The sequence below is a fragment of the Triticum urartu genome, chromosome 6A (genome assembly GCF_056163025.1).
Source record: "Triticum urartu cultivar PI428250 chromosome 6A, HENAU_Tu73, whole genome shotgun sequence".
Taxonomy (NCBI): domain Eukaryota; kingdom Viridiplantae; phylum Streptophyta; class Magnoliopsida; order Poales; family Poaceae; genus Triticum; species Triticum urartu.
Genome location: NC_141878.1, coordinates 90,418,168 through 90,490,256, shown reverse-complemented (window position 1 = coordinate 90,490,256; position 72,089 = coordinate 90,418,168). Strand labels below are relative to the sequence as shown.

General features: G+C 42.3%; 3 protein-coding genes across 3 annotated transcripts; 2 read left to right on the top strand and 1 right to left on the bottom strand.

The window, feature by feature from the left end:
* The first annotated feature begins 29,157 nt into the window (after positions 1-29,157).
* LOC147964150 (uncharacterized) lies at positions 29,158-31,073 on the top strand. The gene is made up of 5 exons (XM_087529856.1): positions 29,158-29,487; positions 29,575-29,854; positions 29,944-30,208; positions 30,294-30,513; positions 30,943-31,073. The coding sequence occupies exons 2-5, from the start codon at positions 29,721-29,723 to the stop codon at positions 31,071-31,073; spliced, it is 750 nt and encodes a 249-aa protein (XP_087385982.1). The 5' UTR covers positions 29,158-29,487; positions 29,575-29,720.
* Positions 31,074-32,671: 1,598 nt separating this feature from the next.
* On the top strand, positions 32,672-36,941 carry LOC125514369 (uncharacterized). The gene is made up of 4 exons (XM_048679678.2): positions 32,672-33,193; positions 33,460-33,657; positions 35,077-35,160; positions 35,940-36,941. Exons 1-4 carry the CDS (start codon positions 33,062-33,064, stop codon positions 36,606-36,608), a joined length of 1,083 nt encoding a protein of 360 aa, XP_048535635.1. The 5' UTR covers positions 32,672-33,061; the 3' UTR covers positions 36,609-36,941.
* Positions 36,942-37,902: 961 nt separating this feature from the next.
* SAR1 (SUPPRESSOR OF AUXIN RESISTANCE1) lies at positions 37,903-51,723 on the bottom strand. The gene is made up of 27 exons (XM_048678823.2): positions 51,389-51,723; positions 50,513-50,645; positions 50,173-50,437; positions 49,984-50,044; positions 49,528-49,685; positions 48,637-48,719; positions 47,723-47,827; positions 46,977-47,074; positions 46,751-46,871; positions 45,888-46,070; positions 45,606-45,798; positions 44,953-45,518; positions 44,286-44,448; positions 42,952-43,214; positions 42,663-42,850; positions 42,043-42,113; positions 41,625-41,965; positions 41,308-41,376; positions 40,915-41,224; positions 40,697-40,828; positions 40,500-40,605; positions 40,307-40,372; positions 40,047-40,185; positions 38,768-38,875; positions 38,528-38,677; positions 38,264-38,437; positions 37,903-38,182 (listed from the first exon to the last, which is right to left on the bottom strand). Exons 1-27 carry the CDS (start codon positions 51,601-51,603, stop codon positions 38,111-38,113), a joined length of 4,533 nt encoding a protein of 1,510 aa, XP_048534780.1. The 5' UTR covers positions 51,604-51,723; the 3' UTR covers positions 37,903-38,110.
* Positions 51,724-72,089: the final 20,366 nt, after the last annotated feature.

Genomic DNA, 72,089 nt, shown 5'->3' with positions numbered 1-72,089 from the left:
TCAATATTGAAGTGTTCCTGAAGAGGACAAAGGACGGACGGTCAATCATCCACAGGCACTGGCCTAAAGTTGCAAAGACCTTCAACATGAATGAAGGCTCAATATTCGCCTTCCGCTTCAGCAGTTTTCCAGATGAGATGCATCTGTCTATATACCGTCTATGATGCTAATTTCGAAAGGTTCTACATGTTGCATGTGAAACTTGGTGCTGGTGCAGTTGTATAATGGGGTAGCTGAGTGCTGAAGCTATATCATGTTGTACTCTGATGTATTTCAATTATGAAATTATGCTTCCTTAATATGGAAATGAAATATATTATGTGCTTAATATGACTGTCAATTAGATTAATAAATGGATTATTAATAATAGTGCAATTAGCCTGCTAATGGCGAATTAGCCTACTAATTGGGTTTTTCTGTTGCAAACGGTTATTGAAAAAATACCGTGGGCGATGACCTCAGGCAACGCACACAGTTTCTAGGAATAAACCATGTTGGATCAATGAACAATCACACACGACTTTCTCTTGAAAACTATTTGCGTTAGGCCACCTTGTGCAAACGTTTACCACATAAAAATTGTGTGTGATGGACAACCTTTGCCACACAGTTTCTTCTACGGACCGTGTCTGATGCATTCAATAACGCAAATGATAAAATTCTTAATATCGTGTGCAATGGCAACGCTATCACAAACGATTTAACGGGAAATACTGTGTGTGATGTACCTGTGAACGGAAACGTTTTCCTTGGAGCAACTGTGTGGGATGTACATATGAACGGAAACATTTAGCGGGGACTAACTATGTGGGATGTACTTGCGACCGGAAACAATTTCGCCTGTATAATTGTTTTTTTAGCTCTACTGTATGTATTTCCGTATTTGAGCGCTCGCCGGTCGCATACAAACTCATTTTCCCGAGCGTGTGTGCCAGGAGGGCCATATCCTCGACGGTTTCTGGGTCGTGTGGGAAGGACCCCCCCCTATCGCCGTCACTCACTAGGCGATGGTTCCAAATGCCGTCATGGAAAGGGGTTAAAAACCGTTCGTATAGCACCGAAGCGTACTAGTGGTTACTTGCCCGAGATTTGATCGTCAGTATCCTTATACCTAGTTCAATCTCGTTACCGGCAAGTCTCTTTACTCGTTCTGTAATGCATCATCCCACAACTAACTCATTAGTCACATTGCTTGCAAGACTTATAGTGATGTGCATTATCGAGAGGGCCCAGAGATACCTCTCCGATACACGGAGTGACAAATCGTAATCTTGATCTATGCCAACTCAACAAACACCTTCGGAAACACCTGTAGATCATCTTTATAATCACCCAGTTACATTGTGACGTTTGATAGCACACAAGGTGTTCCTCCGGTATTCGGGAGTTGCATAATCTCATAGTCAGAGGAATATGTATAAGTCATGAAGAAAGCAATAGCAATAAAACTAAACGATCATTATGCTAGGCTAACGGATGGGTCTTGTCCACCACATCATTCTCCTAATGATGTGGTCCCGTTCATCAAATGACAACACATGTCTATGGTCAGGAAACTTAACCATCTTTGATTAACGAGCTAGTCAAGTAGAGGCATACTAGGGACACTTTGTTTTGTCTATGTATTCACACATGTATCAAGTTTCCGGTTAATACAATTCTAGCATGAATAATAAACATTTATCATGATATAAGGAAATATAAATAACATCTTTATTATTGCCTCTAGGTCATATTTCCTTCAGTCTCCCACTTGCGCTAGAGTCAATAATCTAGTTCACATCGCCATGTGATTTAACACCAATAGTTCACATCGTCATGTGATTTAACACTCTATAGTTCACATCGCCATGTGACCAATATCCAAAGGGTTTACTAGAGTCAATAATCTAGTTCACATCACCATGTGATTAACACCCAAAGAGTACTAAGGTGTGGTCATGTTTTGCTTGTGAGAGAAGTTTAGTCAACGGGTCTGCCACATTCAGATTCGTATGTATTTTGCAAATTTCTATGTCTACAATGCTCTGCATGGAGCTACTCTAGCTAATTTCTCCCACTTTCAATATGTATCCAGATTGAGACTTAGAGTCATCCGGATCAGTGTCAAAGATTGCATCGACGTAACCCTTTACAACGAACTTTTTGTCACCTCCATAACCGAGAAACATATCCTTATTCCACTAAGGATATTTGACAATTGTCCAGTGATCCACTCCTAGATCACTATTGTACCCTCTTGCCAAACTCATGGTGAGGTACACAATAGGTCTAGTACACAACATAGCATACTTTATAGAACCTATGACTAAGGCATAGGGAATGACTTTTCATTCTCTTTCTATTTTCTGCCATGGTCGGGTTTTGAGTCTTTACTCAACTTCACACCTTGCAACACAGGCAAGAACTCCTTGTTTGACTGTTCCATTTTGAACTACTTCAAAATTTTGTCAAGATATGTACTCATTGAAAAAAACTTATCAAGCGTCTTGATCTATCTCTATAGATCTTGATGCTCAATATCTAAGCAGCTTCACCGAGGTCTTTCTTTGAAAAACTCCTTTCAAACACTCCTTTATGCTTTCCAGAAAATTCTACATCATTTCTGATCAACAATATGGCATTCACATATACTTTTCAGAAAGGATGTAGTGCTCCCACTCACTTTCTTGTAAATACAAGCTTCACCGCAAGTCTATATAAAATTATATGATCTGATCAACTCATCAAATCGTATATTCCAACTCTGAGATGCTTGCACCAGTCCATAGATGGATCGTTGGAGCTTGCGCATTTTGTTAGCACTTTTAGGGTTGACAAAACCTTCTTGTTGCATCATCTACAACTCTTCTTTAAGAAATCCATTAAGGAATGCAGTTTTGACATCCATTTGCCAAATTTCATAAAATGTGGCAATTGCTAACATGATTCGGAAAGACTTAAGCATCACTACGAGTGAGAAAATCTCATAGTAGTCAACACCTTGAACTTGTCGAAAACCTTTTGTGATAAGTCGAGCTTTGTAGATAGTAACACTACCATCAGCGTATGTCTTCCTCTTAAAGATCGATTTATTTTTGATGGGTTACCGATCATCGGGAAAGTCAACCAAAGTCCATACTTTGTTTTCATGCATGGATCCCATCTCAGATTTCAAGGCCTCGAGCCATTTCGCGGAATCTGGGCTCATCATCGCTTCCTCATAGTTTTTAGGTTCATCATGGTCTAGTAACATGACTTCCAAAACATGATTACCGTACCACTCTTGTGTGGAACGTACTCTGGTTGTCCTACGAGGTTCGGTAGTAACTTGATCTGAAGTTTCATGATCATCATTAACTTCCTCGCTAATTGGTGTAGGCATCACTGGAACTGATTTCTGTGATGAACTACATTCCAACTCGAGAGAAGTTACAACTACCTCATCAAGTTCTACTTCCCTACCACTTACTTCTTCCGAGAGAAACTCCTCTAGAAAGGATCTATTCTTAGCAAAAAATCTTGCCTTTGGATCTGTGATAGAAGGAGTACCCAACAGTTTCTTTTTGGGTATCCTATGAAGATGCATTTATCCGATTTAGGTTCGAGCTTATCAGGCTAAAGCCTTTTTCACATAAGCATCGCAACCCCAAACTTTAAGAAACGACAGTTTAGGTTTCTTGCCAAACCACAGTTCATACGGTGTCATCTCAACGAATTTAGATGGTGCCCTATTTAACGTGAATGCGGCTGTCTCTAATGCATAACCCCAAGACAATAGTGGTAAATCGATAAGAGACATCATAGATAGAACCATATCTAATAAAGTGCGGTTACGACGTTCGGACACACCATTACGCTGTGGTGTTACACGTGGCCTGAGTTGCAAAACTATTCCACATTGTTTCAAATAAAGACCAAACTCGTAACTCAAATATTCACCTCCACGATCAGATCGTAGAAACTTTATTTTCTTATTACGATGATTTTCCACTTCACTCTAAAATTCTTTGAACTTTTCAAATGTTTCAGACTTATGTTTCATTAAGTAGATATACACATATCTGCTCAAATCATCTATGAAGGTCACAAAATAACGATGCCTGTTGTGAGCCTCAACACTCATCGGACCGCATACATCAGTATGTATTATTTCCAATAAGTCAGTGGCTCGCTCCATTGTTCCGGAGAACGGAGTCTTAGTCATCTTGCCCATGAGGCATGGTTCGCATGAAGGAAATATGCCCTAGAGGCAATAATAAAGTTATTATTTATTTCCTTATATCATGATAAATGTTTATTATTCATGCTAGAATTGTATTAACCGGAAACTTAATACATGTGTGAATACATAGACAAACAGAGTGTCACTAGTTTGCCTCTACTTGACTAGCTCGTTGAATCAATGATGGTTATGTTTCCTAACCATAGACATGACTTGTAATTTGATTAACGATATCACATCATTAGAGAATGATGTGATTGACTTGACCCATTCCGTTAGCTTAGCACTTGATCGTTTAGTATATTGCTATTGCTTTCTTCATGACTTATACATGTTCCTATGACTATGAGATTATGCAACTCCCGTTTACCGGAGGAACACTTTGTGTGCTACCAAATGTCACAATGTAACTGGGTGATTATAAAGGTGCTCTACAGGTGTCTCCGAAGGTACTTGTTGGGTTGGCGTATTTCAAGATTAGGATTTGTCACTCCGATTGTCAGAGAGGTATCTCTGGGCCCACTCGGTAATGCACATCACTATAAGCATTGCAAGCATTGTAACTAATGAGTTAGTTGCGGGATGATGTATTACAGAATGAGTAAAGAGACTTGCCGGTAACGAGATTGAACTAGGTATTGAGATACCGACAATCGAATCTTGGGCAAGTAACATACCAATGACAAAGGGAACAATGTATGTTGTTATGCGGTTTGACCGGTAAAGATCTTCATAGAATATGTGGGAGCCAATATGAGCATCCAGGTTCCGCTATTGGTTATTGACCGGATACGTGTCTCGGTCATGTCTACATAGTTCTCGAACCCGTAGGGTCCGCACGCTTAAAGTTCGGTGACGATCGATATTATGAGTTTTTGTGTTTTGATGTACCGAAGGTAGTTCAGAGTCCCGGATGAGATCGGGGACATGATGCGGAGTCTCAAAATGGTCGAGACGTAAAGATTTATATATTGGACGACTATATTCGGACATCGGAAAGGTTCTGAGTGATTCGGGTATTTTTCGGAGTACCGGAGAGTTACGGGAATTCACCGAGGAGTAGATGGGCCTTATTGGGCTTTAGGGGAAAGAGAGAGGAGAGGCTGCGCCCCCCCCCCCAAGGCCTAGTCCGAATTGGACTAGGGGGAGGGGCGGTGCCCCCTCCTTCCTTCTCTTCTCTTTTCCCTTTCCATCTCTCCTACTCCTACTACTTGGAAGGGCTCCTAGTTCTACTAGGAAAGGGGGAATCCTACTCCCGGTGGGAGTAGGACTCCCCTAGGGCGCGCCATAGAGAGGTCCGGCCCTCTCCCTCCTCCACTCCTTTATATACAGGGAGAGGGGCACCCCTTGGAGACACAACAATTGATCATTGATCTCTTAGCCGTGTGCGGTGCCCCCCTCCACCATAATCCACCTCGGTCATATCGTAGCGGTGCTTAGGCGAAGCCCTGCGTCGGTAGCATCATCATCACTGTCACCATGCCGTCGTGCTGACGAAACTCTCCTGTGAAGCTTTGCTGGATCGGAGCTTGCGGGACGTCATCGAGTTGAATGTGTGCAGAACTCGGAGGTGCCGTGCGTTCGGTACTTGGATCGGTCAGATCGTGAAGACGTACGACTACATCAACCGTGTTATGCTAACGCTTCCGCTTTCGATCTATGAGGGTACGTGGACACACTCTCCCCTCTCGTTGCTATGCATCACCATGATCCTGTGTGTGCGTAGGAAAATTTTGAAATTACTACGTTCCCCAACAGTGGCATCAGAGCCAGGTTTTATGCGTAGATGTTATATGCACAAGTAGAACACAAGTGAGTTGTGGGTGATACAAGTCATACTGCTTACTAGCATGTCATACTTTGGTTCGGCGGTATTGTTGGATGAAGCGGCCCGGACTGACATTACACATACGCTTACGCGAGACTGGTTCTACCGACGTGCTTCACACACAGGTGGCTGGCACGTGTGAGTTTCTCCAACTTTAGTTGAACCGAGTGTGGCTACGCCCGGTCCTTGAGAAGGTTAAAACAGCACCAACTTGACAAACTATCATTGTGGTTTTGATGCGTTGGTAAGAACGGTTCTTGCTTAGCCCATAGCAGCCACGTAAAACATGCAACAACAAAGTAGAGGACGTCTAACTTGTTTTTGCAGGGCATGTTGTGATGTGATATGGTCAAGATGTGATGATATATAAATTGTTGTATGACATGATCATGTTTTGTTAAAGTTATCGGCAACTGGCTGAAGCCTTATGGTTGTCTCTTTATTGCATAAGATGCAAGCGTCATACAATTGCTTTACTTTATCGCTATGCAATAGCAATAGTTGCAAAAGCAATAGTTGGCGAGACAACCATATGACGACATGTTGATAGAGATCAAGATGATGGAGATCATGGTGTCATGTCGGTGATGATAGAGATCATGACAGTACTTTGGAGATGGAGATCAAAGGCGCAAGATGATCATGGCCATATCATGTCACATATTTTGATTACATGTGATGTTTATCTTTTATGCTTCTTATTTTGCTTAGTACGGCGGTAGCATTATAAGATGATCTCTCACTAAATTTCAAGGTATAAGTGTTCTCCCTGAGTATGCACCGTTGCGACAGTTCTTCGTGCTGAGACACCACGTGATGATCGGGTGTGATAAGATCTACGTTCAAATACAACGGGTGCAAGACAGTTTTGCACACGCGGAATACTCAGGTTAAACTTGACGAGCCTAGCATATGCAGATATGGCCTCGGAACACTGGAGACTGAAAGGTCGAGCATGAATCATATAGTAGATATGATCAACATAGTGATGTTCACCATTGAAAACTACTCCATCTCACATGATGATCGGACATGGTTTAGTTGATTTGGATCACGTGATCATTTAGATAACTAGAGGGATGTCTATCTAAGTGGGAGTTCTTAAGTAATATGATTAATCGAACTTTAATTTATCATGAACTTAGTCCTGATAGTATTTGCATATCTATGTTGTAGATCAATTGCTCGCGTATAGCTTCCCCATTTTATTTATGATATGTTCCTAGAGAAAACTATATTGAAAGATGATAGTAGCAATGATGCGGATTGGATCCGTGATCTGAGGATTATCTTCATTACTGCACAGAAGAATTATATCCTTGATGCACCGCTAGGTGACGGGCCTATTGCAGGAGCAGATGAAGACGTTATGAACGTTTGCCAAAGCTCGGTATGATGACTACTTGATAGTTTAGTGCACCATGCTTTATGGCCTAGAACTGGGACTTCAAAAACGTTTTGAACGCCACGGAACACATAAGATGTTCTAAGAGTTCAAATTGGTATTTCATACTCATGCCCGTGTTGAGAGGTATGAGACCTCTGACAAGCACTTTGCCTACAAGATGGAGGAGAATAGCTCAGCTAGTGAGCATGTGCTCAGAATATCTGAGTACTACAATCACTTGAACCAAGTGGGAGTTAATATTCTAGATAAGATAGTGATTGACAGAGTTCTCTAGTCACTACCACCAAGTTACTAGAACTTCGTGATGAACTATAATATGCAAGGGATAACGGAAACGATTCCCAAGCTCTTCGTGATGCTAAAATCGATGAAGGTAGAAATCAAGAAAAGCATAAAGTGTTGATGGTTGACAAGACCACTAGTTTCAAGAAAAGGGCAAAGGGAAGAAGGGGAACTTCAAGAAGAACGGCAAGCAAGTTGCTGCTCAAGTGAAGAAGCCCAAGTCTAGACCTAAGCCTGAGACTAAGTGCTTCTACTGCAAAGGGACTGGTCACTGGAAGCAGAACTGCCCCAAGTATTTAGCGGATAAGAATGATGGCAAAGTGAACAAAGGTATATTTGATATACATGTTATTGTTGTGTACTTTAGTAGTGTTTATAGCAACACCTTAGTATTTGATACTAGTTCACTTGCTAAAGATTAGTAACTCGAAACAGGAGTTGCAAAATAAACAGAGACTAGTTAAGGGCGAGGTGATGATGTGAGTTGGAAGTAATTCCAAGGTTGATAAGATCACCATCGCACACTCCCTTTACCTTAGGGATTAGTATTGAACCTAAAATAAATGTTATTTGGTGTTTGTATTGAGCATAATATGATTGGATCATGTTTATTGCAATACGGTTATTCATTTAAGTCAAAGAAATAATTGTTATTCTGTTTACATGAATAAAACCTTATGAGGTCATACACCCAAGGTGAATGGTTTATTGAATCTCGATCGTAGTGATACACATATTCATAATATTGAAGCCAAAAGATGCAAAGTTAATAATGATAGTGCAACTTATTTGAGGCACTGTCGTTTAGGTCATATTGGTGTAAAGCGCATGAAGAAAATCCATGCTGATGAGCTTTTGGAATCACTTGATTATGAATCAGTTGATGCTTGCAAACCATGCCTCATGGGCAAGATGACTAAGACTCCGTTCTCAGGAACAATGGAGCAAGCAACTGACTTATTGGAAATAATACATACTGATGTATGCGATCCGATAAGTGTTGAGGCTCGTGGCGGGTATCGTTATTTTCTGACCTTCACAGATGATTTGAGCAGGTATGGATATATCTTCTTAATGAAACATAAGTCTGAAACATTTGAAAAGTTCAAAGAATTTCAGAGTGAAGTGGAAAATCATCGTAACAAGAAAAATAAAGTTTCTATGATCGGATCGTGGAGACGAATATTTGAGTTACGAGTTTGGTCCTCATTTGAAACAATGCGGAATAGTTTTGCAACTCAGGCCACCTGGAACACCGCAGTGTAATGGTGTGTCCGAACATCGTAATCGTAGTTTATTAGATATGGTGCAATCTATGATGTCTCTTACCGATTAATCACTATCGTTTTGGGGTTATGCATTAGAGACAGCTGCATTCACGTTAAATAGGGCACCATCTAAATCTGTTGAAATGACACCGTACGAACTATGGTTTGGCAAGAAACCAAAGCTGTCGTTTCTTAAATTTTGGGGTTGCAATGCTTATGTGAAAAAGTTTCATCCTGATAAGCTCAAACCCAAATCGGAGAAATGTGTCTTCATAGGATACCCAAAGGAGATAGTTGGGTACACCTTCTATCATAGATCCGAAGGCAAGACATTCATTGCTAAGAATGGATCCTTTCTAGAGAAGGAGTTTCTCTCGAAAGAAGTGAGTGGGAGGAAAGTAGAACTTGATGAGGTGACTGTACCTGCTCCCTTATTGGAAAGTAGTTCATCACAGAAATCTGTTCCTGTGACTCCTACACCAATTAGTGAGGAAGCTAATGATGATGATCATGAAACTTCAGATCAAGTTACTACCGAGCCTCGTAGGTCAACCAGAGTGAGATCCGCACCAGAGTGGTACGGTAATCCTGTTCTGGATGTCATGTTACTTAACCATGACGAACCTATGAACTATGAGGAAGCGATGATGAGCCCAGATTCCGCGAAATGGCTTAAGGCCATGAAATCTAAGATGGGATTCATGTATGAGAACAAAGTATGGACTTTGATTAACTTGCCCGATGATCGATGAGTCATTAAGAATAAATGGATCTTCAAGAGGAAGACGGACGCTGATAGTAGTGTTACTATCTACAAAGCTCGAATTGTCGCAAAACGTTTTCGACAAGTTCAAGGTGTTGACTACGATGATATTTTCTCACTCGTATCGATGCTTAAAAGTATGTCCGAATCATGTTAGCAGTTGCCGCATTTTATGAAATCTGGCAAATGGATGTCAAAACTATATTCCTTCATGGAATTCTTAAAAAAAGAGTTTTATATGATGCAATTAGAAGGTTTTGTCGATCCTAAAGGTGCTAACAAAGTGAGCAAGCTCCAGCGATCCATCTATGGACTAGTGCAAGCATCTCAGAGTTGAAATATATGCTTTGATAAAGTGATCAAAGCATATGGTTTTATACAGACTTGCGGTGAAGCCTGTATTTACAAGAAAGTGAGTGGGAGCACTACAGCATTTCTGATAAGTATATGTGAATGACATATTGTTGATCGGAAATAATGTAGAATTTTCTGGAAAGCATAAAGGAGTGTTTGAAAAGAGTTTTTCAAAGAAAGACCTCGATGAAGCTGCTTACACATTGAGCATCAAGATCTATAGAGATAGATCAAGATGCTTGATAAGTTTTTTCAATGAGTACATACCTTGACAAAATTTTGAAGTAGTTCAAAATGGAACGGTCAAAGAAGGAGTTCTTGCCTATGTTGCAAGGTGTGAAGTTGAGTAAAGACTCAAAACCCGACCACGGCAGAAAATAGAAAGAGAATGAAAAGTCATTCCCTATGCCATAGTCATAGGTTCTATAAAGTATGCTATGTTGTTTACCAGTCCTATTGTATACCTTAGCATGATTCTGGCAACAGAGTACAATAGTGATCTAGAAGTAGATCACTGGACAGCGGTCAAAATTATCCTTAGAGGACTAAGGAAATATTTCTTGGTTATGGAGGTGATAAAAGAGTTCGTCGTAAAGAGTTATGTCGATGCAAGCTTTTTACATCGATCTAGATGACTCTAAGTCTCAATCTGGATACATATTGAAAGTGGGAGCAATTAGCTAGAGTAGCTCCATGCAGAGCATTGTAGACATAGAAATTTGTGAAATACATACGGATCTGAATGTTGCAGACCCATAGACTAAACTGCTCTCACAAGCAAAACATGATCACTCTTTGGGTGTTAATCACATAGTGATATGAACTAGATTATTGACTCTAGTAAACCCTTTGGGTATTAGTCACATGGAGATGTGAACTAATCACATAAAGATGTGAACTAGATTATTGACTCTAGTGCAAGTGGGAGACTGAAGGAAATATGCCCTAGAGGCAATAATAAAGTTATTATTTATTTCCTTATATCATGATAAATGTTTATTATTCATGCTAGAATTGATTTAACCGGAAACTTAATGCATGTGTGAATACATAGACAAACAGAGTGTCACTAGTTTGCCTCTACTTGACTAGCTTGTTGAATTAATGATGGTTATGTTTCCTAACCATAGACATGAGTTGTAATTTGATTAACGGGATCACATCATTAGAGAATGATGTGATTGACTTGACCCATTCCGTTAGCTTAGCACTTGATCATTTAGTCTATTGCTATTGCTTTATTCATGACTTATACATGTTCCTATGACTATGAGATTATGCAACTCCCGTTTACCGGAGGAACACTTTGTGTGCTACCAAACATCACAACGTAACTGGGTGATTATAAAGGTGCTCTACAGGTGTCTCTGAAGGTACTTGTTGGGTTGGCGTATTTCAAGATTAGGATTTGTCACTCTGATTGTCGGAGAGGTATCTCTAGGCCCACTCGGTAATGCACATCACTATAAGCCTTGCAAGCATTGTAACTAATGAGTTAGTTGCGGGATGATGTATTATGGAACGAGTAAAGAGACTTGTCGGTAACGAGATTGAACTAGGTATTGAGATACTGACGATCGAATCTCGGGCAAGTAACATACCGATGACAAAGGGAACAACGTATGTTGTTATGCGGTTTGACTGATAAAGATCTTCATAGAATATGTGGGAGCCAATATGAGCATACGGGTTCCGCTATTGGTTATTGATCGGAGACGTGTCTCGGTCATGTCTACATAGTTCTCGAACCCATACGGTCCGCACGCTTAAAGTTCGGTGATGATCGGTATTATGAATTTTTGTGTTTTGATGTACTGAAGGTAGTTCAGAGTCCCGATGAGATCGGGGACATGACGAGGAGTCTCGAAATGGTCGAGATGTAAAGATCGATATATTGGATGACAATATTCGAACATCGGAAAGGTTCTGAGTGATCCGGGTATTTTTCGTAGTACCGGAGAGTTACGGGAATTCGCCAGGGAGTAGATGGGCCTTATTGGTCTTTAGGGGAAAGAGAGAGGAGAGGCTGCCCCCCCCCAAGGCTTAGTCCGAATTGGACTAGGGGGAGGGGCAGCGCCCCCTCCTTCCTTCTCTTCTCTTTTCCCTTTCCTTCTCTGCTACTCCTACTACTTGGAAGGGCTCCTAATTCTACTAGGAAAGGGGGATCCTACTCCCGATGGGAGTAGGACTCCCCTGGGGCGCGCCATAGAGAGGGCTGGCCCTCTCCCTCCTCCACTCCTTTATATACGGGGAGAGGGGCACCCCTTGGAGACACAACAATTGATCATTGATCTCTTAGCCGTGTGCGGTGCCCCCCTCCACCATAATCCACCTCGATCATATCGTAGCGGTGCTTAGGCGAAGCCCTGCGTCGATAGCATCATCATCACTGTCACCACACCGTCATGCTGACGAAACTCTCATGTGAAGCTTTGCTGGATCGGAGCTTGCGGGACGTCATCGAGTTGAACGTGTGCAGAACTCGGAGGTGTCGTGCATTCGGTACTTGGATCGGTCAGATCATGAAGACGTACGACTACATCAACCGCGTTGTGCTAATGCTTCCGCTTTCGGTACGAGGGTACATGGAAACACTCTCCCCTCTCGTTGCTATGCATCACCATGATCCTGTGTGTGCATAGGAAAATTTTGAAATTACTATGTTCCCCAACATCGCAAGCATCAAGTGATTCATAATTAAGTGATTCCAAAAGCCCATTAGCATAAAGTTTCTTCATGCGCTTTACACCAATATGACCTAAATGGCAGTGCCACAAATGTGTTGCACTATCATTATCAACTTTGCATCTTTTGGCATCAATATTATGAATATGTGTATCACTACGATCGAGATTCAATAAACCATTCACATTGGGTGTATGACCATAGAAGGTTTTATTCATATAAACAGAACAATAATTATTCTCTGACTTAAATGAATAACCGTATTGCAATAAACATGATGTAATCATATTAATGCTCAATGTAAACACCAAATAACATTTATTTACGTTCAATTCTAATCCCTAAGGTAGAGGGAGTGTGCGATGGTGATCGTATCAACCGTGGAATTACTTCCAACACACATCGTCACCTCGTCCTTAACTAGTCTCTGATTATTTTGCAACTCCTATTTCAAGTTGCTACTCTTAGCAACTGAACCAATATAAAATACCGAGGGGTTGCTATAAACACTAGTAAAGTACACATCAATAATATGTATATCAAATATACCTTTGTTCACTTTGCCATCCTTCTTATCCACCAAGTATCTAGGGCAGTTCCACTTCTAGTGACCACTTCTTTTGCAGTAGAAGCACTCAGTTTCAGGCTTAGGTCTTGTTAAAACTAGTGGTCTTGTTAACCATCAACACTTGATGCTTTTTCTTGATTTCTACCTTCGCTGATTTCAGCATTGCGAAGAGCTTGGGAATCATTTTTCGTCACCCCTCGCATATTGTAGTTCATCACGAAGTTCTAGTAACTTGGTGATAGAGACTAGAGAACTCTGTCAATCACTATCTTATCTAGAAGATTAACTCCCACTTGATTCAAGCGATTGTAGTACCCAGTCATTCTGAGCATATGCTCACTAGCTGAGCTATTCTCCTACATCTTGTAGGCAAAGTACTTTGTCAGAGGTCTCATACCTCTTAACATGGGCATGAGTCTGAAATACAAATTTCAACTCTTGGAACATCTCATATGCTCCATGTCGTTCAAAACATTTTTGAATTCCCGGTTCTAAGCCGTAAAGCATGGTGCACTAAACTATCAAGTAGTCATCATACCGAGCTTGTCAAACGTTCATAACGTCTTCATCTGCTCCTGCAATAGGCCCGTCACCTAGCGGTGCATCAAGGATATAATTCTTCTGTGCAGTAATGAAGATAATCCTCAGATCATGGATCCAATCCGCATCATTGCTACTATCATCTTTCAATATAGTTTTCTCTAGGAACATATCATAAATAAAACGGGGAAGCTATATGCGAGCTATTGATCTACAACATAGATATGCAAATATTATCAGGACTAAGTTCATGACAAGTTAAAGTTCAATTAATCATATTACTTAAGAACTCCCACTTATATAGACATCCCTCTAGTCATCTAAATGATTACGTGATCCATATCAACTAAACCATGTACGATCATCATGTGAGATGGAGTAGTTTTCAATGGTGAACATCACTATGTTGATCAAATCTACTATATGATTCACGTTCGACCTTTCGGTCTCAGTGTTCCAAGGCCATATCTGCATATGCTAGGCTCATCAAGTTTAACCCGAGTATTCTGCACGTGCAAAACCGGCTTCACCCGTTGTATGTGAACGTAGAGCTTATCACACCCGATCATCACGTGGTGTCTCGGCACGATGGACTGTAGCAACGGTGCATACTCAGGGAGAACACTTATACCTTGAAATTTAGTGAGGGATCATCTTATAATGCTACCGCCGTACTAAGCAAAATAAGATGCATAAAGGATAAACATCACATGCAATCAAAATATGTGACATGATATGGCCATCATCATCTTGTGCCTTTGATCTCCATCTCCAAAGCACCGTCACGATCTCCATCGTCACTGGCTTGACACCTTGATCTCCATCGTAGCGTCGTTGTCGTCTCGCCAACTATTGCTTCTACGACTATCGCTATCGCTTAGTGATAAAGTAAAGCAATTACATGGCGATTGCATTTCATACAATAAAGCGACAACCATAAGGCTCCTGCCAGTTGCCGATAACTTCTACAAAACATGATCATCTCATACAACAATTTATATCTTATCATGTCTTGACCATATCACATCACAACATGCCCTGCAAAAACAAGTTAGACATCCTCTACTTTGTTGTGCAAGTTTTACATGGCTGCTACGGGCTTCTAGCAAGAACCGTTCTTACCTACGCATCAAAACCACAACGATTTTTCGTCAAGTGTGATGTTTTAACCTTGAACAAGGACCAGTCGTAGTCAAACTCGATTCAACTAAAGTTGAAGAAACAGACACCCGCCAGCCACATGTGTGCGAAGCACGTCGGTAGAACCAGTCTCATGAACGCGGTCATGTAATGTCGGTCCGGGCCGCTTCATCCAATAATACCGCCGAATCAAAGTAAGACGTTGGTGGTAAGCAGTATGACTATTATCGCCCACAACTCTTTGTGTTCTACTCGTGCATATCATCTATGCGTAGACCTGGCTCGGATGCCACTGTTGGGGAACGTAGCATGCAATTTCAAAAAAATTCCTATGATCACGCAAGATCTATCTAGGAGATGCATAGCAACGAGACGAGGAGAGTGTCCACGTACCCTCATAGACCGAAAGCGGAAGCATCAGGTTAACGCGGTTGATGTAGTCGAACGTCTTCATGATCCAACTGATCCATGTACCGAACGTACGGCACCTCCGTGTTCAGCACACGTTCAGCTCGATGACGTCCCTTGAGCTCTTGATCTAGTAGAGGGTCGAGGGAGAGTTCCGACAGCATGACGGCGTGGTGATGATGATGGTGATGTGATCCATGCAGGACTTCGCCTAAGCACTACGACGCTATATGACCGGAGGATTAAACTGTGGAGGGGGGCACCGCACACGGCTAAGAGATTTCTTGGTGTGCCTTTGGGGTGCCCCCCACCCCCGTATATAAAGGGGGGAGGAGGAGGTCGGTGGCCAGGAGGGGCGCGCCATGGGGGGAGTTCTACTTGGACTCCTAGTCCAAGTAGGATTCGCCCCCCCCCCCCTTTTCCTTTCTCCACCAGAGGGAATAGGAAGGAGAGGGAGAGGGAAAGGGAAGGCGGCGCCACCCCCTCCTCCTTGTCCTATTCAGACTCCCTAGGAGGGGGGCGCGGCCACCCCCCACGAGCTTCCCTCTCTCTCCCTTTAGGCCCATGATGGCCCAACACTTCCCTGGGGGGTTCCGGTAACCCCTCGGTACTCCGGAAAAATACCCGAATCACTCGAAACCATTTCAATGTCCGAATATAACCTTACAATATATTAATCTTTACCTCTCAACCATTTCGAGACTCCTCGTCATGTCTGTGATCTCATCCAGGACTCCGAACAAACTTCGGTCACCAAAAACACATAACTCATAATACAAATCGTCATCGAACGTTAAGCGTGCAGACCCTACGGGTTCGAGAACTATGTAGACATGACCGAGACACATCTCTGGTCAATAACCAATAGCGGAACCTGGATGCTCATATTGGTTCCTACATATTCTATGAAGATCGTTATCGGTCAAACCGCATAACAACATACATCATTCCCTTTGTCATCGGTATGTTACTTGCCCGAGATTCGATCGTCGGTATCCTTATACCTAGTTCAATCTCGTTACCGGCAAGTCTCTTTACTCATTTCGTAATGCATCATCCCTCAACTAACTCATTAGTCACATTGCTTGCAAGGCTTGTAGTGATGTGCATTACCAGGAGGGCCCAGAGATACCTCTCCGATACACAGAGTGACAAATCCTAATCTTGATCTATGCCAACTCAAAAAACACCTTCAGAAACACCCGTAGAGCATCTTTATAATCACCCAGTAATGTTGTGATGTTTGATAGCACACAAGGTGTTCCTCCAGTATTCGGGAGTTGCATAATCTCATAGTCAGAGGAATATGTATAAGTCATGAAGAAAGCAATAGTAATAAAACTAAACGATCATTATGCTAAGCTAACGGATGGGTCTTGTCCATCACATCATTCTCCTAATGATGTGATCCCATTCATCAAATGACAACACATGTCTATGGTCAGGAAACTTAACCATCTTTGATTAATGAGCTAGTCAAGTAGAAGCATACTAGGGACACTTTGTTTTGTCTATGTATTCACACGTGTATCAAGTTTCTAGTTAATACAATTCTAGCATGAATAATAAACATTTATCATGATATAAGGAAATATAAATAACATCTTAATTATTGCCTCTAGGGCATATTTCCTTCAGCGGCGGGGGCGGCTCGGGCACGGGGACATCGCGGTGAGGGGAGAGAGACAGAGGGGAGAGAGAGAGAGGGTGGGCGCGGGGGGAACGGCCGTTAGGTGGACCATTTTCTTTGTCGTCTGCTAGCAGAGGCAAAGAAAGTGGTCGTTAGGTCATTCTTGTTAGTGGGCCACCCACCCCCTTTGTCGTCTACTAGCAGACGGCTAAGCTTCTATGTCGTCGGCTAGCAGACGGCAAACATGATCTTTGCCGTCAACTCATTCTTTGCCATCGGTTTTCTGTAAGCTAATGGCAAAGACGTTCTTTACAAGAGCTGGCTGACGACAAAGATCCTGATTTCAGTAGTGCTCGTATGTGCTCTATACATGGCTAGCTGTTGTTTGAGGTATACTAGAAGGATATTGTTTGTTTCTTGCAACATATGATGCACTACAATTTGTGATAAGTTAATAATCTACACATGCTTTAGTTGACCATGCACATGATTTGTCCTGTTTTTACTGGACATGCAACTTGATTTTTTGTTTCATATGGCCATGATTCCTGGTTTATTAATTTAGTGTAGCACATGATCAACTATTAACATATAGCTATAGTTTTAGTATCTCATATATTTTGTAGTTCATGATTTGTGTATATAGTTTTAGTTATTGGATTATACCAGGACTAGCTCTTCTTACTGTAGATTTTCCTTTATTTGGGACATAAATTCAGAATTCTTATTGATTCATAGGACAAAATCAAAGTCTATGAAAAGGACTAATAGTTAATATTTGCTCCCCCTCCCTCCGAATTATAAGATGTTCTAACCTTTTTTTTCTAATACACAGGTGAATGTGAAATGGAAAGTGCCCTTTTGAGCTCGAGCTCAAATGAGCCCGCATGCAGTAAAATCGAAAAAATGAAGAAAAAAATCTGAATTTTTTCATGGTGAACTTTCAAGCATTGTTTTTTTGCTAATTATTTTAAATAATACATTTTTTATTAATTTGCACATATATTATGCCCAAAAAATAATTTTTAAAAATAATACATCGTCGGCCTGCAGCAGGTCGACTAGGCCTAGTCAGCCCGCAACAAGGCCGAGTGGGCGCAGTCAGCCAGTAGCCGGCCGATAGCTGGCCCGCCTGGCACGTGTCGGCCTCGGATTGGGCTGGCCACGCCGCGAGGGGGAGGGAGGGAGCTGTCGGTGCGGGCGCGCCCCTGTCAGCCTATCGCGGGCCGATCGGCCTGCTGCTGGCCGACAGGGTGCGGCCCCACCTCACGCGCGGCTGGCCCGGCTCCCTGCGGCCTTATCCTCCCTTTCCTCCACGCTCCACACGAAACCTTTTGTTCTTCTTCTGTTCTTGCTTTCTCCTCTCTCTATACGAAAATGCCTCCAATTTCTACACCTAAATGAGCCATTTTTTTGCGGTTTTTGCATCATGAATGAATTCAACTTAGTTAGGGCAGACAAAAGAGGTCTCGATCTACTGATGGGGTAGCTCGTGGTGGTCGTGGTGAGCATTTTGGTGGAGGTGGTGGTGGTGAAGTTGGCGCAGTGTGGTGGAGGTGAAACTCCGGCAGTTTGGTGGCTACCGTTCGTCGCTCGTCGTTCTTCGTTCGCACGCACGCTTCAAGGGTATATTTCAACAAACATTTTATTTTTCATAGGTATTTGTTAATATGTTTCAATGTGGAATAAATTACGTGTGCGATTATTGTTATTTGATACGTGACAGACTTAATGTGTGCACGCAGAGACACGTGAGGTACAGGAAAGCTACAAGAGATGCAGCAGTGAGGGCACATGTTGAAGCAGTAGCTGCACAATTGGCAACAGGAACGGCGGCCGCGGAGGAGGAGCCTGTTGGGCTATGTGACCTGCCAGGCTTTGACCCACCTGGTACTAGGAGAAAGCTTGGGAGGTCGATTAAAACCTTCGAGCAGTGGATAGAGCATGAGCCTCTGGAGAGGTGGTCTTTGCTACATGACACACATGGAGCAAGGTACGGTGTCATGACAACAAACCTCGTGGAAACATACAACTTTGTCCTCAGAGGAAACCGGGCATTGCCACTTACAGCCATCGTTGAGGGTATTTTCTATGGCACCGTCAAGTATTTCAGAGATGGACGTCAAAAAGCAGAGCAGCATATCTTCAACAACCCGAATACATGATACTGTGAAAGAGTCACGAAGTACATGGACAACAAGATGCAAAAAGCTACGTCACACATTGTAGTCGCCATTGGTAATCAAGAAAGAAGGTTTGAGGTCCCCTTAGCCAACAACAAATCCGGATGTGCAAATGAGTTGAGGACGCATAAGGTGAAAATTGGTAATGAAGCCTGGCCAACGTGTGAGTGCACATGCAACAAACCGAAATTGCTTCACCTACCTTGCTCACATGTACTTGCTGCTTGCGGGCAGCTTGGAATGGATGTAATATCATTTGTGTCTCCATTTTTTCTGAAAGAGTCTGTCCTCAATACCTGGACAGGTGAGCTGATGGGTTTTCAATCAATGGGTAATTTCAACAGCGTCAACCTCGCTAAAAGGCGTTACATTCCAAACCCAGAGCATATGCGTACAAGTAGAGGCAAACGGCAGTGTCAGCGCATCCAGAATGATATGGATGAATCTGAAGCAGGAGGTCTGATACGTCTCCAACGTATCTATAATTTTTGATTGCTCCATGCTATATTATCTACTGTTTTGGACTATATTGGGCTTTATTTTCCACTTTCATATTATTTTTGGGACTAACCTATTAACCGGAGGCCCAGCCCAGAATTGTTGTTTTTTTGCCTATTTCAGTGTTTCGGATAAACGGAATATCAAACGGAGTCCAAACGGAATAAAATCTTCGGGAACGTGATTTTCTCACCGAACGTGATCCAGGAGACTTGGACCCTACTGCAAGGGATCAAAGAGGAGGTCACGAGGGTGGGGGCGCCCCCCCCCCCCTCCCGGGCGCGCCCCCTGCCTCGTGGGCCCCTCGGTGCTCCACCGACGTACTCCTTCCTCCTATATATACACACGTACCCCCAAACGATCAGAACAGGAGCCAAAAACCTAATTCCACCGCCGCAACTTTTTGTATCCATGAGATCCCATCTTGGGGCCTGTTTCGGAGCTCCGCCGGAAGAGGGCCGTCATCACGGAGGGCTTCTACATCATCATAGCCTCTCCGATGAAGTGTGAGTAGTTTACCTCAGACCTTCGGGTCCATAGTTAGTAGCTAGATGGCTTCTTCTCTCTCTTTGAATCTCAATATAAAGTTATCCCCCTCTCTTGTGGAGATCTATTTGATGTAATCTTCTTTTTGCGGTGTGTTTGTTGAGACCGATGAATTGTGGGTTTATGATCAAGTCTATCTATGAATAATACTTGAATCTTCTCTGAATTCTTTTATGTATGATTGGTTATCTTTGCAAGTCTCTTTGAATTATCCGTTTGGTTTGGCCAACTAGATTGGTAGTTCTTGCCATGGGAGAAGTGCTTAGCTTTGGGTTCGATCTTGTGGTGTCCTTATCCAGTGACAGAAGGGGCAGCAAGGCACGTATTGTATCGTTGCCGTCGAGGATAACAAGATGAGGTTTATTTCATATTGCATGAATTTATATCTCTACATCATGTCATCTTGCTTAAGGCGTTACTCTGTTTTTAACCTAATACTCTAGATGCATGCTGGATAGCGGTCGATGAGTGGAGTAATAGTAGTAGATGCAGAATCGTTTTGATCTACTTGTCACGGACATGATGCCTATATACATGATCATGCCTAGATATTCTCATAACTATGCTCAATTCTATCAATTGCTCAACAGTAATTTGTTCACCCACCGTAGAATAATTATGCTCTTGAGAGAAGCCACTAGTGAAACCTATGGCCCCCGGGTCTATTCTCATCATATCAATCTTCATCACTTTAATATTGTTTTGCTTTTTTACTTTGCCTTTACTTTTTACTTTGCATCTTTATATCAAAAATACCAAAAAATATTATATCTATCAGATCTCACTCTCGTAAGTGACCGCGAAGGGCTTGACAACCCCTAATCGCGTTGGTTGCGAGTAGCTATCGCTTTGTGCAGGTACGAGGGACTTGAGCGTGGGCTCCTACTCGATTGATACCTTGGTTCTCAAAAACTGAGGGAAATACTTACGCTACTCTGCTGCATCATCCCTTCCTCTTCGGGGAAAACCAACGCAAGCTCAAGACGTAGCAAGAAGGATTTCTGGCATCGTTGCCGGGGAGTCTACGCAAAAAGTCAACATACCAAGTACCCATCACAATCCCTATCTCTCGCATTACATTATTTTCCATTTGCCTCTCGTTTTCATCTCCCCCCCCAATTCACCCTTGTCGTTTTATTTGCCCTCTCTCTCTATCCTCCCTCTCTATTTGCCTCTTTTTGCCCGTTTGCTTTTTGTTTGCTCGTGTGTTAGTTTGCTTGTTTGTCGCGATGGCTCAAGATACTACTAAATTGTGTGACTTCACCAATACCAATAATAATGATTTCCTTAGCACTCCGATTGCTCCTCTTACCGATGCTGAATCTTGTGAAATTAATACTGCTTTATTGAATCTTGTTATGAAAGATCAATTCACCGGCCTTCCTAGTGAAGATGCCGCTACTCATCTGAATAGCTTCGTTGATTTATGTGATATGCAAAAGAAAAAAGATGTCAATAATGATGTCGTTAAATTGAAGCTATTTCCTTTTTCGCTTAGAGATCGTGCTAAAGCTTGGTTTCGTCTTTGCCTAAGAATAGTATTGATTCATGGAACAAGTGCAAAGATGCTTGTATCTCTAAGTATTTTCCTCCCGCTAAGATCATCTCTCTTAGAAACGATATTATGAACTTTAAACAACTTGATCATGAACATGTTGGATAAGCTTGGGAGAGAATGAAATTAATGATACGTAATTGCCCTACTCATGGTTTGAATTTGTGGATGATTATACAAAAAATTTATGCCGGATTGAATTTTGCTTCTAGAAATCTTTTAGATTCGGCCGCGGGAGACACTTTTATGGAAATCACTTTAGGAGATGCTACTAAACTCCTAGATAATATTATGGTTAATTATTCTCAATGGCATACTAAAAGAACTTCTAATAAAAAAGTGCATGCGATAGAAGAAATTAATGTGTTGAGTGGAAAGATGGATGAACTTATGAAATTATTTGCTACTAAGAGTGTTTCTTCTGATCCTAATGATATGCCTTTGTCTACTTTGATTGAGAATAACAATGAATCTATGGATGTGAATTTTGTTGGTAGGAATAATTTTGGTAACAATGCTTATAAAGGGAATTTTAATCCTAGGCCATATCCTAGTAATCCTTCTAATAATTATGGGAATTCCTACGACAACTCTTATGGAAATTATAATAAGATGCCCTCTGATTTTGAATCTAATATTAAAGAATTTATTTCTTCGCAAAAGAATTTTAATGCTATGATTGAAGAAAAATTGCTCAAGATTGATGATTTGGCTAGGAATGTTGATAGAATTGCTCTTGATGTTGATGCTTTGAAACTTAGATCTATTCCACCTAAGCATGATATTAATGAGTCTCTAAAAGCCATGAGAATTTCAATTGATGAGTGTAAAGAAAGAACCGCTAGGATGCGTGCTTCCAAAGATGCCTTTATTAAAGCATGTTCTTCCAATACCTATGAAAATCAAGATGAAGATCTAAAAGTTATTGATGTGTCTCTTATTAAATCTTTATTTTGCGATATGAATCTTGATGAAACTGAATATGATCTTCCTTTACCTAGAAGGCGTTCTAAAAATTCGGAGTGTTTAGATCTTAATGATGAAATTGATGAAAGTGGGATTGAAAGAAATAAAAATCTAGATGTTGCTAAACCCACTATATTGAATTTCACGGAATTTAATTATGAAAGTTTCTCTTTAATTGATTGTATTTCCTTGTTGCAATCCGTGCTAAATTCTCCACATGCTTATAGTCAAAATAAAGCCTTCACCGAACATATTGTTGATGCCTTGATGCAATCTTATGAAGAAAAACTTGAGTTGAAAGTTTCTATCCCTAGAAAACTCTATGATGAGTGGGAACCAACTATTAAAATTAAAGATCATGAGTTTTATGCTTTATGTGATTTGGGTGCTAGTGTCTCCACTATTCCCAAGACTTTGTGTGATTTACTAGATTTCCATAACTTTGATGGTTGCTCTCTAAACTTACATCTTGCGAATTCCACTATTAAGAAACCTATGGGAAGAATTAATGATGTTCTTATTGTTGCAAATAGGAATTATGGCCCCTAGATTTCATTGTTCTTGATATAGATTGCAATCCTTATTGCCCTATTATTCTTGGTAGACCTTTCCTTAGAACGGTTGGTGCGATTATTGATATGAAGGAAGGGAATATTAGATTTCAATTTCCATTAAAAAGGGGCATGGAACACTTTCCAAGAAAGAAAATAAAATTACCATATGAAACTATCATGAGAGCCACTTATGGATTGCCTATCAAAGATGGCAATACCTAGATCTATCCTCGCTTTTATGCCTAGCTAGGGGCGTTAAACGATAGCGCTTGTTGGGAGGCAACCCAATTTTATTTTTATTCCTTGCCTTTTGCTCCTGTTTAGTAATACATAAATTATTTAGCCTCTGTTTTGGTTGTGTGTTTTTTTGTGTTTAATTAGTGTTTGTGCCAAGTAGAACCGTTGGGAAGACTTGGGGAAAGTCTTGTTGAACTTGCTGTAAAAAATAGAAACTTTAGCGCTCACGAGAACTGCTGTCATTTTTATTTGAAGAGTGATATTTAGTTAATTATTTTTTAAGATGATTAATAGATAAATTCCTCACGTCCAGCAATTTATTTTAGAATTTTTGGGGTTCCAGATCTTGCGCTAGCTACAGATTACTACAGACTGTTCTGTTTTTGACAGATTCTGTTTTTCGTGTGTTGTTTGCTTATTTTGATGAATCTATGGCTAGTAAAATAGTTTATAATCCATAGAGAAGTTGGAATACAATAGGTTTAACACCAATATAAATAAATAATGAGTTCATTACAGTACCTTGAAGTGGTCTTTTGTTTTCTTTCGCTAACGGAGCTCACGAGTTTTCTATTTTGAGTTTTGTGTTGTGAAGTTTTCAAGTTTTGGGTGAATTCTTTTGATGGATCATGGAACAAGGAGTGGCAAGAGCCTAAGCTTGGGGATGCCCATGGCACCCCCAAGATAATCCAAGGACACCAAAAAGTCAAAGCTTGGGGATGCCCCGGAAGGCATCCCCTCTTTCGTCCACTTCCATCGGTAATTTACTTGGAGCTATATTTTTATTCACCAACATGATATGTGTTTTGCTTGGAGCGTCTTGTATTATTTGTGTCTTTGTTTGTTAGTATGCCACAATCATCCTTGCTGTACACACCTTTTGAGAGAGCCATACATGAATTAAAATTTGATAGAATACTCTATGTGCTTCACTTATATCTTTTGAGCTAGATAGTTTTGCTCTATGTGCTTCACTTATATCTTTTAAGCTAGATAGTTTTGCTCTATGTGCTTCACTTATATCCTTTGAGCTAGATAATTTTGCTCTATGTGCTTCACTTAAATCTTTTAGAGCACGGTGGTGGATTTGTTTTAAAGAAACTATTGATCTCTCATGCTTCACTTAAATTAATTTGAGAGTCTCTTAATAGCATGGTAATTTGCCTAATAATAATATGCTTGGTATTCAAGATTTGTGAAACTTTCTTTTGAGTGTGTTGAATACTAAGAAAAGATTGAAGCATGATAATTGTTTTGAGATATGGAGGTGATAATATTAAAGTCATGCTAGTTGAGTAGTTGTGAATTTAAATAATACTTGTGTTGAAGTTTGTGATTCCCGTAGCATGCACGTATGGTGAACCGTTATGTGATGAAGTCGGAGCATGATTTATTTATTGATTGTCTTCCTTATGAGTGGCGGTCAGGGACGAGCGATGGTCTTTTCCTACCAATCTATCCCCCTAGGAGCATGCGCGTAATGCTTTGCTTTGATAACTTCTAGATTTTTGCAATAAGTATATGAGCTCTTTATGACTAATGTTGAGTCCATGGATTATACGCACTCTCACCCTTCCACCCTTGCTAGCCTCTCTAATACCGCGCAACTTTCGCCGGTATCATACACCTACCATATACCTTCCTCAAAACAGCCACCATACCTACCTATTATGGCATTTCCATAGCCATTCCGAGATATATTGCCATGCAACTTTCCACCATCTAGTTCATCATGACACATCCATCATTGTCATATTGCTTAGCATGATCATGTAGTTGACATAGTATTTGTGGCAAAGCCACTGTTCATAATTCTTTCATACTTGTCACTCTTGATTCATTGCATATCCCGATACACCGCCGGAGGCATTCATATAGAGTCATACTTTGTTTTAGTATCGAGTTGTAATCATTGAGTTGTAAATAAATAGAAGTGTGATGATCATCATTCAATAGAGCATTGTCCCAAAAAAAGAGAAAGGCCAAAGAAAAAAAAAAGGCCCAAAAATAAAATAAATAAATAAAGGGGCAATGCTACTATCCTTTTTTCCACGCTTGTGCTTCAAAGTAGCACCATGATATAGCGAGTCTCATATATTGTGCTTCAAAGTAGCACCATGTTCTTCATATAGAGAGTCTCATATGTTGTCACTTTCATATACTAGTGGGAATTTTACGTTATAGAACTTGGCTTGTATATTCCAATGATGGGCTTCCTCAAATTGCCCTAGGTCTTCGTGAGCAAGCAAGTTGGATGCACACCCACTAGTTTCTTTTGTTGAGCTTTCATACATTTATAGCTCTAGTGCATCCGTTGCATGGCAATCCCTACTCACTCACATTGATATCTATTGATGGGCATCTCCATAGCCCGTTGATACGCCTAGTTGATGTGAGACTATCTTCTCCTTTTTGTCTTCTCCACAACCACCATTCTATTCCACCTATAGTGCTATATCCATGGCTCACGCTCATGTATTGCGTGAAGATTGAAAAAGTTTTAAAAAAGTTAGAGTATGAAACAATTGCTTGGCTTGTCATCAGGGTTGTGCATGATTTAAATACTTTGTGTGGGGAAGATGGAGCATAGCCAGACTATATGATTTTGTAGGGATAACTTTCTTTGGCCATGTTATTTTGAGAAGACATAATTGCTTTGTTAGTATGCTTGAAGTATTATTATTTTCTATGTCAATATAAACTTTTGTCTTCAATCTTTCTAATCTGAATATTCATACCACAATTAAGAAGATTTGCATTGAAATTATGCCAAGTAGCACTCCGCATCAAAAATTCTCTTTTTATCATTTACCTACTCGAGGACGAGTAGGAATTAAGCTTGGGGATGCCTGATACGTCTCCAACGTATCTATAATTTTTGATTACTCCATGCTATATTATCTACTGTTTTGGACTATATTGGGCTTTATTTTCAACTTTTATATTATTTTTGGGACTAACCTATTAACCGGAGGCCCAGCCCAGAATTGCTGTTTTTTTGCCTATTTTAGTGTTTCGGATAAACGGAATATCAAACGGAGTCCAAACGGAATAAAATCTTCGGGAACGTGATTTTCTCACCGAACATGATCTAGGAGACTTGGACCCTACTGCAAGGGATCAAAGAGGAGGTCACGAGGGTGGGGGCGCCCCCCCTAGGGCGTGCCCCCTACCTCGTGGGCCCCTCGGTGCTCCACCGACATACTCCTTCCTCCTATATATACACACGTACCCCCAAACGATCAGAACAGGAGCCAAAACCTAATTCCACCGCCGCAACTTTCTGTATCCACGAGATCCCATCTTGGGGCCTGTTCCGGAGCTTCGCCGGAAGAGGGCCGTCATCACGGAGGGCTTCTACATCATCATAGCCTCTCCGATGAAGTGTGAGTAGTTTACCTCAGACCTTCGAGTCCATAGTTAGTAGCTAGATGGCTTCTTCTCTCTCTTTGAATCTCAATACAAAGTTATCCCCCTCTCTTGTGGAGATCTATCGATGTAATCTTCTTTTTGCGGTGTGTTTGTTGAGATCGATGAATTGTGGGTTTATGATCAAGTCTATCTATGAATAATATTTGAATCTTCTCTGAATTCTTTTATGTATGATTGGTTATCTTTGCAAGTCTCTTCGAATTATCCGTTTGGTTTGGCCAACTAGATTGGTAGTTCTTGCCATGGGAGAAGTGCTTAGCTTTGGGTTCGATCTTGCGGTGTCCTTACCCAGTGACAAAAGGGGCAGCAAGGCACGTATTGTCTCGTTGCCATCGAGGATAACAAGATGGGTTTTATTTCATATTGCATGAATTTATCTCTCTACATCATGTCATCTTGCTTAAGGCGTTACTCTATTTTTAACTTAATACTCTATATGCATGCTAGATAGCGGTCGATGAGTGGAGTAATAGTAGTAGATGCAGAACCGTTTCGATCTACTTGTCACGGACGTGATGCCTATATACATGATCATGCCTAGATATTCTCATAACTATGCTCAATTCTATCAATTGCTCAACAGTAATTTGTTCACCCACCGTAAAATAATTATGCTCTTGAGAGAAGCCACTAGTGAAACCTATGGCCCCCGGGTCTATTCTCATCATATCAATCTCCATCACTTTAATATTGTTTTGCTTTTTACTTTGCCTTCACTTTTTTCTTTGCATATTTATATGAAAAATACCAAAAAATATTATATCTATCAGATCTCACTCTCGTAAGTGACCGCGAAGGGCTTGACAACCCCTAATCGCGTTGGTTGCGAGTAGCTATCGCTTTGTGCAGGTACGAGGGACTTGAGCATGGGCTCCTACTGGATTGATACCTTGGTTCTCAAAAACTGAGGGAAATACTTACGCTACTCTGCTGCATCATCCCTTCCTCTTCGGGGAAAACCAACGCAAGCTCAAGACGTAGCAAGGTCCGACTAGGAAATGCATTCTATGCAATGAATTTGGCCATAGGGACACGGATTTTCCCACTTTCGTCACTGGGCGTGGACGAGGCAACCGGGGAAGAAGAGGAGGTAGAGGCAGTAGAGGAGTAAGGGCGAGAGGAAGAAGCTAAGCTAGCAGTAGTATGTTCTGAATTTGTATTAAGTGTGGCACTATGTTCTGAATTTTTATTAAGTGTGGCACTATGTTCTGAATTTGTATTAAGTGTGACACTGTGTTCTGAATTTGTATTAAGTGTGACACTATGTTATGAATTTGTATTAAGTGTCGCACTATGTTCTGAATTTTTATTAAGTGTGACACTATGTTATGAATTTGTATTTAGTGTGGCACTATGTTCTGAATTTTTTATGTGCAGGAATGTCGGGAATGTGGTTGCTGAATGGGAACATTGATAGGGGTCATTGTGGTGTGATATGGTATGAGCGCAAGCTTGAGCCTCTGGTCACTCGCACTCCTAAGGAAAAATGGATGATACACCCAGGATGGCTTCAGCGGTACGTGCTTTATTAATTTGCACACTGACATGCATATTAATGGGAGACACTAACTGAAATGTTCTCTGATGAAGGTTGAAATGGGCCGGCCTTTTACCTTTCGCGCATCTTTTTGAGTCTATCCTGGGTGAGAAACGCCTCGCCATCGACGGGTCCTTGCTGAGCTGCTTAGTGGACCGTTGGAGGCCAGAGACCCACACGTTTCACTTCCGATGGGGAGAGATGGCTCCTACTCTGGAGGATGTGTCACTTTTGCTCGGACTATCATTGGCAGGTCATGCCATAGGACCGTTTGATGCACCGGCTGGTTGGGAGCGAGCTCTTACACAACGTTTTCATGGTGTTTTCCGGATGCTCCGGATCCGGTATGGGAGCATCACAGACCTAAGTATGAGTGGTTGCTCAATTTCCGGGTAATTTCCCCTACCTCTTATCGTCAAGTTATCGTGCATACGGTTTTACAGAAAATAGCTGCGGCTTACTAAAACTTTCTCTTTGCTTAATGCAGATTCAGAACTTCCGGGCGTCGTTGACTGCGGAACAGATCACTCGGAGCCTGAAGGCCTACTTAATGTGGCTTTTCAGCAAGGTGATGTTCACAGAGAACCATGTCACCACTATTAGCGCGCTCTACATCCCTATGGCACTCGAGATAGCGAGCGCTCAGACGGCGGATCAGATCAGACAGAGGAGTTGGGGTTCGGCGGTCTTAGCGGCTACATGCCGAGGTATGTGCAACGGTTGCCAGCTTACATCGAGAAAGCCAGCCCTTCTTGGATGCCCTCTATTCCTACAGTTGTGGTCGTGGGAGAGGTTCTCTATAGGGCGACCAGATGTACGTGTTCGTGAGCCTATAGACGCCATGTTTGATGTTGACGGCATCGACATGCCTACTTTCGGTCTGTGTTGGACACGTCGCGAGGTATGCACCGTGTTATAGTTTAATGCAACTTTTTTCTGCACAAGAGATAGTTCGATGCTAGCGGCTACTAACTTTTGTTTTCTGCAGAGACGCTTTGCTAGTGATCAGACCAGGAAGGCATACACAGCATTGAACGAGCAGTTCGATGCGTACACCGGGGTCATCTGGCAGCCATACAAGCGAGATACCCTGGTGGTATATCTGTGCTATGCACAAGGGACCGAGATTACTGGATGACAAAATCAAAGATCATCTTCGATGTCTTCGTCGAGGAGATGGCACAACAGAGGGTTATGAGGCAATTTGGTCTTCTGCAGTTGGAGCTGCCTCCCCCTATAGAGAACCCGGTGCCAGCATACATCCACAGGTATTAACCAGTTTTTCAATGTTGCATTATCTTTCATAGTACTCCATTCGAAGCTTTAGGTAATTGTTGAACACACACCATAATTTTAGGACGACAAGGAAGGGCATGACCAGGACAACTGCTGACTGGCTAGTTAGACTAGAGTCGTATGTTATAGAATGGGAGACAGCAAACACACATCTATGGCACGAGAATCACAATTTTGATCTAAATGAATTCAATCTCTATTTGCGGCGCTACATGACCGAAACACGGTTACGGATCGTTGAGCACTCCCACCCAAAGGAGATACCGGATCCTACTCCGTCGGATATGTACTCGAGCTATGACACTTCGGGCTCTATGCAGTACGCGGTAAGATATATTTTCTTTAAGTAATGTTGTCACATACTTTGACGTGCAAGAGACATACATTATTAATCGTCATGGAAATTTGCAGGCTACCTTGACACACGAACTCTACGAGGACGTGACCACCTTTGGACGATCACTGTCGTCTAGACCTCTTCTTCAACACCGTCCAGTGCTACAGCCCTTCTTGGAACGAACTCAGAACAAGATACGGACTGTGTACGAGGCTATCACGTGCACCCGGAGAACCGACGTTGTTCAGCACCAGCGGCAGCAGCCGCGTCACTCCATGCACCGACATCAACCACGTCCACGTCTAGCACATCAGCCGACAACCAGGACACCCCGTCCTGACCAACATGGCAGCAACCACAGCACTATGGTCCCACGTCGAGCTTCGTGTTTTCTCCACAGCCACAGCAGCACGGTCCCTCGTCGAGCTTCATGTTTTCTCCATAGCCACAGCAGCACGGTCCCTCGTCGAGCTTCGTGTTTGAGCCAGAGCAGCCGTCACAATCAGCAGGTAAGTGTCTTCATATTTATTGTTTTCAATATTAATTGAGGTGACCTCATTCTTCATGACTAAACGTTCCATCGTGCAGGAGCCTACGTATATCGTGCGTCTATGTCGGCACCACATGATACGTGGGGGAGTGATCAACATCCCGAGGAGAACATACATGCTCAGATGTCGCAGCACACCTAGTGGATGAACATGTATTCAACTCCTCCACCAGGCCCCACACAGGATACACAGCATGACCGGGGAGAGTCTAAAATTCCTCCTCGTAACATTAGGCCACCTAACAGGTTGGGATGGACGCCGCTTCCAGATCCGCCTCCCCGCCAGGCCAGACGTCGTCACTGACGCTTCCATCTATCAGTAGAGACATGACCATCTACTTTTGTATGAGACTTATGTCTATTCTATGTATGAGACAAATGACTGTGTACTTATGTATGAGACATATGCCTACTCTATTTTAGTACTCTGTTATCCGAACTACAACATCATATTTAGATAGAACATAATGCTCGTACAACAAGATAGTACAAACAACTAGATAGAACTGCATCTAAATCAACGGTACGTACGACTAAACTTACAACATACATCATAAAAACTACATGAAGTCATCATCGTCATCCTCCATCGATGTAGAACTCTTGCCCTTCGATGATGAAGAACGCTTGCCCTTCGACGATGAAGAACTCTTGCCCTTCGACGATGCAGAAACCTTGCACTTCGACGATGAAGAACTCTTGCCCTTCGACGATGCAGAAACCTTGCCCTTTGACGATGAAGAACTCTTTCCCTTAGAGTATGCAGAACCCGGAAGCGGCGGCATGAAGATATCATCTTCGTCCTCGCTCTCCTCGGTCCATAAAAATGGATTCTTTTCTGCAGTCCTTCTGAACATTTCACTCTTCGGCTCCACTACCTTCTTCCACCTTTCATGCAACCTAAGAAGTTCTTTACGTACCTCCTCATAGGTCCTTTCAGGCCACCCAGACCTACGTAATTCGTGAGCCAACTCATTCATTATGGTGTCATTACCGGTGAGTTCGTCCCATGGAACTATCCTATTGTCCATCCTGAAATCGGTAGCTAGCCTCAGAAGAGTCCTGCTCATCCCAGGATGAAAACTACGATCGAAAGGATAACGGGACATCTCAACTACACTACACTGGAATGCTTATCCACCTCCGTCTGAAGGGGGTTTTATAGGTAGAGAGGAGAAAATGGCGGGAAACAGTTGGCGGGAACATATGGCGGGAAACGGGTGGCGGGAAAGAGTAGGCAGGAACATATGGCGGAAAACGGGTGACGGGAAAGAGCTGGCGGGAACATATGGCGGGAACGGGTGGCGGGAACATATGGCGGGAAACGGGTGGCGGGAAAATATTGATGGGAAAGGGTTGCGCGAAAATACGTCACAGTTCCGGAAAAAAATTCTGTAATATCGTATGGGGCAAAAAAATCTGTAATATGGTATGCATGCACCGGTCGGCCCACAACAGGCCAATTAGTTCCTGTCGGCTCCCAGCAGGCTGACTGGACCTTGTCGGCCCCCAGTTGGCCAACTGGACTTGACTGGTGGACGACAGGCCAATCGGCCAACAGCAAGCAGATAGGCCCCAGTCGGCTTGCTGTGGGCCGACTAGGACCAGTCTGCCTGCTGTGGGCCGACGGTGTATTATTTTTGAAAATCATTTTTTGGGCGTAATATTTGTGCAAATTAATAAAAAAAATGTATTATTTTAAAAAAAGTTTTTTTTGTCACGCCTTGAAGCATTTTTTTGTCACGCCTTCATTGAATGTGATCTCATGATGAAAATTTGCAAGCACTTAGAACATTTGTCAGAGTTCATCACAAAAGAAATTCAGATTTCTTTTTTTTTGATTTTAGTGTTCATGGGGCTCATTTGAGATCGAGCTCAAGTACTCCACGTCCATGTGAAATGTGTTCCATGAACCAATCTGAAAAAACCGTAATCCCTCCGCACATCCTCCCGGTCCCAGCAGCCCGCGCCTCCCGGCGGCGCTTGCTCCCCGTCGGCGCACTCGCTTCTCCCCGATTCCTCGGCGCTGCTCGCTCCACCCCGTCGTCTCTCGCGCGCAGCCTCGCTTGCCTCCCCCCTCATCGCCCTAGCCGGCCGCGGGTGCGCCCGCGCCCCCACCGTTGCTGTGGCCTGCTGGCCGCATGCGCACGCGCCCGCGTCCTGGTCCCCGCCTCGCCGTCACCGGAGTCGCGCTGCGCCGTTCGCCTCCTTGCCTGAGCCCTCGTGCCGCCCTCGGCCCTCCTCTCTCCTGCCTTAAATCGGTTCTGCGGGTTGCGGTCTTGCGGATTACGCATGTCGTCCACCTCCTGCCTAGCCCCTCTCGCTCCGCGGCTCCCCTGCGGTAGGGTTAGGCTCCCACCTCCCTCCGCCGCCGCCGAGAGGCCATCACTCAGATTTAAGCCTCGCGGGGCTGCCCCCACCAAGGTAAGGCCAAAACGACCCCCTGCTCTCGGGTTCAACCGTTTGACTTTGTTTCTGCGTAGCCGGTCGTGCTTGTCTGCGGCAATTTCAGCAGCCAAGCCTTGTGTGGGTATCACAGTGCATGGTTTTGTCGCTGCAACATTGCTGGCCACATGGCCAATCTGAATGTCATGCCCATCAGTTTGCTCTGTTAGTGTCAAAATGGCATGCTGTTTGCGGTAATTTGATTTTTATTTTGTTTTTTGTTTCTTGTGCTCGTGTGCATTTAGGGATGGAGGCCGGTTCACATCTCGTGCTTCAGGCAGGATCAGGACGTGTCAACAACATCTGATGATGGCACCGGCTTCAAGTGCAATGAGCAGGCAGAGATCTCAGGGGACCCTGATCTGAAGGAGGAAGACGGTGGAAGCCCCAACACGGATGATCAGAATTATGTAAATGGAGGCTGGTTTGTTAGAGCGCAGAAGGTTTGTCTGGTTTGTTTTTCGCTTTCCAACTTCATTGTGTTTTGACAAATAGGAATTTCAGATGTAAATTATATTAGGTTGATACTGCAAAATGAAGCACAGTATGCACGAAGCAATAGAAGTAAAAACTACCAATTTCTATGTTCAGTTGCTCACTTGAAATACTATTTGAGAGCTTAAGAGATAAGATGGCAAAACATTTTTCATAATCAATAAAGGAGACTTCATGAATTACTCCCATCAAATTGAGTTAACGAATCACATTGCTTCTAGTAGCATTAACTGGAGGTGTCCTGATAACAAAATTAGCTGTTGCACTTGAATTGATTTTCTTACCGATATAGACATTTGCTTTTCTCTGTTTGTGTGGTGCCAGTCAATGTGTGGACTGAAGGAAAATAGCTATCGTTGTGCATATTTTTTTCCCCTGTGCTACTGTATTGGGTTGCATGTCTATCTGAGTTTATAAGGAATCTTTTGGATGACCAATTGATCATATCGATGTTTAATAATGTTGAAGTTTATATGTGGATTGCCTAGCCCTTTCCATCAGTTCGGACTTTTGATTGCGTTGGCAAGTGCATGAAGCTTAACATGGTATCAGGGCCTAAGGTCTTGAGTTCAAGTCCTGGCTTTCACAATTTATTCAAAAATTGCTGCTGCCCCCCTCTGTCCACGTATAGGCCTCTTGAGCCATACCTCGGAGGCTCGGAGTCTATTCACGTGTTAACTTCCCGCGTCACATGTGAGAGGGGGTATTGATGTGTATATGTGGATTGCCTAGCCCTTTCCATCAGTTTGGACTTTTCGTTACGTTGGCCAGTGCATGAAGCTTAACAAATAATTTATAGGAAAAAGTGCTTGTCGTTTATAAGTTTATGAATACCTGCCATTTTTGGGCCTTGCACTACACTTTCTCACAAGCCCAGTTATTGTATGATATGATATCTTGCACGGTCTCTCGCAAGTATAACTAAATCCTAATATTCTCACTGCTCAAAAACTAAATAAATCATAATGTTCTCCTTTTGTGTTACTCTCGTTGCAAACATTGTGGGATATGTACTTATTTGGCAGAATATTCTCATCTTAGTTAATATACTTTGAAATTAATTGCCAACTATCATTAGATATTTGATTGATTCAGGCGCTCATATTTGTTCAGTGCTAGTGTCTAATTTGCTATCACCTCTGTTCCGTATTATAAGACGTTTAGGATATTTCAATATGGACTACATACGGACTGAAATGAGTGAACAAACACACTAAAACACGTCTATATACATCCTATTCAGAACAAAAGTTAGAACATCTTATAATTCGGAACGGAGGGAGCAGATATTAACTGTTAGTCCTTTTCATTGTTAAGACTTCGACTTTGTCCTATGAATCAATGAGAATTCTGAATTTATGTCGCAGATAAAGGAAAATCTACAGGAAACAATATTCAGATTTTGGAATGGGCGCTGGGCGGTACCTTGGACTGGACAAACAATTGCCCAGGTTAGTTCTCTACTTATTCTATTAGGTTTGTTGTTATCAGACATCCATTTTGCTAATTAGCAGATATCTTCTGGATATCCTACGGGATGTAGGGCTAGCTGTTGTTTTTATCGTAACGTAATTTGTCCCTGTTCCTTTAGATTTTCTGTATATGGACACAGACATATTAAATGTGAATCTGGTCTATAAGATGCTGAACCCACGTGGATACTTTATTTTGGATATGATATGAGACACCAAACAGATATTAATATTGCCCTTACGTGTCCACCTATGATTTTCTTACTGTGGAGGAGATCTTATAAGTTATAACAAGGTACTCTGCATTACCATTATGTTCTGTTCAATATTTTTTGTCGTCCCCAACTCAGCTCCTGCGTGGGACATGCTATTTATGCACCCCGCTTAGAGTTTTGCCGCTTCCTCTTATTAAAGGGCTAACAGGGATGGGGGACGACACAACAAGGATTACATAATCGTGTCACTCACCTTTAGGCCTCTAATTCTAATGTGGGACTAAAGTCACAACCACAACACAGGGGCCACTCCAAACAGGCTGGGTATAAAATTATGTTCCGCTCTAAAGAAAAATAAGTTATGATGCATGTGCTAGCGTATTATGTACATATATAATAGAAAGGAATGGCTGAATGTTCCTGGTGGTTATTGGTTGTCTTTCTAAAGACATCAGTTAAACAGGAAATGTTTGATTGAATATAATGATCTCTTAGCAGTTTAGATGAATTTGGTATTAAGCCAGTTATACTTTTTGAATGCAGGTCATGTTTTTGTGGATTGCGACATTTTGGCTTGTGGGTTCCTGGATAGTGCCATTCTTGGCTCATGCTGCTGGCTTTAGCAAGGAAACATTGACGCACAGAGGACAAGCATTATATAGCCTTGTGACGGACATAACTGAAGGCCTTGCTGGGATTGCTATCCTTCACCAGTGCCTTGGTAGATTCCGTCCCCTTCCCCCAGGCTGGTTTGAGTTCAAATTGAAGGGCAGATGGCATTGGGATGTAGCGTTGGGGTGCCTGTTATTCCCACTGGTGAATTTGCTTTCTCACATCAACATCAGCCTAGTTCATATGTCATCAGGGCCAGTCGCCGGGGTATCCAGTGTAGAGCAATCCATTGTGGCCCGTGACCCGGTGGCAATGGCCTTGTATGCAGTGGTAGTCACTGTATGTGCACCCATATGGGAAGAGATTGTATTCCGTGGTTTCCTTCTCCCATCTCTAACGCGATACATGCCTCTCCCATGGTCGATCCTGCTAAGTGCCGCAGCGTTTGCGCTAGCGCACTTCAACGTGCAAAGGGTGTTGCCGTTGATATTTCTCGGGGTTGTGATGGGAGGCGTCTTTGCCAGATCACGCAACCTATTGGCATCGATGGTGCTTCATAGCCTTTGGAACGGTTTTGTATTCCTGGATTTGATGAATTGAGCTATGAAGCTATTGTTGTCCAGCTTCCGATGTCTCCTGTGGAGTTTCCTCCTTCCTTTGTGTTTTCATTTTGCATGGAGAGTATATAAAAAGGCTAACGAAGGGTGGCGTCAGGTTGTTTTATGTGGAGAATAGATAAACAGAAGACAGCATTTTGAAGATTTTTGTGTAGGGGTCAGATAGCCATAGGAATTGTGCCCAGAAGCATGTTTCTTACTCATCTAAATTGTATACGCGTGGGAATAATTGCCTCGTGTACATAATTCCCCATTCATATGTAATTGTGCATTTTATTCTTGATTATGTGCCCAGAAATACAAATTCCTTGGTATATCTTGTCCAGTGACTTGCCTAGCTCTCATGATGTCTCTTTGTCGTGAAAATTGTACCACGTTTTGAGCTAAACAACCGTGACAAATTCTAAATTCCAGATAAACTATACTGTATTTGGTCTATCACAATACCGGGAGAAATGCCATACTCCCTCTAGTTTAAGTAAGCTATACATACGCGATAATTCAAAATGGTGTCCAGGCTCATCTGCTCCCGGTGAACAATAAATTTGAAAAAAAATAGCAAACAAAATTTAAAAATCTGAAATTTTTACACATAAAAAATGAGAGAATTTTCTAGGTGCGTGCAAAATTTCAAGGTGTTTGGACATTTGACGATCTCGTGGTGAAAGAAAATAAAATTCAGTAAATTCGGTGTACATGGTGCACTTTTTAAAAGTTTCTTTGACAAGCCAAATTTGTTATTTTTGCCACAAGTTTCTCAAATGTCCAAGCACCTTGAAATTTGGCGCACAGCTAGAAGATTCTCTAAACTTTCATGTGTAAAAAATTTAGATTTTTCAAACATTCTTGCTATTTTTTTACTGTTCATCAGCAGGTGCAGCTGACCCTGGGTGCAGAATTGTTGCATTCATACACACGATTTTAAAATTTCCAATCAAATTATCTAGAACGATATCGACATTCAAGTTTCTACTCCAGAGTAAATGCTTTGACTGAACCCCCCAAAATAAAGTTTTCACTGAAAATAAGCTGTGCCCCCTCCCCAGCTTATATTCTATACAAGTCCAACCTAAAATTTGGGGGCAGCTTATTTCCACAGCCAGCCATAACCTCCTAAAGAACTTGCCCTTAGCACTAAAGCATACAGACATCCTGGAATCAATTGCCAGAAACTATAGGATCTTATTTCAAATTCTGCAGATGCATATAGTTAAAATATGTCAGTTTTTTGGCGACATTGTGTGTCTTTTAATTTTTGCTTCTGCCGATGAAAGCACTGAGTGGGGACATATAATTGACTAACCATCCATCTGTCATCAACAAAACGACATGGAACTTAACATGCCATGCATATTCACATTACAAACGGAACATCACAGACACTATCAGCCATACAGAGCCGCCTAGTTCTGAAAAGAAAACATACAAAACCTACATACAAGATACAACAATGCTTGGACTGTGTAATCCACGACCAACATGATCTCAGCTGCTTTGGCTCTCCACTCCTTGACCTCCTCCAACTGATGACAGTACGTCTTCTGAATCGACGACAACCTAATAAATGCCATGCAAACAAAATAAAGTCAGCACCGAATATGGCTAGAACTGGAGGCACCTTACTCTAGATGCACTAACTTGCTGCAGGTGGTTCATCAGGGCTCCATGCAGCAACTTCTTGAGCCTATCACACTGATCAGCACTGTGGCCAGCACTTTGCATCTCTTCAAGCTGACACCAAAACCTCTCGACAGTGGTGTACGGGAACCAGGCGGCCGACATCTTTTTGCGGTGCAGCACGTCCATCGGTCTCTGGAAAAAGAGAGATTCCAAAGGGCTTAAATTTCTACATGTACTCATTAAGGTCTTGTATTTAGATATTTCGGGCCATCAATCCATTACCGATGAAGCAAAAGAATCGAGGTACTCCACCAACAAGTTGGCTGCTTCTGTGTGCCGGCCATAACTTGTATATAGTCGAAATAATGCAGCTGGATCTGCCTCTTTGCCAGACATTCCCCATGAAATCATCCTATTTCCACCCTTGGTGGTCTAAAGACACAATGAGCAAAACAAACCGAAGGTCAGCAGTGTCAAACAATAAAGTCAACCAAACTAATGGGCTGTACAACAGGAAGTCACCTTGAACATCTGAACCAGCCAAAGAGGTAGTTCAATCTCAGGATCAGTGTAAAGAAGTGTTTCAGCAACAATGACAGGCAGCCTTGGATGCAAATCTTTATATTTATCCTGCACAATGAGGCCGCATGTAAAATACTGTAATATGTGCAGTTCATGGACAAGCTGCATTCATACATTTTTTTTTACTAGCACGAAAGGCTTGGCGTAGTTTCAGGGAGAACATATAGGCAAGTTTCAGCAGTACAGCGATAGGTTAAGCAGGTGTCAGTTTATTTTCTCCAAAATCAAAGTTAAATTTCAGTATGTCACTTTTTCCAGTTATGATTGCTGACAGAACAATTACCAACCAACAATGGTGGTTACTAGGTGGAAACAAGGTCAGGTGGTGGTCTGCTGTGTCAATGCAGCAGCACAGAAGTAGGTGGTACTTTTCATTTTGCTGTTGTGATCATTGTTACCAGGATACCAGGTTAACCTGGCCAATGAACGGGGTCACAGAAAGCAGCAATCTCTGAGACACTAATTTTAAATGAGGAATTTGACGCCAATGAATCCAAGTGGATGACCCAGTTACTCAACTATAGGGGTACCAAGTGTATCTAAAAAATAAAGGATAAACGAAACGGAAGGAGAATGTTCTCGCCTTCTCGGAAAAGTAATGGAAGTAAAATTAAATAAGATTAAGAAAAGGAGAATAATCTTGCAGCTGGGCTTGCTTGGCCCAATTTCTCTTCCCTCCACAACACAACAGACCCTGCCTGCTCCCTGCTCCCCAACAAAACCGCTGCACGGCACTGGGCAGCAACCACCCAAGTCTGACGTTGCTGTTGTGCCAGTTGAGGCCTGGACGGTCGAGGCCGTGTGACCATTCCAGATATGCAGCTACAGAAACGACTTGAGCAACGGTGACAACTAACAGACTTATATCTCTTACTGTCCACTCTGACAGGGATACATCACGGCAGAAATCTAGAGTGCCATTGACCCATGCCATGACATTTTATTTTCCTTGCCTTGTAAGTGGAACAAGAAAGACTATATAGTTATTTTGATTCTATAAACAATCACAGGAAGCACGGATCAGGGTCGTGGGTCGCAGCATCGAATAAAGATGCCGGTGACTTTGGTTATGACTGCTCTCAGTGGTCAACAACAAAATAAACTTCCATGTAATACTTAGGAGGTTTACTTAACCTAGTATGGGATGAAGCTCGTTTCTTTTGAAAAGATCACTTTAGTTGTACAAAATAAAACACAGGCAGAACAAAAATACACATACCAAATATAGTTCAAGAGTTTCCCACTGGCAACTTCCCTGCACTTGATGGGCCACAGCAATAGTCTTGCTATTGCCATCCCATCCATCATCCTCGGAAGAAGGCAGAAGTAGCAGCTGTTGAGTGTCAGTCAAATTTCTCCTGTAATAAGGTGAAAAGTATTTTTTTCCTTAGTATACAGCAGTTACTATAATCTATAGTCATACATTGCCGATTAGATGAAAAGTTGAAAACCAGAAGAAAAAAATACAGTTAAACGCACCCTGAGCTGCCTACTCTGTTTGGGCAGCATTGCTGTGCAATAGCTGCAAAGACACGCTCCAATTCTCTATCATAGAAAAGTACAAACAACATCAACAGTCAGATTAGTTCATAGACGTAAAAGTGATGAACAAGAATTTATACAAGTAAAAGGCCAAGGGAAAAGAAGGTTATGTATCAGAATACCAATCCACCTTTTCATTCCTGACTCCTTCCAAAATTTCAGTACGATGGTGAATGCCAGGTCATGCAAATTCTCATTTACAAGAATGTCAGTCAAGGCTTCGATAGAATAGCTTTCTGCAGTACCACAAAAATGAATTGGCCACAGCTTGTTTAAATATTGATCTTCAAAATTGATAAATGTGTGTGTGATTAGTTGGGCACGTACCAGAAATTTTGGATTTAGAATTTACAGTACTAAGCATATAAAGTGCTTCTGTTAGTGTGTATTCCTTTTCAAGAATTTCAATGTCAACACAAAACTGCAATGTAGAGAGTTCTGAATCTGTGCCAAAAGCAGCTGTATACAGGAAACAAAGTTTAATCAAGCACATTGTTGTTGACAGGTATAAACTAAACAGGAATTGAGAGCTTAAGTCAACATACAGTTCTCCATCAAAAGATTACGAGGCTTTTTGCTTGGCGAAATTTGATCATCAGCTTCACAAACCGAATCGAGCCAGGCACATGAGGGTTCAACAAGCTGCAACGAGTTGATAGCAGTAGACAAAGCATGCAACTTCTCTTGTAATACATGAGTGAGTTGGCGGCCTCCACCTGCTTCCCCCTCTCTACTCAATCTAACAAAATACCTGTACATGCATCCAGCTGCCTTCCTCCAATTGTTCCTATAAGCTTCAAATGAATAAAGGACTTTGTATAGATTTGGTTTAGAAGATAGATCTGAGCGCTCAGCCTGGCAAACAAAAAAACAAACAAATGACCGTCTGTGCTAGACAAACATATGTTGTGGTTAAAATGGTAATTATGTGCACCAACCTTCCAGAAGAGCTCTTGCTCCACCTTTTCCACCAAACCAGTGAATGGTATCTCACCATTGCAAATGACCTTGATTAGACAAATCCAAAATAAGATATGATTGCACCAAATGTCAGAACAGGACGTGGCACAGTTCGGTGTACTCAAATGTGCAATAATCAATCTACAAGTCTTATAGCACATATACATGGATGGCTGGTTAACAGCTGTAATGCACATTAATGGGTGTATATGGACATCAGGCAGAAAAGTGGTTAATTTTAGTCACCAGGTGCAAGGAAGAATAAAGGTAAACAAACAATGAAACAATGTCAAACCTTAGTCTCGCCAAGCTCACAAAGAACTATGATGAAACGCCTCAAGCAGACATACTTGCTATCATCATCTGGATTTGAGATTATAGCACAATACGCATCTCGAAAGTTTTTCAAATCCAAGCTGTACTTGAATACATTGGCCCATAGTCGTCCTTTAATCATCGCTGTAGTCTCTGGGAGATCCTCGGCTTCACTTCCATTGTCCAAATCAATGCTATCAACTTGTTCAAGAGCAGCGAGAGCAAACTGGCATGCTCCCTCCCTCATTGAGTTTTGCTCAAAAATTTGCATTGCCCACTCGTAGTAATGAAGCCTCCATAAAGAAATAGATCTACACTCCCCTGGAAAATCCGATAAAAAGTTAGGATATGGTTGAAATGGATTTACACTGCACGCAAGGTCAAGAAAATGAAGTCACCAGAAATTTGAAACCCTGTTTCAGAAGAGAACTTCTTCAGCGCCTTCTGAGCTTCTTGCCCAGATGCAGCTCTGTTATTCTCCCCAGGCACCACATTAACACCATAGAATTAATTAGTCAACGGCCCAATACTATTAGAAATCTGAAAGAGATAAAACCAGATACGTATATTATATTTAAGCATTTTGCACATGATGATTTTTTGCCTTTTCTCCACGGACCACGGTTTCCTTCTTGAATTTTGGATTCCCATCCCTCCCCTCAAAAGCCCCCAAAAAAATTGCTGCAATTTTTATCACAAGGTGATCCTAGCCATGATATTTGATCTGATGGGAGAAACTAACAGTTGGTGCTGCCTCAGTTCTACATTCATTTACCAGCTCCGTAAGATATTGCATAGTACTCCCTCTGTAAACTAATACCTAAAGTAGTGATCTAAAAGGTCTTATAGAAGTTTACAGAGGGAGTAACTCACAACCAAGAACATCACAACTTCACAAGTAATAAAGATTTCCTCATAGTATTGAAGATATATCATCATGAAACATGTGCCCTTCAGAAATCTATTCACGGGTCCACAGAGTAAATGCCCTAAGAAGTAGCATAGCAGAAGGTAGTACCTAAAGAAGCATCTGATAGCTTCCTGAACCTTGGATTCTCTCAAAACAATGTTTGCTTCATCATGTGCGAGCATCAAAAGGCAAAATCCACTGAGATGTAGGCGAGCCAAACATGCAATATCAGTATCCTGATCAGTTTGGGATGCTCTCGCATAGCCCAAGTATGTTTCAAGAATGCCCAGCAGATTCTTTTGGAGAGAGAAAATGGTAGAAAGATAAATTAGCATTAACATCACGACAGATGAAATATATCTATGACTTTCAGGACCACAAGCAGAAAAAATAATACCTGAGCAGCTTCATATTGACCATGTCGGATGAAAACTGCTGCCAGATTTATTGTGGAACCCAAGAAGCTGTCTACACAGTCAACACTATTTCTGCACATAATCGAACTGCTAAACCTCCTGACCAAGTTGATTACCTCGGTTGGACTAGGAAAACAAGGTGACAGATCATCCCCTTCCGCAGATTTAGGAAAATCAAGCAAACAAGCCAATGTAAAATCAGAGGATCCAAGCTTTCTGTGCAAAGACCGCTCATCGGCTATACCTGTCAAGATAAGCAAAAACAATAGTTTCTTAACTCGAAGTTACATAAAAAATGTGCCCAACTACACATATTTACAACACATGTATAGACTGCAATACAAATTGAACAAGAAAACTGCAAACCTATTTGCAGAATGTACAGTGCCTCTACTGGCAGAAAATAATCAAGAGCTAGCCCCTTTGCAAGCAAAAAGATAGAACAAAATATCTACTTAAATGATTAGACAAAATCACCTAATACATACTCCCTCTGTTCCTAAACATAAGTCTTTTTAGTGATTCCAATACTGACTACATACAAGGCAAAATGAGTGAATCTAAACTCTAAAATACGTCTATATACATCCATATGTAGTCCTTATATTTAGAAACGGAGGAAGTAGTTTCTTAGCCATCTATCTGCAAGGTTTATGTGCCAAGTCATCTCATCATATTCCAGTTATTAATATGGAATTATAAATGTTAGGTTGAACCGTTGAAGGCGTATTACAACACAGTAAGGCTCTGATCGTTAGTTTAGGATTTGCAGGGAGTTACATGCTTAATAGTGTAGTACTGGCATTAAAAAGGTAGAATGTGTTAGCAGTAACTATGTCTTTTCTACATATATAAATTTGTACCAAAAGCAGAACATTGCTCTCCATCCGAATTAAAACATGGCACCCTCGTCCTCAATTTCGATCTACAGTCACACAAACATGGATAATAATTCAATCTTTCGATGAATAAAAGAAACAATTTTCTGATCACTTGCAAAGGCAAGACATAGTAGGCTAATTGGCTTCGCACTCTTCTAATGCAGAGTCCTCAATAGCAATAAAGGCTAGGGTGTGCATTGTCCCATAAAACACAGCCACTATACCCTGAACCTTACACATATGCCATTTTTTACTTTGGAATATAAAATCCAAATGGCATACCCATAGTCCTTTTACATGTACTTCTTATGAAATTATTGTCATAAAAGAGCAAAATGGAATACTCATGATTGTGGAAAGGCCACTGATAAAAAAAATCAACACGTTAAACATTAAGTGTAAGAACACAACTGTTTCTTTTAGGCAACTCTTACCTAGCTGGAGGGAAGAAAGTTGATAGCTGAAATCCTCGATGGTTGGTGGTGTGGTTGGTGAAATTCCCACAAAATGGAGAACGATCCACTGTCCCAGTATGTCTTGAATCATTGGAAACAACTGCAGTTTGATTCTAGCAACATCGCTTTGCAGCAAGGAGACCTGATTTAAAATTTACCTTATCAAAGGTTGCTCACATTCTTAATAGCTTGTACTCTGCTTGATTTGTACTTCAACAACACAGAGACCAACAGATCCAAGAAAATAAGTGCTCATAGTCTCAGTAACAAAATCTATTCAAGAACAGATGACTTTTGGGATATGGCAAGAGTGTCCAAGAAGCCATTTTAACCGGTACTCTTTTTGTATGAACATGTAAGCAAAACAATTTAAATTATTGTGAAAATGTGTTTAATGACAATCAAAGTAACTTTTTTTCTATATTGCTAGTCAAAGTTGGACAAGTTTGATTGCATGCTTTGTAAGACATCGTCTATTCCTGAATTGAAGTAGTATATATATCTCCATACTATATGGCAGTAAATTGTGAGTACTTAGCTGAGGTTGTTTTTTTGTGATAGGAAGACTAGTTAGCAGAGGTGGCAGAGTTGAAAGCCGCATATGTACATCAAACAGAAATGTTGAGACCCTAAAAAGATAGCATACCTGCCCACCGACACCAACCAAATAACTGAGGAACAGAAATAGATCAAAAGCAGCCTCAAACATGGTTCTTGCAACCTGTGAAGTAGCCTGAACCACTAAGGCAGAATTTACATTATAAAGTCTTCTCAATTCAAACTCTTGTATAGTGACCTTTGTATCCAAACACTTCATGAACTTATCAATCACATCAAATACTGCCGACCAGGATGTGGATCTTGATTGCAACTTATGGAAAGATAGTAGCATCTCAACAGAAAACTTCCTTTGGCTTTTGTGAGCCATCTGCCTTCTTTCTACATAAGCATCTGTTCCAAGCAATGTAATGAGGGGCGACGAAGATTGAGGACTGAACCCACTCTCTAGAATCTTTAATATCTGAGAAGTAACTTCATCTGGTGATGTAACAGAACTGATGAGGGACTCGTAATATATTGCAGCAGAAGATCTCCCAAGCAAATGGTTTATATGGCCCATGCACCTGAGAACTTCAATAAGGGTTTCACCGTCAGTATCATTCGATAAGTTCATCCCGAGGCCAATGAGATTTCCCAAGTCATCAGAGGAACCTGATATGTTAAGCTAGTTAGTATCCCCTCATAAATGACGAGTTAAAATTTCAGTAAGAGATGTCAAATGCTAGAGCAGAAACATACCATAAATAAGTTGCTCCACACCCTCCAAACAACGGAAGAGAGAAAATGAACCCTTTCTAATTAAACCAAACACTTCACTGTTCGTATCAAGAAGCAACCCATATGGCCTATTATTCCAGCACCAGTTGTGGAGATACCGTGCAGAAAACTTTTTCCAGTGATAAACAGTAGAACTTGCGACCTGAGAACTTCCCTACATAAAAAAGGTGATTGTGGAAATTCAGCTATACACTACAATCAGAAATTAGGAGACCTAAATCACAAAGTAGCAAAATAGAGTACCTCTTGTTCTATAATGGATAATATTTCTTTCCGCAGCCCACTAGTTGTAAGCGACTGAAACTCAGAATCGGATAGAAACCTTTTGTACTCCAATAAGGTTTCACGGAGAGCAGAACAGTGGTTCACTCCTGGTTGCAGCAGCCTCCGCAGAAACATGGATGAGATAAAACTGAAACTATGCTCCTACAGGTACCAAAGAAAACTACATGGCTAAAGAACATTGGAGAGCTCCACATAGGCATATATCACAAAAGAGGGAAGGTAAATACAAGAAAGAACACTACATAGCCAAAGAATACTGAAGTCTTATGGTATAGATCAAAATACTCTAGCCATGCGAATATGCCATATCAACGTATGACATAATCCGAGAAGACAAATTCAAAACTAGCTAAAAAAATGACGAATTGCCACATGAGCTAAACTTGTCGTGATTGATAATGGATAGATTTTTTAGCCATTGTCAAAATACAGAAATTGTAACAGTTTGAGTGCATAACTAAAAGGTAAGGAAATACATAAATTTCCTGTAAATCTGTGACTCTAGAAAAAGGTTTAATAGTTGAGACTATTTGTGATGTTTGGGAATCTCTAGTGTTGATATGACCTAAATAAAGCTTTTGTACTTGGGAGCAACTAGAACTCTCAGGAATCTCTGGAGTTGCTACAAATTAACATGCACTGGGAATTAAAGCGATTTAATAGAGTACAGCACAAGAAAACCTAACAAAATAATGCTAAAGAAGGCTCAGAGTTGAAACTGAATAAGCCATTACCATAATTGCTAAGTTTAACAAAGAACTGTATCAGCACATGCCAGATTATATAAGAACTATGAATAAACTTAAGGGAATTACATTTACCTTCATAGATGAGAATACTGAATCAGCAGTCCAAACCAAATCGTCCAATGCACTCTCAGAACTTTGGAACATTTGCTCACTGATAGCGTCTTCTTGTAGCACATATGAACATATTTCCTCGCTGATCAATGTCATTTGAAGAAGCAATTCTTTAGTTCATGAGGCGATAATGCAGAATAACCACCAGTTGAAGGATTAAAAGGGGTTAGTGTGACAGCAGATTTACCTATCAGAGTTATACTGCACTATTTCATAGAGCATTGGTCCAACTTCTTTAAGTATCCAAAGCTTTTCCGTGCTTATTTTCAAATCAACGATCTTTCCCTGAGTAAAAGGCAGTATCCATCAACAGGTGAGAAATATTAGCTCCTCCGAGCTTCTAACATAATCGCTGAACTACGATAAGTTGCTACAAGCCATTCTACACTAGTTGGTTGCTAAACTCGGGAAGCATATTTCAATAATATAAGGAACCATAATGCAATAAAATTGTCTTTCAGGAAACATATACATTTTAAACTCCACAGTACCAGGATTGACAAGTCCTGAGCTGAATCTCCTGCTGATTTTAAATAGAACTCAAATTTACTGATGCCAATGCCAATAATAAACATAAAACAGGAACTATGGACGCACGAAGGTGATTCCTCGAGACAGGTACAAGCTACTAAATGCTGGTTTATCCCCTACTTCTCTTTTATTTTTCTGTTGGAGGGTGTATCTGTGTGCATATTAAGCAGATTTGATTGAGTGTAGAGGCTATTCAATAGTGAGCGAAGAAATTCCTCCGTAGACCATATGGGTGGTAAACAACCACACATGGTTAGTGCACACTGCACAGAATGAAATAGAAGTTTCCATTTTTAGTGCTGTCAAAGTCCTAATGCAATTTCCTCGTATATTTTAGAAGGCGGGAACCGAGAAGACCAAATAATCTTAAGGAATATCACGATGAGTGATGCTTTTGAGTACCTCTATCAAAGGTACAGCAGAAACCGAAGGTTCAGGAGACAACAAGAATCTTTCGCCAGCACCAAAACTGAAGGCATATATAGCAATATGATCACAAGCTGGAACCTTTACAATTTCAAAATGCAAACAGTCAGCTACTTCCAGCAACACTGATGAGAGAAATCAATAGTTTCCATCGCATTATGTCATGTGGTCACAACCCACAATCGGCAAAAAGAGAATCATAGTGACTAACATAAGCATGCAAAAATAGCAAAAAATAGACGTTCAAACTGAAGGCCATGGCCCCAGATTCCTTTAAGGTGTCGCATCTAGCCATAGAATGCTGGCATACGAGGTGTATCTACTATCAGATATCTACTGCCAGAAGTGCGACAGTTTACCAAACGGAAAAAAACAATTTCATGGAAACAAAGAAAAATGTTAGCATGCTACTATGCTGGACATCCAGGTGTAATAATCCATAACCAGTAAACTGCGAGCAAACCATGTTTAACTACAGAAATCGTATTCTCCCACCACTTACTGCCTTTCGGCATTTAAAACTCCACCTCACGCAGCAAAACTTAAGCAAAAATCACCATCATCATATCCTTCTGATTCCTCCATGACCTCGATAAATCTTAAACCCCTATTTGCTGATTTACTCCAACTACAAGTATCAGTGAGCGACTCATGAAGCAGGATGCCTTAGTTCGGAGGTATATGGGCGCACAGTGAGCATACCAGATAGACCAACTTCAACTCACATTGTGCCTAGAACACTGCATTGCCATTTTAAAAAGCTTTGGTTCTATAACCTAGTGTTTTGTTTTGCTTTCATTTTTATATATCAAATGGGAAGTACAGCAATAGAACTTGTGCATTGTACACAAGCAAGTAAATGCAGCCCAGACATCAATATGTGTGCATACCACAGTCCCTTGGTGCAGAACAGCCAAGGATATCAGTTCTTGATCATCATCAGCCTCACCAACCCATAGCCTAGAGGGTTGCCCTGAAGATAAAGAAAAATGATTCAATTAAAAGGCACTACTCAACAACAAAAGATTCAGATATCCATGCAAGCAGAGTTTAAAACATGTCCTGTTTGTTTGAACGCAATTATGCCAAAATAATAAAACAGACTATGTTTTTAAGGCGACGCTTCGCTTTAAGGCGCTGGGGGGGCGCCTAAAGCGGGCATATTTGCAAAGCGCTGGGGGGGCGCCTCGACGCCTAGGCGTCGCCTTATGGACGCCTTAAAAGCATAGAAAACAGATAATTGCAGAAGCAGCTGTTATAATGTGAGGCAGTAAGAAAGCACACCGACATTGATTCAGAGGACTATTGGAGACAAACAAGCTCCACGTGATAGCTACTGTCTTCCCCCTTTTTCCCTCATGGTACTTTTTTTCCTCCGTCATGTAGATATGGCATGCAGTTCACTAAAATAAAAATGAAGACTATGCTAGGATCAACAGTAATTACCACACTTGGCCAACTACTAGGATATACTTTAGTACAAAAACTGGAAATAACCAACCATTTGTTCCCAAATCCCAAGGAATAGACATGTGCATGCCATAGCAGCAGCTTGTGGATCAGATGCAACTTAAGAAGAGTGACTTCAATACTATAGCATCAACTGACTTCAGAGTCTAGGTTATGGCTTACATATGCATTACGGTAGCATTACATGAAACGTATATAATGTAAATGAACACTAAGAACGAAATCTTTCAAGAAACATAATACCATAAATGACACCTCAGCAGAAGAAATTTGATCTTTCATGCAATAAATAAAGTGGGCACAGATATTACCTTCAAAATCATCCAAGTGAACATTATAATTAACAAGTTTCGTCTGACTAGAAATATCCCAGACACGCAAACTTCCATCCAGATGAAGAACAAATAACAGCTCCCTTTCATTTACAGTAGCTGTGTCAATATCTTGTACAGGCCCCAGAGCCTTTGTTCTGTTGAAGAAAATAGGCATATATTACACAAATTGATAAGCAAAAAAAGAAAGTGTGACATGATCTGTTGATCTACTAGACAAGTTCTGACAGTGCACAGCGTGAAGTATCAAGACTCAAGAGTACACCAATCTTCTGCTAGGGCTACTACGGTATGATAGCTTCTAAAAAACTATTTAGCACTGGGTGAAGCCGATGGAACAACAAATGAAGATGACACATTTTAGAGCCGCAATTTGGGTGGAGCTCGGTTGCAGACTTTTTGTTCTCGCTGTTTGGTGAACAAATAAGCAAGTACCTCGACATGAGAGTCCACAAACGCCCGATTCCAGCATCATCACGGAGCTCATTAGAGAAACCTGGAGCAAAAGACAACATACCAGTTAGAAAACCTTGGTGAGAGCAATATAAGGTATAATTTTCATATATATCTCATTAAATATGAATAAGCATACATCTTTTTCTGAATTAAAATCAGAAAACTTGCCTGGTGAACTAGGAGCTAATTTGCCAAGACTGTAACAGCAGATTGACCCATCTTGCCGCCCAATTACTAGACATCCTGGCTTCGCTTTAACAGCTGTAACCTTAGCACTCTGTGTGTGGGTTTGAAGATTAAATCCAACTACGTCATTTTGAGACAGTATTGAACCAGATACATAGGAAAATGGGCTGCGCAAGTTGCACAGAATGGCAACTCCAGAAATAGTGAGCACATATAGCAGATATACAGACTCGCCTCGCCTGGCACCCTGCATTACCATGGAAGAGATTGAGTCTATTGTGTATTAGTGTTCTAGATTGATATAAGATATCATAAAACTAACCTCACTTTCACACATAAAAGCAAATGGACATAGCGCCTCCTGGAATACCAAACGCAGTCCAGAGCTTGGGAACTCCTTCAAAGCACAGAGTTCAATGACCTCTAGCACATTTTGGTGTTCTTCGTGAATCCTCCTGTAAATACAGAAACCATCTTCTTCCTTTAGAAAAATGAAATCCACCAGTGAAGCTTTCATATTAGCATAGCATTTTTCTGGTCTTTTTAGCCAGTTTATCTATATTAAAAAACACTTCACCAGGAAGCCAAAATAACATCATTGCTGGTGGCTCTAAAAAATTCTTCAAGGGGTACAGTCCAACACAATCTATCAGTAGCAAGATTTATCTTCGATTGGTTTGTCAGATGGTACATATAAATCACTTTGGTTATGGTATCAAACTATCAGGACATGACCATTTCTTAGATTAAACATTTCTGCACTAATTTTTTATTGTTATGGTCTACCAGAGCGACAGTGTCACCATGTCATCGCCATGCTGATTTGATATACATTACCAATACAGTGTGTCAGGCTAGGCCTCCACTAGACCACTACGATATTGATGGTACAAAGCTCTATAAGTAAATTGACACAAACAAATGCAATGGCAATTTCATAAACAAGGCTGCCTCTTCGGTGGAGCTACCACAAACCTAGGGTTTCTCTACGCTTGGCAACAACCACACAAACATGGACGTGCAATGCAGTTCTCAGTCCTAACAAAATCTACGAACTGAGCACAATCCCTCTTAGCTAAAAGCTTCACGACGCCCAGGTAGCACAACCGAACCACCCAGTCAAACAGAACAAAACAAAAAATGGGGGAGAAAAGCCCGATACAGCACGAGGCGGCGGGGCGAAAGTGGTAGCACGCACCAGGCGAGGTAACGTTGGGAGTCGCGGCCGGAGAACACGACGTGGCACCCCGAGGCGGCGCGCGGGGGCACGGAGACGAATGGGTCGGCGGGGCTCGCCGGCGCTGGGGAGGGGGGTGAGGGGACGGTGAGGTCGATCCACCGCAGCTTGTCCGAGCCCGTGATGGGGACCTCGGTGCCCGCTATCCTGCAGGAGGTAGAGGTCGCGGTGGCCATGGCGACCTCGCCGTCGGCGTCGGCGGCGGCCAGAAGGAGGCCGGGAGGGTTTTGGTCGGGGAGTGTGGGTTTTGGGCGGCGACGATGTGGGGAAAAGCTCGGAGAAATTTGAGAGCCTGGGAGTTGGGGGCCTTAAGGTGGGTGGTGACGGCAAGTTGGGCTTTCGGCTTTAGAGTCCCTTTAGTCTTTCAGCGATTCTGGCCCGTTTGTGTATATTTATTTGGTTATATCATTTTCAACCTCTAAAAAAAAGTTACATCATTTAGGAGCAACTAGTTAATGAGCGCTCTTTCGGGAGCCTCGCAATGATCAGCGCCACTTTGGCGCGCTCTCAGCCATTCGCCACGTGTCGCGCTCTGGACGCTCCCTTCGGATTTTTTTTTGCACGCGTTTTCGGCTTTTTAAACGGTTTTTTTCGGGGGTTTTCGACGTTTTGGTTTTTCCCCGGTCTTCCCTAGCTTTTCGATCGGAAAAAATTTGAAAAAAAAATTGCACGAAAAAACGCGTTTTCTTTTTTTTCGCGAAAGTCACGCTTTTTTTCGCGAGAGGTACGATTGTGCTTTAGCGAGAGTCATGGTCGTGCCTTTTGAAAACGGAAAAAAAAACACGTTTTCTGTTTTTTTCCTTTCGCGAGAGTCACGGTTTTGCTTCCGCGAGAGGCACGGTTGTGCTTTCCCGAGAGTCACGGTCGTGCCTCTCGAAAAGGGAAAAACAAAACATGTTTTCTATTTTTTTTTCTTTCGCGAGAGTCACGGTTTTGCTTCCGCGGGAGGTACGGTTGTGCTTTCGCGAGAGTCAGGGCCGTACCTTTCAGAAAGGGAAAAAATACACGTTTTTTCTTTTTTTTCTTTCACAAGTCACGGTTTTGCTTTCGCAAGAGGCACTGTTGTGCTTTCGCGAGAGTTATGGTCGTGCCTCTCGGAAACGGAAAAAAACGCGTTTTCTATTTTTTTTCCTTCCACGAGAGTCACGGTTTTGCTTCCACGAGAAGCACGGATGTGATTTCGCGAGAGGCACGGGCGTGCCTCTTTCAGAAAGGGAAAAAATCGTGCTCCCGGTTCGGTTTTTCACCCGGTTTTTTTCGTCCGATTGTTTCCATGAAAAAAAAGTTCGTCAAAACCTATCAACATGGGACCTAGTTTTGAAGATCTCGACGCGAGGAATCTAATGGCGAAAACGGTTCGAGATTTGGACGCACGGTTTAAAAGATAAAACATTTTGAATAAACGAATCTACGAAAAAGGGAAAACTCCCAGGTTGAGACAAATGGCGCGCTGCATGTGCGCCACTTGTCGCGACCTGAAAAGTGGAGTGTTCTTTGCAAGGAGTACTCCTTAATTAATGATTTTGACATCATTTTCAAAGGGAATTTGTAGGATTTAATTTATTTATTTATAGAGTCTACTAGCAAAAAGCCCATGTGTTGGAACCGAAAAAAACACCACACTCCCTAACTCAATAACCATGACTGCAGACCCAATAGGTCAACATCATTTATTACAACACATGGTGTCCCATCCTCCATACCCTCGCCAACGGTGGGCTCGGTACTCACAAAATCACAACGCATTTGAATCTTCTCAATCGTAAAACGTCTCTCTCTTGACATAAGATGAGAAATCTGATTTCTTTTTTCTTGTGAGGTTTTGTTGAGACGTGCATGTGTGGTTGTAGATGGGGTTTTTTCATCTTCAATCATGTTTTTGCTTAGGTGTTCAATTCCAATCCGAGTTAGAACATGTACTAAGGAAAGAAGGATCATATGTGTTGTTGGTTAAGTTTGTACCCTAAATAGCATTTTTGAAATAATTAGCAGGTAAAATAACATTGTATTAAGATTCTACACATCTTTCTAATCAAATTTCATATATAACATGTTAAATTTGAAGTTAGGGTCTAAAAGTTATGGATATATTTTTAAAAGCATTTGATATGTAGTGTGGGTTGATTAACCCCAAATATCAGGAGGGGTCTGCGAAAGCAAAAAAAATAACTTAAAATTGGGTGCGGGTTTATTATCAAAACCATTAGGGGGGTTTCTGCAAAGCAAAAATCTGACTTAAAAACTGAATACGGATTGATTACCAAAAATATCAAGGGGATTTCTACAGATAGCATGATGGACTAAGAATATCAACTCCATTTATTAATAACAGGTATAAACTTGGTTCAAATGAATGGACCCTCCAAGTCGTGGAGTGTGCATCGAGATCATTTGAGAGGGTTTGAGCTCACCCAATAGTTGTCCCTAGTGAAGGGTGCTCCTACAATCATTGTCCAAGGCATTTGAAAATTCAGGTGAGAAATTCGTTGTCGTGTGAGCATTGCTTGAACTCCACCTCTCCAATTGAGATTATCACAATGAACTTCAGATTACATTTACATCACTTGTGGTCATCTTTTTCCCTGACTCTTACTTGTTATACCGCTTGCTTGTTAGTTGTAGCTGATACATCTCCAACGTATCTATAATTTTTGATTTCTTATACTATTATATTATCTGCTTTGGATGTTTTATATACATTAATATGCTATTTTATATTATTTTTGGGACTAACCTATTAACCTAAAGCCCAGTATTAATTCCTGTTTTTTCTTGTTTTTTTGTTTCGCATAAAAGAAATACCAAACGGAGTCCAAACATAATAAAACCTTCGTGATGATTCTTCTTGGACCAGAAGACAACCGGGAGACTTGGAAATGAAGTCAGAGGAGCCACGAGGCGGCCACAAGGACGGAGGGCGCGCCCCCACCCTTGTGGGCCCCTCGTGCACCTCCTGACCTAATTCTTTTGCCTATATATTCTCATATATCCCCAAACCACCAGAGGCATCCACGAAACACTTTTTCGCCGCCGCAACCTTCTGTACTCGTGAGATCCCATCTAGGAACCATTTCTGACACCCTGCCGAAGGGGGGTTCGATCACGGAGGGCTTCTACATCAACTCTATTGCCCTTCCGATGAAGCGTGAGTAGTTTACCTCAGACCTACGGGTCCATAGCTAGTTGCTAGATGGCTTCTTCTTTCTCTTTGATTCTCAATACCATGTTCTCCTCGATGTTCTTAGAGATCTATTCGATGTAATACTTTTTTGCGGTGTGTTTGCCGAGATCCGATGAATTGTGGATTTATGATCAGCTTGATGTCTACTACACAACCTTCTTCTTGTAGACGTTGTTGGGCTTTCAAGTGCAGAGGTTTGTAGGATAGTAGCAAATTTCCCTCAAGTGGATGTGAAGGAAATATGCCCTAGAGGCAATAATAAACTTATTATTTATTTCCTTATTTCATGATAAATATTTATTATTCATGCTAGAATTGTATTAAACGGAAACATAATACATGTGTGAATACATAGACAAACATAGTGTCACTAGTATGCCTCTACTTGACTAGCTCACTGATCAAAGACGGTTAAGTTTCCTAACCATAGACATGAGTTGTTATTTGATCAATGGGATCACATCATTAGGAGAATGATGTGATTGACTTGACCCATTTCGTTAGCTTAGCACTTGATCGTTTGTTTACTGCTATTGTTTTCTTCATGATTTATACATGTTCTTATGACTATGAGATTATACAACTCCCGAATACCGGAGGAACACTTTGTGTGCTACCAAACGTCACAACGTAACTGGGTGATTATAAAGGTGCTCTATAGGTATCTTCGATGGTACTTGTTGAGTTGGCATAGATCAAGATTAGGATTTGTCACTCCGATTGTCGGAGAGGTATCTCTGGGCCCTCTCGGTAATACACATCACTATAAGCCTTGCAAGCATGATAACTAATGAGTTAGTTACGGGATGATGTATTACGGAACGAGTAAAGAGACTTGCCAGTAATGAGATTGAACTAGGTATTGGATACCGACGATCGAATCTCGGGCAAGTAACATACCGATGACAAAGAGAACAACGTATAGTGTTGTGCGGTTTGGCCGATAAAGATCTTCGTAGAATATGTAGGAACCAATATGAGCATCCAGGTTCCACTATTGGTTATTGACCGGAGACGTGTCTCGGTCATGTCTACATAGTTCTCGAACCCGTAGGGTCCGCACGCTTAAAGTTCTGTGACGATCGGTTTTATGAGTTTATATGTTTTGATGTACCGAAGGTAGTTCGGAGTTCCAGATGTGATCACGGACATGACGAGGAGTCTCGAAATGGTCGAGACATACAGATTGATATATTGGAAGCCCACATTTGGACATCAGAATAGTTCCGGGTGAAATCGGGATTTTACCGGAGTACCAGAGGGGTTACCGGAACCTCCCGGGGGCTAATGGGCCTTGTTGGGCCATAAGGGAAAGAGAGAGGGGCCGGCCTAGGGCAGGCAGCGCGCCCCTTCCCCCTGTCTGAATTGGACTAGGAGAAGGGGGGGCGGCGCCCCCTTTCCTTCTCTTTCTCTCCCTGCCTTTCCCCTCCTAGTAGGAGTAGGAAAGGGAGGAATCCTACTCCTACTAGGAGGAGGATTCCTCCTCCTAGGCGCGCCAACAAGGGCCGGGCGGCCTCCACCTTGCTCCTTTATATACAGGGGCAGGGGGCACCTCTAGACACACAAGTTGATCACAAAGATCTCTCCCAGCCATGTGCGGTGCCCCCCTCCACTATAATCCACATCGGTCATACTGTAGCGGTGTTTAGGCGAAGCCTGCTGCGGTAGCTTCATCAACATCGTCACTACGCCGTCGTGCTGACGAAACTCTTCCCCGAGCTCTACTGGATCGTGAGTTCACGGGACGTCACCGAGCTGAACGTGTGCTGAACGCGGAGGTGTCGTACGTTCGGTACTGAGGATCGGTCGATCGTGAAGACGTACGACTACATCAACCGCGTTGTCATAACGCTTCCGCTTAATGATCTACGAGGGTACGTGGACGACACTCTCCCCTCTCGTTGCTATGCATCACCATGATCCTGTGTGTGCGTAGGAAATTTTTTGAAATTACTACGTTCCCCAATAGTCGCATCCGAGCCTGGTTTTATGTGTAGATGTTATATGCATGAGTAGAACACAAGTGAGTTGTGGGCGATACAAGTCATACTGCTTATCAGCATGTCATACTTTGGTTCGATGGTATTTTGGATGAAGCGCCCCGGACCGACATTACGCGTACGCTTACGCGAGACTGGTTTTACCGACGTGCTTTGCACACACGTGGCTGGCGGGTGTCAGTTTCTCCAACTTTAGTTGAACCGAGTGTGGCTACGCCCAGTCCTTGAGAAGGTTAAAACAGCACCAACTTGACGAACTATCGTTGTGGTTTTGATGCGTAGGTAAGAATGGTTCTTGCTCAGCCCGTAGCAGCCACGTAAAACTTGCAACAACAAAGTAGAGGACGTCTAACTTGTTTTTGCAGGGCATTTTGTGATGTGATATGGTCAAGACATGATGATATATTTATTGTATGAGATGATCATGTTTTGTAACGGAGTTATCGGCAACTGGCAGGAGCCATATGGTTGTCGCTTTATTGTATGCAATGCAATTGCCCTGTAATTGCTTTACTTTATCACTAAGCGGTAGCGATAGTCGTAGAAGCAATAGTTGGCGAGACGACAACGATGCTACGATGGAGATCAAGGTGTCGCCCCGGTGACGATGGTGATCATGACGGTGCTTCGGAGATGGAGATCACAAGCACAAGATGATGATGGCCATATCATATCACTTATATTGATTGCATGTGATGTTTATCCTTTATGCATCTTATTCTGCTTTGTTTGACGGTAGCATTATAAGATGATCTCTCACTAAATTTCAAGATAAAAGTGTTCTCCCTGAGTATGCACCATTGCCAAAGTTCGTCGTGCCGAGACACCACGTGATGATCGGGTGTGATAAGCTCTACGTCCATCTACAATGGGTGCAAGCCAGTTTTGCACACGCAGAATACTCGGGTTAAACTTGACGAGCCTCGCATATGCAGATATGGCCTCGGAACACTGAGACCTAAAGGTCGAGCGTGAATCATATAGTAGATATGATCAACATAGTGATGTTCACCATTGAAAACTACCCCATTTCACGTGATGATCGGTTATGGTTTAGTTGATATGGATCACGTGATCACTTAGATGATTAGAGGGATGTCTATCTAAGTGGGAGTTCTTAAGTAATATGATTAATTGAACTTAAATTTATCATGAACTTAGTACCTGATAGTATTTTGCTTATCTATGTTGTTGTAGATAGATGGCCTGTGCTGTTGTTCCGTTGAATTTTAATGCGTTCCTTGAGAAAGCAAAGTTGAAAGATGATGGTAGCAATTACACGGACTGGGTCCGTAACTTGAGGATTATCCTCATTGCTGCATAGAAGAATTACGTCCTGGAAGCACCGCTGGGTGCCAGGCCTGCTGCAGATGTTGTTGACAACGTTAAGAACGTTTGGCAGAGTAAAGCTGATGACTACTCGATAGTTCAGTGTGCCATGCTTTACGGCATAGAGCCAGGACTTCAACGATGTTTTGAACGTCATGGAGCATATGAGATGTTCCAGGAGTTGAAGTTAATATTTCAAGCAAATGCCCGGATTGAGAGATATGAAGTCTCCAATAAGTTCTATAGCTGCAAGATGGAGGAGAATAGTTCTGTTAGTGAGCATATACTCAAAATGTCTGGGTATCATAATCACTTGACTCAACTGGGAGTTAATCTTCCTGTTGATAGTGTCATTGACAGAGTTCTTCAATCACTGCCACCAAGCTACAAAAGCTTCATGATGAACTATAATATGCAAGGTATGAATAAGACTATTCCCGAGCTCTTCGCGATGCTAAAGGCTGCGGAGGTAGAAATCAAGAAGGAGCATCAAGTGTTGATGGTCAATAAAACCACCAGTTTCAAGAAAAAGGGCAAAGGGAAGAAGAAGGGGAACTTCAAGAAGAACGGCAAACAAGTTGCTGCTTAGGAGAAGAAACCCAAGTCTGGACCTAAGCCTGAGACTGAGTGCTTCTACTGCAAACAGACTTGTCACTGGAAGCGGAATTGCCCCAAGTATTTGGCGGATAAGAAGGATGGCAAGGTGAACAAAGGTATATGTGATATACATGTTATTGATGTGTACCTTACCAGAGCTCGCAGTAGCACCTGGGTATTTGATACTGGTTCTGTCGCTAATATTTGCAACTCAAAATAGGGACTACGGATTAAGCGAAGACTGGCTAAGGACGAGGTGACGATGCGCGTGGGAAATGGTTCCAAAGTCGATGTGATCGCCGTCGGCACGCTACCTCTACATCTACCTTCGGGATTAGTTTTAGACCAAAATAATTGTTATTTGGTGCCAGCGTTAAGCATAAACATTATATATGGATCTTGTTTGATGCGAGACGGTTATTCGTTTAAATCTGAGAATAATGGTTGTTCTATTTATATGAGTAATATCTTTTATGGTCATGCACCCTTAAAAAGTGGTCTATTCTTGTTGAATCTCGATAGTAGTGATACACATATTCATAATGTTGAAGCCAAAAGATGCAGAGTTGATAATGATAGTGCAACTTATTTGTGGCACTGCCGTTTGGGTTATATTGGTATAAAGCGCATGAAGAAACTCCATACTGATGGACTTTTGGAATCACTTGATTATGAATCACTTGGTACTTGTGAACCATGCCTTATGGGCAAGATGACTAAAACGCCGTTCTCCGGAACTATGGAGCGAGCAATAGATTTGTTGGAAATCATACATACTGATGTATGTGGTCCGATGAATATTGAGGCTCGCGGCGGGTATCATTATTTTCTCACCTTCACAGATGATTTGAGCAGATATGGGTATTTCTACTTAATGAAACATAAGTCTGAAACATTTGAAAAGTTCAAAGAATTTCAGAGTGAAGTGGAAAATCATCGTAAGAAGAAAATAAAGTTTCTACGATCTGGTCGTGGAGGAGAATATTTGAGTTACGAGTTTGGCCTACATTTGAAACAATGCGGAATAGTTTCGCAACTCACGCCACCCGGAACACCACAGCGTAATGGTGTGTCCGAACGTCGTAATCATACTTTACTAGATATGGTGCGATCTATGATGTCTCTTACTGATTTACCGCTATCGTTTTGGGGTTATGCTTTAGAGACGGTTGCATTCACGTTAAATAGGGCACCATCAAAATCGTTGAGACGACGCCTTATGAACTATGGTTTGGCAAGAAACCAAAGTTGTCGTTTCTTAAAGTTTGGGGCTGCGATGCTTATGTGAAAAAGCTTCAACCTGATAAGCTCGAACCCAAATCGGAGAAATGTGTCTTCATAGGATACCCAAAGGAAACTATTGGGTACACCTTCTATCACAGATCTGAAGGCAAGATATTCGTTGCTAAGAATGGATCCTTTCTAGAGAAGGAGTTTCTCTCGAAAGAAGTGAGTGGGAGGAAAGTAGAACTTGATGAGGTAACTGTACCTGCTCCCTTATTGGAAAGTAGTTCATCACAGAAACCGGTTCCTGTGACATCTACACCAATTAGTGAGGAAGCTAATGACGATGATCATGAAACTTCAGATCAAGTTACTACCAAACCTCGTAGGTCAACCAGAGCAAGATCCGCACCAGAGTGGTACGGTAATCCAGTTCTGGAGGTCATTTTACTTGACCATGACGAACCTACGAACTATGAGGAAGCGATGATGAGCCCAGATTCCGCAAAATGGCTTGAGGCCATGAAGTCTGAGATGGGATTCATGTATGAGAACAAAGTGTGGACTTTGGTTGACTTGCCCGATGATCGACAAGCCATCGAGAACAAATGGATCTTCAAGAAGAAGACAGACGCTGACGGTAATGTTACTATCTACAAAGCTCGACTTGTTGCAAAAGGTTTTCGACAAGTTCAAGGAGTTGACTACGATGAGACCTTCTCACCCGTAGCGATGCTTAAGTCCGTCCAAATCATGTTAGCAATTGCGCATTTTATGATTATGAAATTTGGCAAATGGATGTAAAGACTGCATTCCTGAATGGATTTCTGGAAGAAGAGTTGTATATGATGCAACCTGAAGGTTTTGTCGATCCAAATGGAGCTAACAAAGTGTGCAAGCTCCAGCGATCCATTTATGGACTGGTGCAAGCCTCTCGGAGTTGGAATAAATGTTTTGATAGTGTGATCAAAGCATATGGTTTTATACAGACTTTTGGAGAAGCCTGTATTTATAAGAAAGTGAGTGGGAGCTCTGTAGCATTTCTAATATTATATGTGGATGACATATTATTGATTGGAAATGATATAGAATTTCTGGACAGCATAAAAGGATACTTGAATAAAAGTTTTTCAATGAAAGACCTCGGTGAAGCTGCTTATATATTGGGCATCAAGATCTATAGAGATAGATCAAGATGCTTAATTGGACTTTCACAAAGCACATACCTTGATAAAGTTTTGAAGAAGTTCAAAATGGATCAAGCTAAGAAAGGGTTCTTGCCTGTGTTACAAGGTGTGAAGTTGAGTAAGACTCAATGCCCGACCACTGCAGAAGATAGAGAGAAAATGAAAAGTGTTCCCTATGCTTCAGCCATAGGCTCTATCATGTATGCAATGCTGTGTACCAGACCTGATGTGTGCCTTGCTATTAGCCTAGCAGGGAGGTACCAAAGTAATCCAGGAGCGGATCACTAGACAACGGTCAAGAACATCCTGAAGTACCTGAAAAGGACCAAGGATATGTTTCTTGTTTATGGAGGTGACAAAGAGCTCATCGTAAATGGTTACATTGATGCAAGCTTTGACACTGATCCGGACGATTCTAAATTGCAAACCGGTTACGTGTTTATATTAAACGGTGGAGCTGTCAGTTGGAGCAGTTCTAAACAGAGCGTCGTGGCGGGATCTACATGTGAAGCGGAGTACATTGCTGCTTCGGGAAGCAGCGAATGAAGGAGTCTGGTTGAAGGAGTTCATATCCGATCTAGGTGTCATACCTAGTGCATCGGGTCCAATGAAAATCTTTTGTGACAATACTGGTGCAATTGCTTTGGCAAAAGAATCCAGATTTCACAAAAGAACCAAGCACATCAAGAGACGCTTCAACTCCATCTGGGATCAAGTCCAGGTGGGAGACATAGAGATTTGCAAGATACATACAGATCTAAATGTTGTAGACCCGTTGACTAAGCCTCTTCCACGAGCAAAACATGATCAGCACCAAGGCTCCATGGGTGTTAAAATCATCACTGTGTAATCTAGATTATTGACTCTAGTGCAAGTGGGAGACTGAAGAAAATATGCCCTAGAGGCAATAATAAAGTTACTATTTATTTCCTTATTTCAAGATAAATGTTTATTATTCATGCTAGAATTGTATTAAACGGAAACATAATACATGTGTGAATACATAGACAAACATAGTGTCACTAGTATGCCTCTACTTGACTAGCTCATTGACCAAAGATGGTTAAGTTTCCTAACCATAGACATGAGTTGTTATTTGATCAATGGGATCACATCATTAGGAGAATGATGTGATTGAGTTGACCCATTCCGTTAGCTTAGCACTTGATCGTTTGTTTACTGCTATTGCTTTCTTCATGACTTATACATGTTCTTATGACTATGAGATTATGCAACTCCCGAATATCGGAGGAACACTTTGTGTGCTACCAAACGTCACAACGTAACTGGGTGATTATAAAGGTGCTCTACAGGTATCTCCGATGGTACTTGTAGAGTTGGCATTCGTACATTCGGTACTGAGGATCGGTCGATCGTGAAGACGTACGACTACATCAACCGCGTTGTCATAACGCTTCCGCTTAACAGTCTATGAGGGTACGTGGACAACACTCTCCCCTCTCGTTGCTATGCATCACCATGATCCTGTGTGTGCGTAGGATTTTTTTTGAAATTACTACGTTCCCCAACAGGATGACCTAAGGTTTATCAATCCGTGGGAGGCGTAGGATGAAGATGGTCTCTCTCAAACAACCCTGCAACCAAATAGCAAAGAGTCTCTTGTGTCCCCAACACACCCAATACAATGGTAAATTGTATAGGTGCACTAGTTCGGCGAAGAGATGTTGATACGAGTATAATATGGATGGTAGATATAGGTTTTTGTAATCTGAAAATATAAAAACAACAAGGTAGCAAGTGGTAAAAGTGAGCGAAAACGGTATTGCAATGCGTTGAAACAAGGCCTAGGGTTCATACTTTCACTAGTGCAAGTTCTCTGAACAATAATAAGACAATTGGATCATATAACTATCCCTCAACATGCAACAAAGAGTCACTCCAAAGTCACTAATAGCGGAGAACAAACGAAGAGATCATTGTAGGGTACGAAACCACCTCAAAGTTATCCTTTCTGATCGATCTATTCAAGAGTCCGTAGTAAAATAACATGAAGCTATTCTTTCCGTTCGATCTATCATATAGTTTGTACTAGAATAACATCTTAAGACACAAATCAACCAAAACCCTAATGTCAATTAGATACTCCAATGTCACCTCAAGTATCCGTGGGTATGATTATACAATATGCATCACACAATCTCAGATTCATCTATTCAACCAACACAAAGAACTTCAAAGAGTGCCCCAAAGTTTCTACCGGAGAGTCAAGACAAAAACGTGTGCCAACCCCTATGCATAAGTTCACAAGGTCACGGAACTCGCAAGTTGATCACCAAAACATACATCAAGTGGATCACGTGAATATCCCATTGTCACCACAGATAAGCACATGCAAGACATACATCAAGTGTTCTCAAATCCTTAAAGACTCAATCCAATAAGATAACTTCAAAGGGAAAACTCAATCCATTACAAGAGAGTAGAGGGGGAGAAACATCATAAGATCCAACTATAATAGCAAAGCTCGTGATACATCAATATCGTGCCGAATCAAGAACACGAGAGAGAGTGAGAGAGAGAGAGAGAGAGAGATCAAACACATAGCTACTGGTACATACCCTCAGCCCCGAGGGTGAACTACTCCCTCCTCGTCATGGAGAGCGCCGGGATGATGAAGATGGCCACTGGTGAGGGATTCCCCCCTCCGGCAGGGTGCCGGGACGGGTCTAGATTGGTTTTTGGTGGCTACATAGGCTTGCGGCGGCGGAACTCCCGATCTAGGTTATTTTCTGGAGGTTTGGGTATTTATAGGAATTTTTGGCGTAGGTCTCACGTCAGGGGGGTCTCCGAGTCATCCACGAGATAGGGGACGCGCCCAAGGGGGTTGGGCGCGCCCCCACCCTCATGGACGGCTCGAGACTCTTATGGCCCAACTCTTTTACTTCGGGGGCTTCTTTTGGTCCATAAAAAATCATCAAAAATTGGCATGTCAATTGGACTCCGTTTGGTATTCCTTTTGTGTAAAACTCAAAAACAAGGAAAAATAGAAACTGACACTAGGCTCTAGGTTAATAGGTTAGTCCCAAAAATAATATAAAATAACATATAAATGCATATAAAACATCCTAGATGGATAATATAATAGCATGGAACAATCAAAAATTATAGATACGTTGGAGACGTATCAAGCATCCCCAAGCTTAATTCATGCTCGTCCTCGAGTAGGTAAATGATAAAAACAAATTTTTTGATGTGGAATGCTACCTAACATAATTTTCAATGTAATTTTCTTTATTGTGGCATGAATGTTCAGATCCAAAAGATTCAAGACAAAAGTTTAATATTGACATAAAATAATAATACTTCAAGCATACTAACCAAGCAATTATGTCTTCTCAAAATAACATAGCCAAAGAAAGCTCATCCCTAAAAAATCATATAGTTTGTCTATGCTTCATTTCCGCCACACAAAATGCTCCCATCATGCAAAACCCCGATGACAAGCCAAGAAATTGTTTCATACTTAGCATTCTCAAACTTTTTCAACTTTCATGCAATATATGAGCGCGAGCCATGGACATAGCACTATGGGTGGAATAGAATGGTGGTTGTGGATAAGACAAAAAGGAGGAAGATAGTCTCACAACAACTAGGCGTATCAACGGGCTATGGAGATGCCCATCGATAGATATCGATGTGAGTGAGTAGGGATTGCCATGCAACGGATGCACTAGAGCTATAAGTGTATGAAAGCTCAACAAAAGTAACTAAGTGGGTGTGCATCCAACTTTCTTGCTCAGGAAGACCTAGGGCAATTTGAGGAAGCCCATCATTGGAATATACAAGCCAAGTTCTATAATGAAAAATCCTCACTAGTATATGACAGTGACAACATAAGAGACTCTCTATCATGAAGATCATGGTGCTACTTTGAAGCACAAGTGTGGAAAAAGGATAGTAACATTGCCCCTTCTCTCTTTTTCTCTCATTGTTGGGCCTTTTTTATGCCCTCTTTTTTTCGTCCGGAGTCTCATCCCGACTTGTGGGGGAATCATAGTCTCCATCATCCTTTCCTCACATGGGACAATGCTCTAATAATGAAGATCATCACACTTTTATTTACTTACAACTCAACAATTACAACTCGATACTTAGAACAAAATATGACTCTATGTGAATGCCTCCGGCGGTGTACCGGGATGTGCAATGAATCAAGAGTGACATGTATGAAAAAAATTATGAATGGTGGCCATGCCACAAATACGATGTCAACTACATGATCATGCAAAGCAATATGACTATGATGAAGTGTGTCATACTAAACGGAATGGTGGAAAGTTGCATGGCAATATATCTCGGAATGGCTATGGAAATGCCATAATAGGTAGGTATGGTGGCTGTTTTGAGGAAGGTAAATGATGGGTTTATGATACCGGCGAAAGTTGCGCGGCACAAGAGAGTCTAGCAATGGTGGAAGGGTGAGAGTGCGTATAATCCATGGACTCAACATTGGTCATAAAGAACTCACATACTTATTGCAAAAATCTACAAGTCATCAAAACCAAGCACTACACGCATGCTCCTAGGGGGATAGATTGGTAGGAAAAGACCATTGCTCGTCCCCGACCGCCACTCATACGGAAGACAATCAAAGAACACCTCATGCTTCAAATTTGTCACACAACAGTTATGTGACGCCCGGGTAATTAAGCTACAGTGATCCTTTGCTAATGATGCCACGTCACCTCGTTTATAGTTGCTAATCTCGAGTTAGTTCGAAACCAATTCAAATTCAAATTTAAAATATAGGCAAACGACAAAAGTTTTCAAATAATAAAACTAAAATGTTCTGGTTGTGCCAAATAATGCGTAGGTAATTATGGTGAAGAAACCACACTTGTATAAAATATGTAAATACTCAAAATGAATAAAATAGTAGCAAAAGCAATTAGTTAAATGATTATAAAATAATAAACAATTACAAATGATTTTATATTAGGTGCCAAGTTAATTGCGGTAGCGGCATAAGTATTAAAAATATTTTAGGTGCAACTTGGGTTTTTCATAAACACCGAAATTTAATTAAAACAGAAAAGAAGAAAAGAAATAAAATAAAAAAACAAACTAACAGAAAACTAAACTAAAACAAAAGAGACCCCCCACTGGACCCCTTGGCCCAACTGGGCCATGGCCCAGCCGGCCGCCCCCTGGCCTATAGGCCACCCCACACCCCCCCGAAACCCTAATCCCACCCCGTCGCCCCACTCGCCCCCCCCACTCGCTCTCCCCCTCCTCCCCGATCCAGATCGGATCGAGGGGAGTGAACCCTGACGCCGCCTCGCAGGCCCCCTCCCGCATCCTCGCGCCCCGTCCCCTCTTTCTCAGCGGCGCCCCTCGCCGCGCCTGCCGCGTCGCCCCCCCCCCCCCCGACGCCCTGAGCCCGCCCTCCGTCGTCCGCTACTGCCTCGCCGCCCCGCCTGGGCCTCGTCGGAGCGCTCCCTCGCCGGACCTCCTCCCCTCCTCCGTCGGTCGTCCCTGGCCTCCTCCGCAACGGCTTCCTCGAGCCTTGCCGCCCCCCTGGTCTCTACTCGAACGTGAGGCCCGCCTCTCCTCTCTTCCCTCTCTGTCCGGCGTCGCCTCCCGTTCGTCCCCGTGCGCTAGCACGAGCAGCTCTGCCCCTGACCTCCCCCTCCGTGGCCGCGCTGTGCGCGCGACGCGCCTGCGCGCCCGTTGCATCCCCGACGGCTGGCCGTGCTTCGCTACTCGTCGGAGGCCGCCAGCTCGCGCCGCGCCTCCCACCATCTGCGGCCCCACGCGAACCCCGCCGCTGCTGCGCCGCTCACTGTAGTTGCGCACCGCGCTTCGCTACCCGCCTGCCGCTCGCGCCTTTGCTCGTCGCCGTCCTGCACTGCCGTCCCTCGCCGCTGCTGGCAGCTGCCGGCGCCCCGCCGGCCTCGCCCCGCCCCAGGCAGGCTGCGGCCTCCACGGGCGCCCGGCCCGCTCCCGACCCCGGGGTTCCGCCCGTTAACCCGCCCCGCAGGGTTGGCCTAGTGCCACTGACGAACGGGCCCCACGCCCTGAAAATGTTTAATAAAAAAAGGATTAAAAAACTAAATAAAAATATTAATTAATCAATTAATCAATTAATTAATTAACTTAATTAATCCTAATTAGATTAGCCTAATTAACTAGTTTCACCTAATTAACTTTCATTAATTAACATAACTAATCTGTTTAACTAAACTAATTAACCTGGTTAATTAGATAACAGACAATGACATGTGGGTCCCACTGGACCCACCTGTTTGTTTGACTGGTCAACCGACCAGTTGACCTGCTGACATCACTCTGATGTCATGCTTGCGTCATCATTCACTGTTTTGGATAATGTTGGAATTAAATATATAATTAAAATCAGAAAATGATTTAAATCTTTAGAAAATCATATCTTTTAATCCGTAACTCGGATGAAAATACTTTATACATGAAAGTTGCTCAGAACGATGAGACGAATTCGAATACGCAGCCCGTTCATCCGCCACGCATCCCTAGCATAGCGAACACGCAACTTTCCCCCTCCGGTTCGTCTGTCCGAAAACGAGAAACACCGGGGATATTTTCCCGGATGTTTTCCCCCTTCACCGGTACCACCTCGTACCGCGTTAGGTCACCCCTAGCACAACGTATTGCCGCCTCTTGCTTTGTGTTGCATTTGATTGCTCTGTTATTTATTGTGTTCCCCCTCCGTTACTCCTTTCCGGTAGACTCCGAGACCGCTGCCGATGTCCGTGTGTACGACTACGGTGTTGACGACCACTCTCTCTTGCCAGAGCAACCAGGCAAGCCCCCCCTTTGATCACCAGATATCGCCTACTCTTCTCTATACTGCTTGCATTAGAGTAGTGTAGCATGTTACTGCTTTCCATTATTCCTATCCTGATGCATAGCCTGTCCTTGCTACTACTGTTGCTACCATTACCTGCTATCCTACTACTTAGTATAGGATGCTAGTGTTCCATCAGTGGCCCTACACTCTTGTCCGTCTGCCATGCTATACTACTGGGCCGTGATCACTTCGGGAGGTGATCACGGGCATATACGATTTACTTTACACAGTTACATTACCTGTGATACTGTTCGGAGATGGGGGCTGAAGGGGCAGGTGGCTCCATCCCGGTAGAGGTGGGCCTGGGTTCCCGACGGCCCCCGACGGTTACTTTGAGGCGGAGCGACAGGGCAGGTTCAGACCACCTAGGAGAGAGGTGGGCCTGGCCCTAGTCGGCGTTCGCGGATACTTAACACGTTTAACGAGATCTTGGTATTTGATCTGAGTCTGGCTACTGGCCTATACGCACTAACCATCTACGTGGGAGTAGTTATGGGTATCCCGGCGTCATGGTATCAGCCGAAGCCTTCGTGACGTTAGCAACGGAGCGGCGCGCGCCGGATTGGACTGGAACGCCACTAGGCTAGGTCTGCTTCCGACCGCCCACGCAACGTGCAGGTGTGCTAAGGGCGATGGGCCCAGACCCCTGGGCGCTTAGGTTTAGACCGGCGTGCTGACCTCTCTGTTGGTCTAGGTGGGGCTGCGACGTGTTGATCTTCCGAGGCCGGGCATGACCCAGGAAAGTGTGTCCGGCCAAATGGGATCGAGCGTGTTGGGTTATGTGGTGCACCCCTGCAGGGAAGTTAATCTATTCGAATAGCCGTGATCTTCGGTAACAGGACGACTTGGAGTTGTACCTTGACCTTATGACAACTAGAACCGGATACTTAATAAAACACACCCTTCCAAGTGCCAGATACAACCGGTGATCGCTCTCTCACAGGGCGACGAGGGGAGGATCATCGGTTAGGATTATGCTATGCGATGCTACTTGGAGGACTTCAGTCTACTCTCTTCTACATGCCGCAAGACGGAGGCTGCCAGAAGCGTAGTCTTTGAAAGGATTAGTTATCCCCCTCATATTCTGGCATTCTGCAGTTCAGTCCACATATGATACCCTTATTCCATTTGATACCCATGCATATGTAGTGTAGCTCCTTGCTTGCGAGTACTTTGGATGAGTACTCACGGTTGCTTTCTCCCCCTTTTCCCCCTTTTCCTTTCATTCTGGTTGTCGCAACCAGATGCTGGAGTCCAGGAGCCAGACGCCACCTTCGACGACCCCCTGCTACACCGGAGGTGCCTACTACTACGTGATGCCCGCTGACGACGACCAGGAGTAGTTAGGAGGATCCCAGGCAGGAGGCCTGCGCCTCTTTCGATCTGTATCCCAGTTTGTGCTAGCCTTCTTAAGGCAAACTTGTTTAACTTATGTCTGTACTCAGATATTGTTGCTTCCGCTGACTCGTCTATGATCGAGCTCTTGTATTCGAGCCCTCGAGGCCCCTGGCTTGTAATATGATGCTTGTATGACTTATTTTATTTGTAGAGTTGTGTTGTGATATCTTCCTGTGAGTCCCTGACCTTGATCGTACACGTTTGCGTGAATGATTAGTGTACGATTGAATCGGGGGCGTCACAAGTTGGTATCAGAGCCAACTGCCTGTAGGAATCCCCCTTCCATACTCCTTGGCCGAAGTCGAGTCTAGTCAATACAAAACTTTTACTAACATGGATGTGTGTCTTACGGGCACACGTCGCCATTGGGTGGTACTAGGATCTTTTACCCCTTGTCTATACTCTGGGAATCTGATCTCTCTTCTATTCGGGTTAAAAGATTTTGCTAAAATCTAACTCTAGGTTCTCGTTACCACTTCTTGCCGGAGAACCCTTTCATTACGGATGATCGACTACTTCAACAGAAGATTCTGACAATACTCTCCGATATTTTCTCGAGACCTTATGCATGTTGCTTTTGCAATTCCCGACCACCGAAAAATCCCTATGGATAAATACTTACACCTGTCGTTCTTACTTTTATTCCCAGTTGGTCTTGTTATTACAAGATACCCCGAAATACTCGTCGTTGTTTCGATAATCCTTTGGGCTTACTGCCTTGTTGTTCTTTGACACCTGAATACCCCTACGGATAATTCTCGCACTTATCGAGTATCCGCTCATCCCCCAGTTGTTCATGTGTTTCACAATGGTCATCGAAATACTATTCGATCCTCCAAAAATCCTTAATAGCTTATTGCTCGGCAATACTTGTCTGCTTGCATGATGGATGCTTTCCATATGTCTGGCAATATTCGTTAGTATCCTTAGGCACCGTCATTCTGATCATGTTGATTCAACATGTGTGTGAATGCACGCAATCATCAGTTATTCCCTGAAAATTATCCCTCCGACTCATATATCATTTTAAACACGAGCTGGTTCTCAACAAATCCAATTGCCGTCGATTGTACCCCTAGGGCTATTCAACTTATCCATCCCTGATCAGAGCATTGCTTCTGATCCCTTGTCTTGGAATTGATAATGCCTTTGCATTTGAGCTCTGGATTAGTCAGTTGTTTCTAAAGTCTGATCTCCTTGCATTGTTTCTCCCTCTGGTTGAGTACTGATGCTCACACTAGATCCCTTGAGGACCACCAGATCATTTGTTGGATTTTATCCGACAGCGTCCTTCATATTCAATAAGTTTGTGAGCCTTTCCTCGGATACATAATGCCTTTGGTAAATTGTATCCTCTGCTTTCCCAAGCATGCTCTACTATCAAGCTTGTGTTATTTATTCTTGAAATTTGTGATATATACTCCTAAGATGCCCTGATGGGTTGAACCTATGCCTTCTCTAAACTGTGTGAACTCGAAAGTTTTCACGAGTCATACACTTCTGGTATTTTGCCAAATAAAATTTCAACACTACAACTTCTTCGAAAGTGAGAAGTGAATGAAAGGTTATGCATTGGAGAAGTGGGAGTCGACCTTGAACCTTGTGTTCATGCCCATGGACACGATGTACATCTTATCATTAAAGCTTCTTTTAAATTAAATTATTCCTTTGGTATAAGTTCATATTATATCCGGGATCTGGCCTTTTGCAATAGTGTTTCCGACCATGTTGTCCTTTAAATACCATTTCTCGGACAAGTTAAAGTAATTGTCTTCTACAGATCGTTGCACCCGACCAACCTTTACTTTGATCTACCGTCGTGTATTACACTCTGGTATCTCAAGAATATCATAGAACTGCATAACTTCTTATGGGTTCTTCATCAACTATTATTTCTCACCGATTCCAATTTTTCCGGGTTCTGGGTTGTCGTCAACCGAGGACACCAATAAGTGAATCGATTCCGCACTCTGGTTCAATAACTCTTAAATAGTTGTTGTTGCTTACGAATTAATAATCACTTAAGTCATTCCTAGCCTGATCGGCTATATCATCATGGTGCTAGATTTTAACTGTGCTACTTGGTCCTTCTTCACGGAGCACAATTCTCGACGATGAGCTAAGCTTACGTCGATTTTCCTCATCATATCATTTCGCCTTGAACCGCAAGCTTGATTTCGAGTTTGTGTCGTAACCATGGTTCCAATAACCTTCCGTTTATCATTCATTTGACTAGATGTCATCACCGATTGATTACATCTTCATGAAATCTCTCGACAAATGTGTCATGATCATCATCAGCATTCCGAGCTCTTCCAAGATATCAATTGAATTCATGGTGATAAATACCATCCTGGCCCTCGATGATTTGTGTTACCATCGACCACTTTATTGACTTCCCTCCAACACAAACTAGTTCGTGTTTTGTGTTATACCTTGAGTTCCTTGCTATCCCGCATTGTTCTTCTTTACCTTGGAGTATTACCATATTTAATGTCAAGAAAGTCGTGAGGATTTCATCACCCCTTAAGGATTCTTGATATAGGTAATACTTCTCACCATCACCTTTTTTTTCTTGGTCCCCGTGTTGGTTCTAACCGGGATTCCAACAAGTGAACGGTACTACATGGAATTTTGTACTTCTAACAACCCTATTGCTTTGAAGTTGATGGTCGATAGTTCGTTCTTAGACTATTGGTTGTTGAACCACCATTCTAACGTTGATCATGCTACCTAAGCCCATCTTTCGGGTGCACCTTTCAGTCAATGTTCAATTGTGTATGCTTTCCTCGAGCATACATCATTATATTATATCATTTGATCTGACAAATGTTATCTCCTTGTTCACATAATTGTGGAAACCCATCCTTTCGAAATCTCGATGAATTTTCACTGAGTT

What these genes read in the sequence shown, in the direction of transcription:
- LOC147964150 (XM_087529856.1), top strand. Translation starts at nt 29,721, where the DNA reads ATGACAAAATCAAAGATCATCTTCGATGTCTTCGTCGAGGAGATGGCA. An exon ending in CGGGCTCTATGCAGTACGCG is followed by an intron (nt 30,209 to 30,293) that starts GTAAGATATATT and finishes GGAAATTTGCAG; the next exon opens with GCTACCTTGACACACGAACT. An exon ending in CATGCACCGACATCAACCAC is followed by an intron (nt 30,514 to 30,942) that starts GTCCACGTCTAG and finishes CTCCTCCACCAG; the next exon opens with GCCCCACACAGGATACACAG.
- LOC125514369 (XM_048679678.2), top strand. Translation starts at nt 33,062, where the DNA reads ATGTCGTCCACCTCCTGCCTAGCCCCTCTCGCTCCGCGGCTCCCCTGC. An exon ending in GCGGGGCTGCCCCCACCAAG is followed by an intron (nt 33,194 to 33,459) that starts GTAAGGCCAAAA and finishes GTGTGCATTTAG; the next exon opens with GGATGGAGGCCGGTTCACAT. An exon ending in GGTTTGTTAGAGCGCAGAAG is followed by an intron (nt 33,658 to 35,076) that starts GTTTGTCTGGTT and finishes TTTATGTCGCAG; the next exon opens with ATAAAGGAAAATCTACAGGA.
- SAR1 (XM_048678823.2), bottom strand. Translation starts at nt 51,603, where the DNA reads ATGGCCACCGCGACCTCTACCTCCTGCAGGATAGCGGGCACCGAGGTC. An exon ending in TATCCATTATAGAACAAGAG is followed by an intron (nt 45,799 to 45,887) that starts GTACTCTATTTT and finishes TTTTTTATGTAG; the next exon opens with GGAAGTTCTCAGGTCGCAAG. An exon ending in TCGATTCTTTTGCTTCATCG is followed by an intron (nt 38,438 to 38,527) that starts GTAATGGATTGA and finishes CTCTTTTTCCAG; the next exon opens with AGACCGATGGACGTGCTGCA.